Consider the following 70903-nt stretch of genomic DNA (forward strand, 5'->3'; position numbering starts at 1 on the left):
TGTAGTGTAATGGAGGCTATTAGTACATACCAGAAGCCTCAAGAATTCTCCAGCATTTCTATCCAGGATGTGCTAAGATGGCAATACTTGCATGGTGGATGTGTTTTTACTGTGTGCTTTTATGATGTTTTCATTATATGCTTTTATTATGTGGTAATAAGCTGCTAGAATGGAAACAGGAGCTATAAAGTTTGATTGATTGTTATATTCCCATATATAAACGGAGATTATTTTTTTTTTCCACTAGAATCTATGAATGACAGATAAGTTTGATTGAGATGCAAGTCCAAGCATTAAGTCCACTCCTGGACTAATCAAATCCAGCTCCTGAAATCAAGTCAATGCTGATGGAATCACAGAATATGCTGAGCTGGGAGGAACCCACAGGGACCATCAAGGTCCACAGGGTAAGCCCAGTGATGCTTCTGAGCTTTCCTCAGGCCTGGAGAGGCAGCTGGGACACTTGGTGCTCTGTGTGTCCCCACAGATCTCCAGGAGCTCAGGCCACCAGGGTTCTGAAATCCCTGAGGCTGAAGCAGGAGCTAAATTCAGAAACCAAAGAGGGTGTAACAAGGCTCTTGTTTAAGATCCTATTTCTGATGAGGTTTAATTTAGACAACAGAGCCAAGAGCTCTAAAGTGACACTGTGTTCTCATTTAGGGATTAATATTTTTGTGATGAGCAAGGTTTGATGGATGCTGCAAACACCTCATGTTCCCCCTGCTCTCCCCATGCACTGAGCTGCTCCAGGACCCACTGACTGCACCATCCTGGTGGAATCAGGCTTCACTCCGGTGGGATGTGAAGGAGAACTCCTTTGATAACTTCTATTTACAGTGGCCACAGTGATGGGCTCTTCCCCAGGGTAAATCCTCGTGCAGTCCCCTCCTGTGATACTGTGCTTTATAAACCTTCCAGAGCAGGGATTTGTCAGGCTGATGAACATTGCATCTGGTTGCAGCTGACACAGATTCTTCTTTTTTTCTGCTGTACTGGAGGCCTATTCCCTGCAATGCTCCTTTGGTTGTTCACCTACCCTGGACAGAGCAGCTCACTGTGAAACACCTCTCAGGCACCTCATCCCACACAGAGCCTTTTCTTTTACACACCTGAGAGGGCTGTCAGCATCCAAAATTCCCTGCTGAGGCTTTTGAAGTTGCTGTTCAGCCCAGGAGTGAGGCATGGTGAGGTGTTTGCAGGGAGAGGAAACACCCTTTGCTTTCAAGGAAGCAAACCCAAGAATCATCCTGTAATTTATTTATAGGAAGAAACAAGGGAAATCTTTGGTGTTCCTCCAATAAACCTCTCCTCTTGCTTGTCTCAAACCATTCAAAAGCCTTGCAAGGACTGGAAGCATTTCCCCATCCTCTGTAGGTTCTGTGCTTTGTACTCCTGCTTGCTAAATATATGCCAGCACATATCCACCACTTACTGCAGCATGCAGGCTCATGATCTTTGCATGGCTCCTTCCCCTCTAGGACTGCCATAAATAAATCACTAGGTCGGGGAGGCTGCTACATGCCTGTGGTCTCTCTCCCCCACACTGGTTCTTTTTCTCTCTGTTCCCTCCTCCTGCATTTGTGCAGAGCATTTCATCCTGCAAGGAGTGCTCCCTGCAGCCCCCTCTCCAGAGGCTGTTCTGTGCTAGGTGTGATCTGGCAGCAGATCATTCACATTCCTCATCACACCGGACACTAATGATCCCAGATCAGAGCAAAAATCACATTTTGGCACGAGCTTCACTAAAGTTTTCCCTCCCAGGGAATGTGCTCGCTGAGCTGACAAATCAGATTCCCAACAGAGGAGGGTTTTGGAGCGCGTGGTGCTGCACAGCCAGGAGCAGGTATTCAAAAATCCCAGTTTGGAACCCAGAAGGGAAGTATGATCTTGAAAATATCCTCTCCTGGCTGCTCCTAATGTGATTTGGGTGTTTAAGAGGTTTTTGGATCGATATAAGTGCTCCTTTCTTGGTGTTGGCCACCAAGAGATGAGTTCTAGCCAAGAAGTTCTGTTCTTGCTTCACAGGAGGACCTAACCTGGGGGCCATGCTCTCCGTGCCCCTTCTGGCTGGAGCTCTCCAGGGGAAATCCTTCTGCCCTACTTTGCTCTTTCAAAATTCCCTTCATTTCAAAGCCCGAGCAATTCCCTCGGCAGCTCTGCCCACCACAAAGGACAAGAAGGATGAGAAATATTAGCAGAAAAGAGAAGGAAAAAAAAGCATTTATTATTGATGGGGGGCAGAACGACAGTCACTGCAGTTACAGAAATCAAGCGCCTTTCTAGAGCTGAAATGAGGCTTCACATTAAAGGCCTTTTGCACAGCAGTTTTTTAGCTGTTAGCAAAAGGTGGAGAGAAGAAAAAGTTACATTCTTAATGTTTCCCTTTTAGGTTTTGTCATCTTTGCTAAATGGAACATATTGTCAGATCTCGTGTTTTCCTGGCAGAAGAGATCTCATTTGCAAAGGACCATGTGTGCATGAGAATTTTTTTGTTCCTTTTCTTTTTTTGGTCGTTTTAATTGCTGTTGTAACCTGCACATTTTGCAAATATTTCAATCAACATTTTTTCCAAAGCACCCTAAGAGGGTGAGGGAAAAGCAAGAGAGCCTTCCTGTACGTTTTTTCAGGTGTGCTCATCATTAAGGTGATAGATTTTTGAGTGGTTAACAGTGCTGTCTTGGATGGCCCAAAGGAGGGTTATAAAGATTTCTCCTTCTTTATCTATTCCTTTGTTGTCACTCTTTTACACCCTGACTTCTCACAGGTGGGAACAATCTGAAATCTCAAATTATTCTTGCAAGAAACCCCTTCTCACACCTTGCAGTGCCCATACACAGCTTGTTCCTTCATCCTACATGTGACATTGTTTATCCAAACTAGGTAGATTTACCCCCTCAACATGGCTGTAGAGAGTAATTGGTTTTCTGTCAGGTATAGAACAAGACTAATCAAACCTGTCAGTCTGAAACAGGTCAAAACTAGAGTCAAATATGACCTGTGCTTCAAGGGCCAAGAAATGCAGGAATACCGTGCTGGAGGTGCTGCAGAAACAAACCTTAAAGAAATGTCATGTCTTAGCAGCTTTAATCAGAGATAAAACACAAAATGTGAAATTCGCTGAGGTCTCCGTTTGGCATCTGAACCCTGCATCTGTTTATCAGCCACTTCAAATCTACAATTATAAGTGAGAATTACATATCACATTGGACTTATCTCAGGGGGATGTGTTGTTAGGTTCAAACCATTGCTGGTTGTGTGCAAAAAATGTGCATCTTTCATACACACAGAGAACATGGGCATCTTCTGAGTCACTGAAAATATGGCCTGGCTGGGTTAATTATTCCTCTGTGAGGTGGGGAAAAAGGGGTGAAGCATGGGGGTTAGGGTAGAAGCAGGGAACAGGGAGGAGTCCTGCGTCATTTCTGTTCCATGGCTGTCAGCACATGGTTTCTTTGTTCCTCTGGTGACCGTACAAGACAAACACTGCAAGTGCAAGTTTGAGGAAAAGGCTGGGACAGCTTGGATAGTGTGGAATGCCAGCACTGGGGTGTCATTTGGGCACTCACACCTGCTTGAGCTGTGGAGCTGTGCACAGGTCCATGGAGATGCAATTGTCCACGTTCTTCAAAGCTGAAACTCCTTTCTCTTCCTGCCTTCTGCCCTGAGCATCACAGTGGCTTCACACAGTGGGCAAAACACACCCAGGCTCACAACACCCTCAAAAAGAGGGGCCCCCATTATGTGTGTGTACATAAACACCCGTGCACACACAGCACTGCCACCCAGTGGCTTGCTGACCACAAAGGGGGGGCTGCAAACTTGGTTTAGGGTGGGCTTTTCTCCCCTAAATGCCATTAACATGGTGTACAAATTTAATACAAACACATAGCTCTGCCTTCCCAACCTGGAGGTGCCCAGCTTGGCAGGCACGCAGGGCCAGGCTGTGGGAGTGAGCCAGCTGTGCAGCTGCAGGTGGAAATATCAATTCCTTGGCATCAGGTTCAGGTAACAGGCAATTTGCAATTGTCACACATATTCTGCCTTTTCCCTTTTTCCTCCCTTTTCCGTTTTTTGTGTGTCAGTGGTTAATTGCAAGGGGGAGGACGGCAGACCTTATCTCTCCTGACTAGTGGTGGCAAAACTGAAAAATTGTTTTCATTACCAGGTGGAAGGCTTTTCACATGCAAATTATCGATATCATTGTGAATGTGGCATTTTTATTAATCCAAACCAGCTTATCTGACCAAAAAGAAAAGAAATATCATTCTTGTTTTATATCAAACATTTTGCTCTGACAACGGCGAGTCATATTTGATGAAATATTGCATGGATCGCACCATTTTTACAATTTAGTGCAAGAGAGAAAGAAATAAAAAGGACTAATGGATGGGGTGGAGTTTGGGGATTTTTTGATGGATTTGGGGTTGGGATTTTTTGGTTTTGCTCTTTTTAAGACGCTTCTCCTAAATGCCAGTCAAGTGATGCAAGTTCACATAAACATTTTAACTTCTTTTCTTCAACATCAAAGAAACTGATCTGGTTTTATAGATGTATTTTTATCTCTCTATTGTGTGCACTTCCCCTTCAGACACTGGGAAAATAAGGTCACATTCCCTACTGAGTCCATCCTTTTCTATTGATTTTACTTTCTTAAAATCCTAATAGAGCTTGAAATTAATACCATTTAATTTTCTTTTCCCTTTCTTGTGACTCAACAAAGCTTTCTTATTGCTGCCACACAAGTCTGGGTACAAAGAAGACGACAGACTTGGCATCCTCCTTCCAATGGCAAAAATCCTTGAAAAGAGAAAATCAGGAGGGTTTTGGCTCTTTATCCAAGGATGTGAAGGCTCTCCTTGTCTAGAAAATGAGGAAAGGGGTACTTCTTTACCCATATCAATAGGGAATGGTTCACAGAAAGTTATGGAGCCCTGTAATGTGGCAAAATTCAGGTTCACTGGCTTTAGGACAGGTCTAATTTCCTCTGCTTGGGCTGCAACTCAGTGCTCTCTGAGACAAACTGCTTGTCCTTCAGGAGCCAGGTGAATGCACTTCAGTAATGGACATAGCCACTTCAGGATCCAGCTGGAAACCACTTACCCAAGGGTAGATGAAGCCAGGTGAGGAGACTGGCAGCTCTGGAAGCTGCTGGGCTGCCACCAGCACCCTCCATCCATGAGCAGAGCTGCTGGGGTGGTGCTGTCCTATCCCTTGCTCAGCGTGGAGACCAGCAAGGGCATTCAGGAGAAGATGAAGGGCATCAAACCCACTGAATCAGCATCCTTCCCTCCTGCCAGTGAACCTGCTGGGGAGGAAAAGACACTTCATGGTCCCTGGGAGTCACCTCTCCTTCATGGGAGGGTTTTGCTGGCGAGAGCAGCGAGAGGCAGGTTGGGCGTCAGCAGTGACACGACGGAACACGACAACCCCGGCTAGCCCAGGCTCCTGTGCCCCCCTGTCACATCAGAGCAGTGCTCAGCTGTATAAAATGGGCTGTAAACTTTGCTCATTTTGGCTGACAGATACGATAAAGGTTATGTGTGCTTTACAGCATTACGAATTTGATGGAGAAAGGTCCCCTGAGACCTCTCCCTGCACCAGGTCCCAGCATTTGGCACAGCATAGCAGGGACCCCATGGGTCATGTTCCCTGCCCCTCCTGTGCTTGCTCAGGAGTCACCACCCACCTCAGTGATGCTTCTCACATAGATTAGAAGCATTTTAATTATGTATTATTTTTGCACTCTTTGTGTATCTGTGCCTTTCATACGCACATCTTAAATTCATCACCTCTCTGCCAGTTGTTTGTAAATGTCCCCAGGTGTTTAACTCTTATTCTCTGAATCCTCTGAGCTACTGCTGCTGAGTGTGGCTATTACATATTCCTGATATTTCTCAAAGGTCAAAAGAAAATGTAAAAATGCCATTTCTTTTCTCTTCTCCTTACAAAGCAGAAAATGCAATATTGTTCTGGTGTAGTTACTTTAGCTGCAATGCTAACATTTTATTTTTTTTTAAGTAGACCTTATTGTATTTACTGCAAATGTTCCGGATACAGAATTACTTCCTCAAATTATTAGGAACTAGAAGATATAATCAGCTTTTATTCTGTTTTAGAAGATATTACTCTACCACAACAGTCTATTTGCGACAGTTTGCTCTCATCTTCCTGCAACCCATCTTACAAATGAGACATAAAATTGAGGCTGTGGGTGCTTATGGACCCAATCCTGCAACATTTATGCACCTGTTTAAGCTGAATCATGTAAAGATTCATGGTGGATTGAATTTGCAGAATGACTAACACTTGAGGAACTATGGCAGTTGCTCCAAAGCAGTCTGCAGTTCTTCAGGATAATGAGCAATGCATGAAACTGGTGCATTATCAAGGGTGGGTTATCTGCTCCTCCCTCAAATCTGGCCAGGATGCTGTAAAGGATGGACTTGGGGTGAATGCAGAGTAAACTGTCCTCTCTGTAGTCAGTATTATTATATTAATTTCCTCTTATCACTGCAGTAAGACTCCTGACCGTGCAGAATTCAGCCCTCAGCAGTGCACCGAGATCTCGAGGTTTTCATCGCAGAGTCACACTTGGTGGTGTTACACAGCTTTGTTAATTGATTACAAAATAATTCTGCAAGCTGCACTGTTCCTGCATTTTCTATCCAGCTTGCTCCCTCCTCACCTCAAACTAGCTGCACTTCAAGGTCCTGGTCCCTGTGTCTGAAGCCCAATCAGCCAAAGAATGACCTTTTTTTTGACCTACATGTTTCAGGGGAAGAAAGCAACAGATGACACCAAGTAGAGGATTCACAGAGCTCTTTGTGTGAGCCCCTAGCAATGGAGCTCTCCAGTGAAGGGCATCAAGCTTAACTCTCAGCTCACCCGGCAAGGAGGATTTTTTTTCAATTTCATTTAATAGCAGCATTTCCATTGACTTACACAGGAGCAGAGCCAAATCCCAGCGTGTCTTTTAAGAAAAGCTACTCCTCAGCAGAAGCAGCATCTCAGCAGATAGGATGCCCTTGCCCCTGAGAGTCCTTGTCCAGGCAAACCAACTCCCACTGTGCACTGAATGACTCCCCCCTCTTATTCCTGAGCCTCCATCGAGATATCTCCTCTTGCACATTGACACTGTGATTGGCAACTGAAACACAAAGATCAGACAAAAGAGGCTGGAACACCACCTGGGATGGAGCTGAAAAAGATGCAGGAGCAGATATCTCCATCTGCATTCTGGAGGATGTGCAGGAGGAGAAGGCAGCTGCGGTGTGGTGCTCCCGAGTCACAGGGGACCGGTGCTGTGCCCGCTGCATCTCGGGAAACCCCAATGTCATCCCTGCAAGGTCACCTCAGAGCCTGTTCCTCATCCTCAGGCCAGTCACACTGCTGGGGAACTCCAGAGCAGGGTGAGCAAAAGGAGTCCAAGATGAATAAAACAGGAGGGAAATTGGGCTTTTCTCAGATTTACGCAGAAGGTAAATTATGGGGCTACTTATGCCACCTAAAATCACTTTTTCCCCAGGGTCCTGGATATGCTCCATTATGAAAGCTGTATACTGGAGTGTAAATTTGCCATATACACACTACAATATAATTGTACCAGACTCACCTGTGTCGTATTTTTTACCTATAAATGTAATGGTGATTTGTTTGTCTCCTCTTTCTACAAGAGTTTCAGAATCCCCAGGAAAGCATGTGGGCCATAACACGCTCGTTCCACCATTTAATCCAGATAAAAGAGAGAAGTCTTGTGCTGAGTGTGCCTCTCCATACAACACAGTGGTGTTAGCATCCCTGCACATATGGACAGCTTTATCCTGGTGCAAGGCACCTCGGCAGGAATCACACAACACTGACAGTGTACCACACTGTACTTCTGAATTGATGCAAAAAGCCGTGCACAGAAGGGAAAATGGCAGCTTTCCAAGTGGCCCCAGTTAATAGCTCTGTTTTGCTTAATGGTGCCTCCCATTCAGACTAAAGATGCTGTTTTAAATATGTAAGCAATTAGTATCTCTCGCTCTCAACACATCTGTGCTGCTTCTCTCTGCTGCATTATAAATCTATCGCGTGCCTCTCCAGCTCGGCAGTGCATATATCACCAGATATTCTGATTTTCAGCAACTTTCTGGCCTGAAAGAGTTGTGCTTGGATTTGGTGAGGCTGTGCCAGGCTGGCATTGCCTAAGCCTCTCTTCTCCCTGTCTGTCACTGGACTAACAGGGATATAGGGAAAGCACCTCTGGGTGTTTTTTTGCCGGTTCTTTGGTCCAGCCAGTACTTCTGTGTTTTCCCCGGCTTTCACACACTTTCTGTGTAGAAACTGCAGTTTTTTCTCTCCGTAACAAAACCCAAGGGCGCCTGTAGCCTGCAGGAGGATGTTTGCAGGGGTTGCAAGGTGGTTGAGATGCAGCCAAGCATCTCTGAAGCAGAACACCTACCTTGCAGTTTTGTTCTTAAATAAATTCTGCCCGCACAAACTCCAGCGGGATCCAGAGTCATGGCAGGACTAGCGCGGTTACGACGGTCAGTATTTATAGGAGCGCAAGAAATCATTGTTGCTAAAATAACAACTGATAGTAATAGAACCGGGTGTGATAAGTTATCCGGGGTTTTTTTGTTGTTGTTTTTAAGGAGGAGAAGGCACCGCGCGCGGGAGTTCCCGCTGTCTGATTTTATTACAGTTTTTTGTCCTTTCGCGGAGCAGCCGCCCCGCCTGCGCGGTGCCCACCCCCCCCTCCCCGGCCAGGAGCGACCCCGCCGCACCGCGCGGTGGGCGCAGGGGAGGAGACGGCGGAGCGGCGAGGGGCGCAGCCCGCTGCCAGGGGCTGGAGGGGCTGGAGAGGCTGACAGGGGCTGACAGGGGCTGACAGGAGTCGGCCGGGGCTGCGGGGGGCTCGCAGGGCGCGGCGGAGGCGGCGGCTCCCGCCTCAGCCCGGGCCGCGGTAAGGGACGCGCGGGCCGCGGCGCCGCGCCTCAAACTTTAGCGGCGGGGGGCAGCGGGGCCGAGCCCGCCCCGAGCGCCCCCTCCCCGCCCCTCCGCAGCCTCCCCGCGCCGGCGGGGCGGGCCGGGGGCGCCGAGGGGCGGAGCGGCCCCGCCGGGCGGCGGCGGCGCCGAGCCGGGACGCGGCGCCGGGCTCCGCACCCCGCGGAGCGGCGCGGAGCGGCCCAGCCCGGCCCAGCCCCGGAGCCATGCCGCTGCCGTGCCGGGGCTGGACGCTGGCGCTGCTCACGCTGCTCGTCGGTTTCCTCATCTTCGCCGATATCTCGGAGATCGAGGAGGAGAGCGGGTAAATCCCCCCGGCCCCGCGCGGGGAAGGGGCGCGGAGCGGTGCTGGGCACCGGGGAGGAGGCGGCGGCGGCGGCGGAGGAGGGGGCGGGCGCCCGGACAGTTTCTTTGTCTCCGGCTCTCCCGGGTTTCGCCGTGCCCAAGTGGGAACGGAGCGCGCTGCGCTCCCGCGCGGCTCCGCGGGGCCGGGGACAGCCCCGGGCGGGACCGGCCCGCCGGGCAGGACGGGGCTGGATGGGGCACGGGGCCGGGCAGGGCTGCGGGAGCAGGTACATCTCCCGCTAGAGACGCGGTGGTACCGGTCCGAGTAGGGATGCCGGAGCAGGTACCGGTCCCTTTAGGGATGCTGAGATACCTGTCCGGATAGGGATGCCGGAGCAGGTTACAGACACTGAGGTACCGGTCCGGGTGGGGATGCTGGAGCAGGTACCACTCCCTGTACAGACACTGAGGTACCGGTCCGGGCAGAGATGCTGGAGCAGGTACCACTCCCGTTAGAGATGTGGTAGAGCAGGTACCTCTCCTTTTAGAGAGGCTGAGGTACCGGTCCAGGGATGTTCTATCAGGTACAGGTCTGGGTAAGGATGCTGGAATGGGTACCAGTCTGATTAGAAATGTTGGAGCAGATCCTGGTCTGGGGAGAGGGATTTTGGCACAGGCACTGCTCAGGGGCTGATGGAGGGATGGAGCAGGTCCCTTAGTGGGATATTGGTGTGAGTGGTCTGCTGGACAGGGATGCTGGGGCAAATTGCAGCCCAGGGGGCTTAGGTGCCACTGCTGGTCCAGATGGGTGTGGTGGAGAGGGCACCAGCTGATGGGAGTGGTGGATAACGGAGCAGTCTGCAGGTGGATAAGGGACCAGTCTGTGGGACAGGAGGGATGGAGCAGGGATCAGTTGGGTGGGGGTGATGGAGCAGAGAGCTTAGCCCACTGGTGTGTCCCTGTGGGATGCATTAGGGGCTTCATGATCACCCCTCACTGATCACTGTCATGGTTGGTGTTTACCTGCAGGTGCCATGAATGGCAGGGGCTAAAGCAGCCCCTCAGTCTGAGGAGCAACACCCTTCCCACCCCCTAAACCCCATCTCTGAGGTCTGCTTGGAAATTTAGGGTATAAGAGGAACAAATGCAAAGAGGAAGGTTTGCATTAACTTGAGGAACTTGCTACAGCAATGTGGAAAACCAAGTAATTTTAATAATGAGGTGTGCACTCGGGGGGCCCAAATGACACAAAGGTCCTTCTGTTTGGGACCAGCTGGGTTTGTCAGCTTTTACACTGAAACAAGCACCTTTATGAGATGATAAATGGAATGCAGTGATGTTTGTTTATTGTTTCATTGTTGTGTTATGCTGGGTGCCACGGGCAAGAAGTGCTTAAAGGTCACTAGCCTTGTCCAGAAACATCCAGCACCAGACTGTGGGTTACCAGGGTAGATGAATTGTTGCTCTGCAATGAGCTGGCACTATCTATATAATAATAAAGGAAATTAATATCTTCTGATACATCCTCCCCATTGGACAGGCTGCTCTGATCCCCTTGCTTTCTTCCCATCTCCTTTTCCGGCTTCTGTTCTTTCTTCTCTCTCCTCCCCTATCTGCTAAATCTACCCACTAGAACTTGCTGTGCCCTTATTGAAAATCTATTCTGTTTTGTTACTTACTTGTCCTGTTTTTCACCCTGGTTCATTAGGGATTCCCAGTATTGTGTATTTTTTCTCCCCTCTTTTCTATACATTGTATGGAAATTGGCTGTTTGCTGGCTGCTTATCTCCAAACCCTGGCATCTGAGTTTGTTGCTGTAGTTCCTCCAAGGAAGTTCTGCCAAGCTGTGCGGCGGCAGGGGCGGCAGCAGGGTCAGATGAGTTCTGTAGGAACAGCGAGCAGCTCGTCCCACACAGCCTCAGGAAGGGCAGGGCAGCAGGGACTGGCACAGGAGAGGAGCACCCTGCACCCAGGGGGTGAAGGAGGGTCCTGGGTCCCAAGCCCTGTGATGCACATCACCAAACCTTTCACAGGTCAGTGCCCACATCAGCTGTGCTTCCCATAGGGGATAAACAGAGCAAAGGTGGGACCCTGCTGCATTAATTATATATTATTTAATCATTAACTCGGACAAACTGAACCTTTCTCTTGCTTTGTCCTCTCCCACCCACTCTTGCCCATTGCATCTCTGGAGTGTTTAGGGTTTGGTGAGCTCCTGCGTCCCAAACACAGTAAGGGAAGCACAGAAGCCTGGCACAATGGGCACTCCATCCCTGCGTGCTGCACAAACGTACAGCACGTCACCCTGCCATGGTGCCAGGAAGGGTGAGCACAGTGCTCTGACCTGGCTGAAATGTATTGCTGTGGTGAGATGGAAAAGCAGAGTGCCTGGTCTGCAGCAGGTCGGGGGATGATAGAGGGTTTTCAACTGTGGGAGCCACATAATAGCAATTTTTATTAACAGGTCCTGTAGGTAAATGGAACTGTGTGACAGCAAAAGTGCACAGCAGTGTAGAGAAGAGACCCTTGCAAAGTTTTCCAGGAGCTCTCAGTGTGTCCAGGAGGGAGCAGCTCCTCTCTGTGAGAGGTTTGGGAGGTGCTGTACATTTGTGCAGCCTTCCAGCACATCGGGAATGTTTGGCTGTAGGATTGTGTGGCTCAGCATCCTCCTTCACACCCCCCAGACCACCCTTGCTGTGGTCAGTGCCCAGGGAAGGAAGGAGCTGCCCAGCTGTCCCCTGGCAGGCTGGTGGCACTGGGGGAAACACAGGCAGGTGTAACTCTTTTCTTCTTTTCCTTGGCATGGAAACACTCTCTAATTATTGTGAGGAGCGAACAGCTTGCCCACTTTTGCACGTACCCTGCCCCCTGCCTGTGATTTGGATTGTCTTTGGAAGAGCGTTCCTCGCACGGGTGGGAGTGGGTGGAACAGATTTCTCTCACCTGCAAACACTGAGAAATTTCAGAAAGAAAGCACAAAACGTTCGTTAGGTTAAAAGTAAGGGAGAATATAATACTACTAATACTACAAAAGGACAAAAAGCCCAAAGCCATGCTGTTTCTCTGGACAATAAGTTTCCCGGTCGCAGGTGAAGATAGGAGCCGAGGGCAGCTGGAGCTGCTCTGCCTGTCACAGGCTTCTGAGAAAGATGTTTGTGCCTTAAGCAGTCCCATCTCACTCCTCTAGACATCCTTAGACCGCCTCCCCCAGCCGGGCGATGCTGAAACAAAGAGGTGTTGGGGCAAGGATGAGAATTCAGCAGTTTCTCTCTCCTGATGCTGCGTCGCTCTTGCTTGGCCCGTTCCTCCCATCCCTGTGCGGGTTTTCCCCGTGCTACATCCTTGTCACTGGCTGGACGTGTCACCTACGGCTGTGTGGCGGGGCTGTGGGATGCTGTGGGATGCTGTGGGATGCAGGCGAGATGCTGGTGGGATGCAGGCGGGATGCTGGCGGGCAGGGACACGCTGGCCGGTGTGTGCTGCTCCGTGAGGTATTGCTGTGCTGAGCGGTCTGGGCACTTTGTTTCCGAGCAGGCAGCTGGTTCCGGGCTGCTGAACTTTTCCTGCAGCCCGGTGGCGCCTGCGTTTCCATGCAGCGCTCCCGCTCTTTGTTTGGCTGGCAGGGAACAAAAGACGCGCTCCGTGTGCCTTGGGGAGCGCGGATGGCATCGCAGCCATTCCTCCATCCGCGCCGGGATGGGGCAGCGCCGCACACCTGGCCCCGCAGAGCAAAACAAAGGATTTGGCATCCACTGGGGTCACTATTGTCGCTGGTGAGGAGGAGAATTCCGCTCCGGTTTAAGGGGACTCTCTTTGTTAGTGTGCGCCTGCTGTTGCAGTTCTGCAGGGGTCCGGCTGTGTCCTGGTTGTCTGTAGAGGGAGCTGGTGACCCGCTGCCACCAGGTGACTTCTCGAATTAGCGTCTGAGCCATCTTAGTGAGCACTTGACACTTGGTCTTAATACGAGCCAACCTTTTCCCTGCTAGCCCAGACCACACGCCTTTCCATCCTGATTACAGGAGGAATTATGTTCTGCTCGCTCCGAGTGACGGATGGGAGTCTCTGATATTGCTGGCCTGCCTGACTGGGAGCTTGTCAGTAAATTGCCACTTTTTCCTCATGTGCCCTTTTCTAACACCTGCCTTTATAAGGCTCAGGAAGAGATTTTGTGTCCTTTATGGAGGGTTTGTGTCCTTTACGCACTTGCTGTGAGCAGGCTGCAGTCGTGACATTTCTTGTCAGGGTTGGTCCATGGTGTATAAATGTCCTGCTTGCATCTTCCAGGCTGTGATTCACTGCACCCAGCCCAGAGTTAGTTTAAGACTTGCCTTCCACCAGAAAGTTTTGCTGGAGAAAGTGCTGCATTCTACCAACAAGTGCTTTTGTGCCCTCACACAGTGGGGAACAATTATCCAGGTTGGGCTGGAGGAGGAATAGCTCTGGGCAGGATAGGAGCTCATAGACATCCTGGAAGTGTTCATGTGTATGGAGCCAGAGGAGAGCTTTGTGCTCCTTGGGCATGGCAGGGCTCTAATAAAAGCTCCGTGACACATCAGGCTGGAAAATAAAAGCAATGTTGGAGCACTGATTTGAGTAAGGAAATACTCAGGGCAGGCTTTGATTGCAGCTCTTGTGACAAGAACCTGAAGTACAAGCAGCCGGTTCCAGGCTGGCTGCAGAGCTCCCTCTCCTCCCTCTCCTCTCCCTCACCTCCTGCCACAAAAACACCTCCAAACCCCTGTGCTCCTGCCTGGAGCAGGCTTGGGAAATGAATGTCCACACTAAGCTGAGCTCTGAGGGAATGCTGGAATAGTGGAGGGCTGGGATCAGCAGGATGGAAAGCACTTGCAGACCCCCAAGTGAAACAAAAAGGAAAAGCCAAAAGTGCTAAGGGATTTCCAGTCAGTTGAAAAGTTACTCCTCAGCCCAGCATTGGTTGTCAGCAGCTTACAAGACCCCCAAGGAGGAAATTTCTGACCTTGCTGGTGAGGAGAGCTGTGGTAGGAGGATGCAAATCACCAGCCAGCCTTTCTCGGATGCCCTATTGCTGTAGCCAGGCCAGTTCATGCAACCAGAGCAATGGAGACAATAAAGCAGTTCCCAGGTTTCCTTTTTGCCCAGGTGAGCTTTTTGGGTGGGCTTCACATTTCCTTTTTGCCCAGGTGGGCTTTTTGTGTCCCACCTCTGACCCTGCAAGTGCAGAATTGCAGTTGGGAGTGCAGAGGAAGCCTTTCTGTCCCACAGAGAACACGGAGCTGTGAGTGCTGGCTCACTTAGGGAGGGTTTGCTGAATGACTTCAGAGACTCAGCCTCCTCTGGGACCAGGGCCAGCAGTGACACAGCAGATCCTGCTGCTGCCACCACCCCTCCCAGCCTTTCCCAGGCATCTCCAGCCCTCCCAGCCTTCCCCCAGCACGGATGGACTCAAGGGGTTGCTTTTCTCTCACGTGGCAGATGGGCTTTTGATCTTCCAGGAAAAGCATTTAGCAGCAGTGCCTTTATCTTTCCTTGGGCTTGCAGGCTGTCCTAATGATAAGATGAGGAAATGGCCTTAACTGGCACCAGAGGAGCTTTAGATTGGATTGTAGGAAAAAGTTCTTCACTGAGAGGTCTGACAAGCAATTGGCACAGGCTGCCCAGGGAAGTGGTAGAGTATTTTATATATATATATATATATATATATATATATGATCCCTGGATGTATTTAAAATATGTGTAGATGTGGCTCTTAGGACATGGTTTCATGCTGGACTTTGTGGTCTTGGGATGACTGTCGGACTCAGTGATCTTAAAGGATATTTTTAATCTGTATGATTCTGTGATTCTGCAGGTATTTTGCTTTTTCATCCTTGAGAATAGCACTGCTGAAATACATCAGGCACAGTTCCTGTAAAAACCAGTTGTTCCAAAACCAAACTAAAATTGGACTACTTCAAATTGCCTCCCACATTTGTTTCCCCTGGGCCTGGGTCATCCTCAGCAGCAAGAAATAAGCCCAAAGTACAAGATTAGACAATAATTATTTTGCTGTTTCTCTGGCTTCCATCCCCAGTGGCATCAGGAAACAAGCAAGTTCCCTGGCAAAGTAAATTCACTGGAGGTGCAGAGTTTCAGATGTCCTTCAACAAACACCACTGCAGAGCAGACAGGTGTCAGCTTCAGTCCCTTGCAATGCAATAGGAAAAGAAAGAAAAAAGAAAGAGGAAAAAAAAGGAGAGTATCTGCACAGCTCCTTTTTCTTCACATTTCCGCTGTAAATCCTTGTGATGGCTGGCAGCAGCCTTGATGGTGGTGGTGGCCTTGGGAGATGAATCTTCATCAACAGCAGCAGAATTGGCTCTGATTGGGAAGTGCAAGGGCTGATCCAAGGAAATGGGCACAGCACTGCTGAAAGCTGCCAGAGCAGTGCAGTGGTGTGGGGTGAGAGTTCTTTCCAAACTTAGGGCTGAATACTTCTTGCCATTGCAGACCAGGCCTTGTTATTGCATGCAGAAACACCCTGGGACTGTCCCAAACAAGCACAAACCCCAGCCCAGGCTTGCTGTCTTTGTGCTGAGCACTTTGTCCTTCCCATGCAGTGCTCCCCATGGGCAGGGCTGCCTTGAAAAGCACATTTTGTCCCAGTTTTGGGGTGCTCTCTCAAGGCATCCTCAGCTGCAGGTATCACCCATGTGTCTGGCAGTAAGGAATTCAATGATGGTTCTTACAGCCAGGCTTTGCCAGCACCCTCAGGGATATCAGCCAGCTCTTGGCCAGCAGCTACAACAGTGGCCATGTTTCTCCTGCAAAGTTAAACATCCTCATGAGGCATCTCCAGCACCTTTTCAGACACCCAGAAACACACTCAACTGGCAAACAGCAGCTGCTCAGTGGTTAATTAAACTTCTTACTGCTGCCTAAGTTTCCATGGGAGCTTTGTGAGCAGGGGTGGTGAGAGGAGGTCAAGCTCTGAAACCACCATGGACTGTTCAGTAGTTGGCAGCTCAGCATTTTGATCTGGGATCTACATCACTGTGAAGTTCCTGGCATGGCCCAGTTGCTGGTTGTGGGGTGCAGCTCTCACCCAAGCACTCCCATCCCGCTCTGTGTAGGCACCAGATGTTATTTATGTTATTTTGGGGATGCTCATACAGAAGAGCTGCCCCAGGAGGGTGTCTCTGCTCAGGAGAGGTCCCTCAGCATCTGCATCAACAGGGAAAGAAGAAACCCCTGAGACCTTCAGTATTCCAGAGCACTGGGAAAAGGGATGAGAGGGGTGTGGGAGGATGAGCCCAAGGGCCCCCAGCCCCACATGAGAATGTTTCATGTTGTACCATCTCCCAGGGTATGTGGCACCCAAGATGCTGCAGAAGCCATCAGGAGTTCTGGTTTCTGGGGCATGGATGCTCAGGGTGACAGGTTCTGCTGCAAGCCTGATGCTCTGCTGTTTGTGCTCCTGAGAGCTCTGCTCTGTTAGCAGGAAAAATGATCTCAGGACAAATGGATGGTGTAGACATGTTTTGTAAGCAGGGAGGCTTTTGTCTCAGCTATTTTCTAGATCTTGTCTGAACTTTTTTTTACCTTCTCCCTTCCAGAAGGAAAAAAACAGAGAAAGAAAGTAAATTACACAAACATATATGAAATACACAAACACCCTGCCCAGTCCTAAGCCCCTCTGGATGTTTTTTGCCTGTTTCAAATGTCTGTTTCTTTGCTAGCTGTTTCATTAACACAGCCAGAGAAAAAGAGCTGATGCCAGGAATAATGTTTTAAAGATGAGGAAGAGAATAAGGTCCTGCCAGTATGCAGGATGGGGAGGAGAGAAGTGTCTGCCTTTAGAACAGTGATAAAACAAGAACATCTTGAAGTGATTGAGTCAGGCCATGCTGATGTTGTGGCAAATGCATGTGACAGATGACACTCCACAGGTGAAAGAGACAATTTTGTGGCTCAGGAGAAGCTCATACTGGGTTGGGCCCTGAGCTGAAGGCAGGGACAGGGGTTTCAGCATGTTTCTGAAAGCCATAATACAGGCACACTTTCCCAAATGTGATTGTATGACTTTGCTAGAACTAAGCTTGGAACACTAAAAGTAGCACCTGATATTTAGGAAATTTTTGACACTTGGGCTGCCAAGCTGTGACAATATAATCAAGTGAGATTTTTTAAACACATGGAAGTGTGATTTCAAATATCTCATCAAGAGTTATTGCAGGATCTTCTCTCCTAAAAGACAGCTGCTTTGGAAATATCTTTCCAATTAATCCCTTGCTTGCCTGGGGAGTGTGGGTGCCACAGCTACCACCCAGCAATGACCACTTCTCTCCATCACAGTCTCCTCCACATCCCAGGGTGAGAGAGACTCCAAAACAACTGGTAAAATAGCACAGGAATGGCCTGCAAGTGTCTGATGTGCCAGCTCCCCCAGTATTCAATGGGATGGGTTGCAGGAAGGGGAGATGATGCTGGAGCCTGGAAGAGCAGCATTCCTGGAGGGGAACAGTGCCAGGAAAGTGCGCGAAATATAAAATACAAAATAGATACAGACTGCCTTAATGGGCACAGTCTGCAGCCATCTCAGGAGACTGCTGGCTGCTTTTTGGGCCGGTGAAATCTTTGCAGATCAATTCCTGTGGCCCTCTGGGCCCTCTCACCCAGCAAGAGCCATATCCAGCATTTCCAAGAGGACAGGTCTGCTGGAAGCTCACAGTGCCTGCTCCTGGCTTGTGGAACTCGTTTTTTGGTGTTAAGGGCCAAGCCACTTCACCCCCAGTGTCCCAGCTGTAAAACAAGGATCATAAAATGCACCTAACATAAAAGCAGGTTGTGAAAACCTAATTAGTAGGTGTTAGTCTTTTGAACCCCTCAGGTAAAAACTGTGGCACTCTGAACTCTCCTCCTGGGGAATTCAGGTGGATAAATTCAGTTTAATAATCCTCCAAGGGACTATTATCTTTTATATGGAGGAGGGAGAAGAGGAGGACTTGGGTTGCCCAAAGAAGAGGCAGGGGTTTTGTTCCACCAGGAATGAGCTCCACAAATGTGGTGAAATGCAGGAGGGTTGAAATGAGATGATCCTTAAGGTCCTTTCCAAACCCAAATCATTCTGTGAGCTATGAAATGTAGTTGGGTGTGGCTGAAATTTCCAGTTACAGTTCCTGTTTCTCATGCCCACTTCCCATGTGTAAGGCCTGCCACAAATGCTGGGGGGGGAGCAGGACTTGGGGGTGGGCATTGTAAAACAGCCATGGAAAACCCAATTTCTAGTTAGTGAGCCTGGGAACGTGGACATGTGGAGGCTGCTGGTGTAGATCTGCTCTCCCAACCAGGCTCTGTGACCTACTTGTTCAGTCAAAGCAGCTTTGAGTTCACGTGTCCAAGCGGCTCCAAGCGAGACCAAACTCACCTAGCAACAATTAAGAGAAGCATTTAAGAAGCAGGAAACGATGAAAAGGGAAATAAAAACCCCTAAACAGGCCCATTCACAGGGGGTGAATAGAAGGGTCTTTGCATACCTGATTTTGTCACAAATTATTCATCCAGGAAAATTAGGACCTGAACCATATGACAATTTTTCTTTGACATCCTCTGATATATGAATCAGTGTCACTTTAGATCTGAGCACAGAACGTTTTGACCTATATAATATCCTAGATAGTGGCAATGCAGCTTGAAAATCTCAGAGAAAATGAGAAAAGATGGCATAAGTCAGTAAGATGGCATTAGCACATATAGATGCAACTTATCACTGGAAAACATCCCAACAGAAGCCCAAAGAAAAATGTTTTGTAAATAATAGGATTAGGAAGCAGGTTGGTACTTTGTGGAGCTGGCTATACAATGAAACTGATAACAACTAGATTAATAAGGCAATTCAGTCCAAACACAGTGTAGCACTAGAAAGCTTTTCAAAATCAATGCTATCTGTGCTATTTTAATCGAGGTTGGTCTTTGCCTTTTGAAGCAAAGAGATTTGAAACTCCAGGTCAGGGAGGTGGAATAAAATGGACTGGGGTTTTTTTGGGTTTTTTTGTTGTGCTTTGTTTGGGGTTTTTTTGACATGTGCTTCCTAATTAGTACCCTCCATTTCTGAATGTTTTCCTCCTCCCAGGAGGGGAAAATGAGGGTATACAGGGGTGCTGGCTTGCCTGTGTTGGCAGTGAAGTGTGGCAGAACTTGGAGAATACTGTGCTTGGCTCAGTTTCAGTGTTTTGGGCAGCTGGTTTGTCTGGCTGGGACCCACCAGTGGGCTGGGCAGGGTAGCTGGAAGGGCCAGAGACCCCACAGCATCCTACAGCGCACGTTGCCTTCCACTGTACAAAGGGAGATTGCAGGGAAAACACCCTGAAGTTATGTTGTGGCACACCAAGCACCAAGAACTGACAGTTTGGGGCCTTTTAAGATCCATAAACCAGCTCAGACCTTCAGGCAAGTATCATGTCTCAGCTTTGGGCAGTGTCCCTGTCCTGGAGAGAGAAGCCAAGCCTGGCACAGGGAGCAGCATCTCAGGTGTCCAAAAGAGCATCGTGGCCAGCAGAGCAGTGATCCCAGTGCCATGGAAGGTGGTTAGCAGAGCCTTGCTCTCCTCCACCAGTGAGCTGCCCCCTCCCTGTTCATTTATGACAGCAGAACCCTTTGTGCCTCTGTCTGCATTGCAATATTTTTGCTTTTCACAGTGTGTGAGGAGGAGAGGGGAACCCCTGACACTGTCCTTGAGGCACTCAGCTGGCAGCCAGTCCCCTTCCCCACTGCTGCACACAGGCAGAGGTGCTCTCAACTTGTCTCCTCACATGCAGCATCTCCAGCCCCTACACCTGCCTAAATTCCAGAAGGAAGCACACAGAGCTGTCACTGGGGGCATGTGAAGCCAGGCTGGGTAAATGCATTTGAATAATACGTTGTGATGCTCTGAATCCTTCCTGCTGTAGCCACAAAACATGGATGAGGTAGGAACTAACACCTAGGGAACAGTCTTCTCTACTTCATAATTTACCTTTTTTCCTTTCACATGTGAATCAGCATGTATTCAGGGAAAAAAAAAAAAAAAAAAAACATTTATTTCTCTAAGCTTTGTCTGTCCTACAGCGAGTGTGAAGGAGTGTGAATCCCATTTGGAAGCTCCTTCAGAGGAGATGTCTCAGAGCAGGTGCGTGGTTTGCACACTAATCCAGCCTGCTCCCACACCCTGCAGTGAACCCCATTAATGTGGAGACTTGTTAAATTCCACGAGGTTCCAGGAATGAGCCAGCCCTGCTGTTCCCTTGATGCATCAAAAAATGAAACAGCTCGCAGGCTCTCGGGTCTGCCAAAGGACAGAGGAGAGCAGGAATCGCTCTGACTTGGCCATGGATGGTCTCTGGCAGGAGGGAGGAGAGCGAAAACCATGGTGGCATTTCCAAGGGTTTGATGTTACGTGGTGCTGAGGGCTGTGCTCAGCCTAATGAGGGGATTTATGTGGCATCCTGCAAGTCTGAAAATCCTTTTTAATGGCACCAAGCACACTCGCACGCGCTTTTCCTCTTTCGTTTTTGTCTAATGCATTTGGGATTTTTTTTTTCAGAACTGGTAGAAATACATTCTCCTGAGATACATTTTCATTAAGGTGTATATTTCTGGGTAGCAATATTTCTGCTGGAAGAGAGTTTGGTTCTCTTTATGAGTGTGCTCATTGGGATATCTGTGCAACGGGAACAATAAAACAGAGCAATGAGTACATGGAGGTTGAAAAAAATGTCTGAATGGGAGCCCAGCTCCCTTGAACATCACAAGGTGGGTGGCTTGTTCTTTGTGACCCCTCTGAAAACAGCAAGCTAAGGCAAGAAGGAGCTCTGAAACCAGCTAGATGTGGGTATTTAAGTGAGGATTCACAGCTCCTGTGGATGGTGTGGTTCTCTGAAGGGGCTTGGTCCTGTTATTCAGTATAGCTTCATGGAGGTGCTGGAAACTTTGGCTGCTCATTCCCACAGGTCTTGGTCAGCCTGGTCTGACACCTGTCCTTGTGTGGTGGTGTCAGGCCATGGGAGTGACACTGCTGTCACTTCAGGTCTCAGCTCCAGCGTGTGAATGACTGTGGTGAGTTGGCCTTGGAGCTTCAGCCAAGTCACACCAGAGGTGGGGAGAAGGGGCTTGAAGGAACTCACAGGATTGGAGTGGAGCTCTGGGTCTGGCCTGGGTCCCTGGGAGCTGGAAGAGGGTACACTGAGGATATGAGGTCTCCACAAGTCATTAAATCTGTGTAAAATAGAGATATTGGATGTCCTCAGCTAAAAGCCCAGGTGAAGACAACGGTGGGATCTGTCCAGATCATTCAGTCCCCACCTGAAAAGGACAGGGCAAGTCCATTGACAGCTGGAGATGGAGGAGATCTTCTGAGTGCACTGCTAACACCTGGCTGGTAAAGAGAGGCAGAGATGTATTTAATGCAGCTGTAGGGCGCACTCTGCCGTGGCAGCAGGACCAGATGTCTGTGATGGCTGGTTAGATCACACAGGAATTATTAATTGGGGTGGCTCGGGGCGTTCTTTGCCAGAATGGCTTCATGGTCACAGCAGGGCAGTGGTGACAAGGGATGAAAAGCCCTTCAGAGGCATCAGGACATGGCCCTTCTGCATGGGGTGGGACATGGGCAGCATGGCAGTGTCTCTGCTCGGAGCCCTTCAGAGCAGGATCTCTTGACTGTTGAACAATGCTTGGCAGAAAGGAGCTGGAATTATAAATAATGCATTTCCTTTGTCTTGCAGGAGTTCTGGAGGCAGAGGTACAATCAGATCAGCTGTGAACAGCTTACATAGCAAATCTAATAGGTTTGTAAATTAGATTTTGTGTTCATTTGTTTTTGCTGTAAGGCAGCTATTAATCTGCTTCTCCTCTTCGCTGGATAGTGCTGTTCTTATTTAGCAAATGTATCTGTTCCTTTTCACTTCTGCTTTGCATTTTCTTAATCATTCCCCCCCCTCCTTCTTCCAGCTCAGTGCAATAATCATTTGCAAATAACCAAGGATCTGGAAGTTGTGGTGATTGAGAGAATGAGAAAGAGTTTACTTATTGTGAAAATAAGTCAGTGATAGAGTTGCTATTTTCCATAGTTCTAAGTGCTATTAGAGGAGCAATCACTGTGTTTGGGATCAGAGCTCCAGTTTTGTTGCAGTGCACACCCATCACATCCCTTTGTGGCAGAGTCATTCCCAGCCCCATTCAGTGCCTCTGTGTGTCATTTTTACAAAGATTCCCTGTCAGCCCAGCCTTGCCAAGTGGCATGTTTGCAAAGGTTTGCATGACAGCATGCAAGGAAGAGTGATATCATTCTGTGGTGATGTCACCACCCGTAACCAAAACACAGAAAATGGATAAAAGAAAAAACCCAGAGTTATTCCCTGTATTGCTTTACCCTACTTCAGTCATGGTTTTTGACACCTTCTAGGTAAGGTTTCCAAGACATGAGTGATGCAGCAAAATGCAAGAAGCAAACAAATCCAACAGACTGGCAGCCTCTGGAGAGGAACTGTACACACACACATCAGGACACTGGCAGCCAGCATTTATAAACACATTTCCCTGCCTTTTCGACACATTATACAGTGTGAGCCGCAGTGTGTCCTGGGGAGCTCTTTCCCTGAGCTGGAGATACCTTCCCAGGAGCTGGATGTTTGTCCATGAGCCTGGGCCACCACCTCTGCCCCATCTCTCACTCTGCTGCCTCCTTGGGGTTTATGTGCTTTATATAAATGCATTTATTTACAAAGCATTTCCCAGCTGGAAGAAGCCCTTTGCCGTGGAGAGGGAGATTCCCTTTAGCGGATAGCAAGTGCTTTGGCTGTGTATTTTTCAGAGTGCTCTGAAGTGTGAGGGCTTTTTTGGGTCTGCAGATACACACGCAGCTTCTTGATGAGATGCTTGGCTTTTCTTTTTGGAGGGCAGCTGGCTGGAACCAAATATTTGGAAGCTCCTTCAATTCATGCAGTTTGATTTTAATGTCACAGAAGTGCTGGGGCTGATTTGCTTCTTTGAGCAGGGATTACACACTGGGGTCTCCCAGTGATCTCTGGCTGCTGCTCATTTCTTGATCTGGAACAGGGGATATGGGTACTGAAATCCTTGTGCTCAATTCTAAAAAGGAAAAAGTTTCCAATGAGCCAGCCAGTCCCTCTTAGTACAGGATGCTCACAGCCCAGTCACACAAGCAGCACCCAGCAGCTCTGCTGAATTAATTTAATTTCTCCATTGGGTAAGAGAGGGTTGCTCCTCTCTAGTGAGGATTTTAATCTTCTCCAGGAGCTGAGCTGCCTCCACTTTGGGATGTTCCTGTGTGACCACGAGGTAACAGGGCAGCCGCCTTGGCTAGGAAGATTCTTAGTGAATTTTGGGGGCTTTGGGGTGTCTTGTCTGCAAGTGCCCATCTGCCAGCCTGTCACAGTGTGTTTTTCTGTGCATGCCTGCCTGCAGCTCAGTGTGTAATGGTGTGTTTGCTGTGGAGCTGTGCCTGCCTGTCAGTCTGTGCTCGTGGAATCGAGTGGTATTTAAGGATCACTGTCTGTCTGCTTGAGTGCAGCAGAATTGGAACAGGCTTTCACTTCTTGTTTAGCTAATAACTACAATTTGGCTTTTCTGATGAAGTTTGAATTCCAGCAGCCAGAGCTGAAGATGGTGATTAGAAGTGCCATTGGGATGCTAACGGATTCTGTCTCCCTCTCCCTGACTTTCTTTTCTCTAGAGCTGAAGTAGTAATAAATGACTCCTCATCTCCAGCTGTTGTTGACAGAAGTAATGAAAGCATTAAGCACAACATTAAACCAGCCTCATCCAAATGGAGACACAACCAGACACTCTCTTTGAAGATCAGGTACTGGTAATTACCTGTAGGACAAGAGACAGATTTGGTGCTCTCCAGTGCAAGCTGGCAAATTGTGTATCATCTAAAGAAGTCAAGGAAGAAATAAAAAGACTTAACCTCCTGCTGAGATAGGCTTCATATCTGTAAACGATTGCTTGGAAATGAGTTCTCAGCTAAGCCAGCTGGCCTGGCAACAACAAAACAAGGAACACTTGAGCCCCTGGTTTTCAGGGCAAGTGGAATTTGTGTGTGCAGGTGATGGGTCACAGAGGGAAGGAGACCCTGAGTCAACTTAGGGACCCTCACTGATGGTGGGTTGACTGTGGTACCTGGCCTGGGCAGGGATGAGTGGAGAGGGAGCAGGCAGTGAGATGGAGATATCCTTTAGTGAGCTGTGCCTGGAGAGCACGGTCAGATGGACTGGCCACAGAGTGAGGGCAGCCAGGAGGCAAGAGCTCATCTCACACCTGACCAGCTTATCTCTGCACCTCACCTGACAAAGCTCTTTTCTTCCCTGTGCTCAGAAAACAGATCTTGAAGTTCCTGGATGCCGAGAAGGACATTTCAGTGCTGAAGGGGACGCTGAAGCCGGGGGACATCATCCACTACGTCTTTGACAGGGACAGCACCATGAACGTGTCCCAGAACCTGTACGAGCTGCTGCCCCGCACCTCTCCCCTCAAGGGCAAGCAGTTCCCCAGCTGTGCCATCGTGGGCAACTCGGGGGTGCTGCTCAGCAGTGGCTGTGGCCCTGAGATTGATGCTCACAGCTTCGTCATAAGGTAGGCAGGGCACTGCTCCTAAAGCTCAGGGCTGTGGTGTTTGTGGGGTCCCCTGTGGCAGGAAGGAAATGAATCTGACTTCATGTTCTGAGAAGGCTAATTTATTTTTACATATTATTTGTTTTATTTTATTTCATTTCATTTTATTTTATTCTTACATGTTATTTATATTTTTATTTATTTATTTACTTACTTACTATATTATATATTTATATTATATTGATATAATCATTAATTATATTATCTATAATCAATAACTTATAATTGATATAATTTATATATAATTATTGATATAATTTTTATATATAACCATAATATTTATATCAATAACTTACATTGATGTAATTATTAATTATGTTATTTATAATCAATACTTATAACAATCAATTTAATAATTAAATAATTAATTGTGTTGATAAATTGATATAATATATTTATATATTATTTATTATTTCTATATTTATTTATATTATTATATAATATTAATTATATCATCTCATATATTACATTATATTACATTACATTACACTACATTACATTACATTATACTGTACTAAAACTATACTAAAGAATAGAAAAAGGATACTTACAGAAGGCTTAACAAGATACTAATTAAAACTCCTGACTGCTTCCAGTCCCAACACAGCTGGACAATGATTGGTCATTAAGTAAAAAGAAATCACATGAAACCAATCAAACAACCAGCTGTTGGATAAACAATCTCCAACTGCATTCCAAAGCAGCAAAACACAGGAGAAGCAACCAGATAATTGTTGTTTTCATTTCTCTCTGAGGCTTCAAAGCTTCCCAGAAGAAATCCTGGCGAAGGGATTTTTCAGAGAATATGATGGTGACACAGAGGGGCTTTGGGAGCAGTGCAGGGGGCTGGAGTCCAGGTCAGCTGGGGCAGCACAGCCTCACGTCCCCATGTGCACTCAGAGTTCTGCTGGAAACCTTTCCACACATCCCCAAGTGCTCCCCATGTATTCTTGTAAGTGCACCTTGTCTCTTCTCATGGTGCACCATTTACCCCCTGAGCCTCCTCTTCTCTCAGACAAACCCCATCCTGGGCTCTCAGAATCCTGATTCCCTTCTGCCCTTGAGCACAAGAGTGTACCACACGATACCCTGGCACCACATGCCCAGGTGTGACACTCCCTGTGTCCCCTCTGTCCCCAGTGCTGCACTGCCCCAGGAACCTGCAGCAGACATCCTGAGCCCTGCTGGGACACACCAAATTCACTTCTGGAGGTGTCTGAAGTGGAGAGGAGAAGCTCCTGCCCTCCAAGCCCCATGCCCCTGTTAGCTGAGAGGCTGTGGAATCCACAGATGATTTATGTACATGCAGACATTTGTTTTCTGGTGAGTCTATTACAGGGACAGCCCAATCCATCAGCGGCTCACAGAGGCGGTGCTGGTGTGACGTGGGAATGAGGATAATGTCACCTCTGTCCCCCTCTCAAGCCCTGCTGCTCCAGCTGCCTGGCTGCTGGCAGCTCCAGCCTGCCCACAGGGGACAGAGCATCATCCTCAACTGGAACACAATGAGCAGAGGGAAAAACTGCTTACTGTGGTTCTGGCAAAGTTCAGTGAGGGGCATTCGTGTCGGGCAGCAAAATTGCAGGATAAAAGCTTTTCTGGATGTGAGGATGGGGATTTTGAGCAGTTTCTCTCCAGCTATGTGCTAGTGCAGGTCTGGCACAGACACACTTCCCATTGTAGGTTGTCTGAGCCACTGCTGGAGCCTGCAGCTTCCTGAGGAAAGTTTGCTCCATCCATGCAGCCTTTTCAGCAGGGCTGGCAGTGACCAGTGACTGGGTCTGTGTCCAGGATACAGCTCCAATGTTTATTTTTACTGAATTCACTCCTGTGATGAGTCAATCAAAAGGCCCCCATGCCAGTAGCTGGATTTTCCTTTAGTTTTCCCATCTGTAAGTAGGGAAAACAGTAATAATATCTGATTATCAAGGCAGATGCTTAGGATGCAATTCCTGCTCATTAAATACTGTAACTTCACTGTCAAACACCACAGCAGAGCATTCGGTGTGCAAACACATGGGTAGCCTCTGGTTTTTAGGATGCTGGGGGAGCATCTCCTGCATCTCCCCATCAGCTGGTTCCCAGTGCCATTTGCACTGTGCCATGGGCATGGCACAGACACAGATGATCCCCCTGAAGAAGCTGTAGGAAACCACTCTATAACCAGGGTGATTTGTTGGCACTTTGTCCCACGGGCCCTCAGCCCTCACGCTGCTGTGGCACAGGAGATCAAGATACATGGCCCGTAACCCACATGTACAATCTGAGAGGAGGCGCCAATGAACACTACAGAAAAAGGGTTTTTTGAGGGTCACAACCTCCAGACAGCCAGACCCTGTGGAGACCACGTCCTGGCATCCCCCTCCTGCTGGTGTCAATGTCACCATGGTGCCACCAGGTCTGCTGTTTGCAGAGACTCACCAGGGGAGAAAAGGCCTTCGGGATAATGTTACTCCAGCAGGGCTGGAAGTAAGAGGCAAGTGCTTTCCTTGTGTGGAAAAGGCTGTTTTGTCTAAAATCTGCCATGAGAGCAGAGACAGGAGCTTTGTTGCTGATGTTATTTTTGAGAGGCACCAGAAGAGCCGCCACTCCCTGCAAACCACCGAGGTGACACCACAGTGGCTGACACTAGCCTTGTCCCAGGGGGACATGTGTGCACATGGGGATGGTGGCTGAGATGGAGATGGCTCATCATCACTAATTTACTGCAGAGGGTCATTATCCCTCCTCTTCCTCCCAAAAGCGCGGGCGAACGGGCACGATGTCACCAGCCCTGGCTTTTGGCACCACTCCCCCCTCACGCCTGTCACTGCCCTCTCTCAGTGCATTAAACAGAGCTGCTGGGTGTTCTCCTTTGCAGGTGCAACCTGGCCCCCGTGCAGGAGTACTCCCAGGACGTGGGCATGAAGACAGACCTGGTGACCATGAACCCCTCGGTGATCCAGCGCGCCTTCGAGGACCTGGTGAACGAGACGTGGCGGGAGAAGCTGCTGCAGCGCCTGCACAGCCTCAACGGCAGCATCCTCTGGATCCCTGCCTTCATGGCCAAGGGGGGCAAGGAGAGGGTGGAGTGGGTCAACGAGCTCATCCTGAAGCACCACATCAACGTCAGGACTGCCTACCCCTCGCTGCGCCTGCTGCACGCGGTCCGAGGGTGAGCGCCGCTCTGCTGAGCTCCAGCCTGCATCCCCTGGGCTGGAGAGGGATCCCCGGGCTTGAGGGATCCACAGATTGTTTTCCTGCAGGAAAACAGCACCAGTTGTTCCCTTCTGCAGACGATGAGGGAGGATGGGGTGGTGGATGGTCCCTAGATAAGTGTGGTATTTGTGAGGTCCTCAGGACGGAGAGGGAATTGAGAATCTGACTTTGTGTTCTCAGAAGGCTGGTATGGTATGGTATAATAAAATATAATATAACAATATAATATAATATCATATCATATCATATCATATCATGTTAATATTAATATGTTAACATCTTCATTAAAAATTCTATTTTATATTACTTATTATAATTTATACTTAATATTGGTATTTATATTTAGCATTAATATAATTAGTATATATTATATATAATATAATATATAATTTATATTATATAATATGAGATATATTATAATATAATATAATATAATATAATATAATATAATATAATATAATATAATATAATATAATATACTAAAACTATACCAAAGAATAGAGAAAAGATACTTACAGAAGGCTTAACAAGAATGAATAATAAAAACTGGTCACTGCTTCCAAAGTCCCAACACAGCTGGACCATGATAGGTCATTAAGTTAAAACAATTCTCATGTTGGATAAACAATCTCCAGCCACATTCCAAAGCAGCAAAACACAGGAGAAAAATCAGATAATTATTGTTTTCATCCCTCTCTGAGTCTTCGCAGCTTCCCAGGAGAAGAATCCTAGTTAAAGAGGATTTTTCAGAAAATGTGACAGTGGCAGATAAGAACTTGTGAGCAGGGGCTCCCCACTGTGCTCTTTGAGGGCTTTTGGCAATATCCAAACCTCCAGGGCTTTCCTGGGGCATCACCAGAACTCCCAAGGCTGTGGTTAGGGCTTTCCTTGGAGAAATGGGTGTGCACTGAGCTGGCCATGAGATTTGTCACCTTGTGCTTCAGTGATACAGGTCTGACACAGCTCCTCAAGTCACGGAGCTGCTGTGTGAGCCTGGCTGGGAGGGCAGTGACGTGGTCTGGTCCTGCTGGTCACATGAACAGGGCCAGGTGCTGGTGACTGGGTTTGCTCTGAGGGAAGGAAAGGCTCTTTCTGTTCTCTGCCTGATCTTCAGGAGACACAGCTGTGGTGGGAATGAGAAAAGAAAGAAAATGAAAGAAAGAGAGCCCCAGGGGTGAGATTTTCATGTAAATGACTTGGGAATGGGGTAGGCTCTTGCTTTTGTGCTTCATTTCTCTAGGAAGATCATGATTCTTTAGGCATTTAGGGAGTTGAGGCAGAAGTGACTTTTGCTGGAGATGACTTATGGCAGCAGTTGTCCTCTGATCCTGACCAGACCCTGTTAATCTCACAGGATGGCAATTTCCTGGTGTGGCTGGTGCTCCCACCATTAAAAAGCCTCAGCAGTAATGTTCCTTGATTTCTTTGAGCTCTTCTCCTGCACATCTCTGAGTCTCAGCTGGTCCCTGCTGGTGTTTCCTGTCCCAGCTCAGGCTGTGTCAGTGCTGGGGGTGGGTTGGGGACAGGTTTTGGGGTCGTTTCAGCCAGGAGCAAGCCCAAGGAGGGGCTCTAGGGCAGCCTGGGAGGAGTGGAGTGGCTCCATGGTGCCTCACAGGCAGCAATAATCAGCAAGTACCACTTCTGCCCCAAGTGTTAGAGGCTGCCCTGGGCCAGAGAGGGAAGTTCTCTCACAGAAAACACTGGCTTTGAGGTAAAGAAAGGGAAGGAAATGATGCCACAACTCACAGAAGGGGAAGACAGGAAGGAAAAAAAAATCCCACAACCCAAATTCAGAGCTATTTCTAGCCATAATTGACTTACTTTCATCTGTCAAAATAGAATTAAGCTGCTGTAATAAGCCCTCTAAATCAACAGGCTGCTAATCCTGTGCTGGCAACCATTCCCAGTGCCAGAAAGTTCCCATAGGAAGCTTTGCAGAGGAGTTGGCAAGGGTTAGGCATCCCTTTCCCATGGGAGAGGAGGATGCCTCCACAGGCTCAGCTGCTGGGCTTATCTTCCAGCTCACAGCATCTCGCTGGCCCCTCTGTGTCCCTGTGGTCCAGCTGGGCTGGCTGTCCCTGGTTGGAGCCACCACCTGTGGCTGGCAGGAGCTGCCTGGCTGCAGGAGGTGCAGGGATTTTGGGAGAAGCCCTGGGGCTCAGTGCTGTGTCGTGCACGGAGCAATGCAGACATGGCTTGGAGCAGGGACTTCCTGGAATCCTGGAATCTTTCCTTTCTTCCTGGAATCCTGGAATCTTTCCTGGAATCCTTCCTTGCTGGAATCCTGGAATCCTTCCTGGAATTTTTCCTGGAATCCTTCCTTCCTGGAATCCTGGAATCTTCCTGGAATCCTTCCTTCCTTCCAGGAATCCTGGAATCTTCCTGGAATCCTTCCTTCCTTCCAGGAATCCTGGAATCTTCCTGAAATCCTTCCTTCCTTCCTGGAATCCCTCCTTCCTTCCTGGAAACCTTCCTGGAATCCATCCTTCCTTCCTGGAATCCTTCCTTCCAGGAATCCTGGAATCTTCCTGAAATCCTTTCTTCCTTCCTGGAATCCTCCCTTCCTTCTCTCTTGGAATCCTTCCTGGAATTCTTCCTTCCTTCCTTCCCTCTTGGAATCCTTCCTGGAATCCTTCCTTCCTTCTTGGAGTCCTTCCTTCCTCTTGGAATCCTTTCTGGAATCCTTCCTTCCTGGAATCCTCTCTTCCTTCCTTCAGTGTAACTCCACTGGGCTCTCATGCAGGGAATGGGGTTTTGTGCTTCTCAGAACCCCCAGGGGCTCAGAGAGGTGCAGCCAGTGAGGGCAGCAGGCACCTGAGGTGAGCTGGGGGTGCTGCAGGTGGCTGGTGCTGGTGTCAGACCCCAGGGTCCTGGTTGGAAACACATCCAAGCCCTCCCTGGGCTGCTCACCGTGCTGGGGCAGGGCCAGGAGGCTCCTGGCAGCACAGGGCAGCACTAATTCGATTATAACCACAGGGGCCAGTGCTGATCCTCGTCAGGGATTGCCCTCCAAGCCACGGGAGCTGCTGCCTGACCTGCCCTGATGCTCTCACACTCATCAGCAGCAAAACAAGGATGCCCACTGATTAGCAATTAGTCTAATGAGAAGTGCAGCCCCCTCGGAAAGGCAGAGCTGATGGGAGCACTGCAGCACTGACCCAGGAGTTCACAGAGGGCTCACCCAGGGCTGGGGGTGAGGGGCTGGGCTGTTCTCAGTCACTGTTAACCCTTTCCTTGGTGCAAGCTTGGAACTTGTGTGGATTTGAGTGACTGAGGCAGAACTGAATGAACTGGGCACAGCTCAGGGAGGTGGGCGATGAGCTTGGTGCTGTGTAGGAAATCTCTCAGGTACCAATTGACCATCTGCTCAGGGTAATTGATGTGATGTGGTTTGGGGTGAGGGAGGCCTTCCTCAGGACCAGAATCACCAGGAGTTTGCTTATCCATCTTCTGTGTCACTGTCCAGTTCCTAGGATCATATTTTTGCTTATGAAAGGTATGGTCTCCTCTGTCTCTGCAGCTCTCTCTGTGCTGGTTCATAGCACTGTGGTTTTATTTGACAGATCTGAGATTTGTGAAGCAAATACATTTTGTGGCTTGTGGTGTGCAGCAGAGAATGAAAAACCCACAAATCCCCTCAGCACATCCCTCTGTGCTGCAGTGGGCTGCTGCTGCAGAGAGGTCCCATCTTCTCCCTTTTTGGATAAAACTACTTTTTACCATCTAACTTGAGTTGATTTTGAACTCACAAAGAAATAAGAAATGGGGGAAGTTTTCCAGACAAGGCACCCCTATTTTTTTTTTCCAAGGAATAACACTTTCTACAAAGGCTGACATCTCAGCCAACTTCAATTTGGCCACAAAAGTGTTGCCTTTTCTTTCTCCACTACCAGCAAAACACATTTGTGAGCCCTTGACTTCTCCTTGAACCACGGTATTTATTGTCCTGCTCTGCTTTCCCTCAAACCAAAACTCATTTCAAGTGGCAATTGAGCCTTTTTCCTATAATTTTCAGTGCATTTTGGGGCATTTGTAGAGGGTGCATTGCCGAGATAAGTAAAAAGCATTTGGTTTTGTTGTCCTTAACAGCATCATTTGAGACATCACCTTTCAAGCTGTGAGGGTGCTTTAAATGTTTGCTGATAGTGGCAGGCTTTTCTCACAGTTCAGCTCTCACCAGGAGGGGAGAGAGCCTTCAGCATTGCAGTGCAGGAGCTCAGAAAGGAGCCAGGTCACCCCCAGGAATGGAGAGGGGACAGTTTAGTGGCAGCTGCTGTTTGTTTCAGGGTGTGTGGATGCTTTGCTTTGCAGTGGTTCCATGAAATGTCCCCTGAGCAATTCCTCTGGCAAGAGGAGCCAGCAAACCCCTTACAAGGTGCCTGTTAGTGTCTCCAAAAATCCTTGTAATCCCCATTGCCAAGCAGCTTTCGTTAGAGAAATAACATGGAATGCAGGCAGAGAGGGAAATAATTGTGTTGGGAGGTTTGTCTGTCACTCCTTGCAGGGAATTCAGGGCCGTGTTTCACTTTGTCTGATCTGCTCTAGCATTTCTCTCTGTGTCTATCACAAGGGGCTCTTGGCAGTAACCAATTCCAGCCCCATAAGATTTTGTTAAGGGCTTCTTGAGGGAGAAAAAAAAAAATTAAAAATCAATAAACCTTCCAGCTCCTTGGCTTGGTCTCCCATTAGGTTTAAATCCAAGCAGCTGTGACAGCTGTTGTGTGCTCTTCAGGACAATCATGCACTCAGAATCATCAGTTTCTCCTGACCTGTTCCTTCCACTGCATCCCTCCACAGCCTCTGCTTTTCTCTAACACATCACTCAGCTCCTGCTTTTCCTTTTCTCTTTTCCTTTTTTTCTCCCAGCTCTGTTTTTCTCACCCTCTGTCTCAGGGTTGTTTCTGCTGTGCCCAGCAGTGTCAGGCCAGCATCAATCACTTGTGGGTTTTCCAAAGCAGCTCCTTCATGCTTCCTCCCTGATGGAGTTTCATGCTTACAGAGGCTCCTCTGAAATACCTGCTCTGGGGTCTTGTGCCTTAAAGCCCTTCCCCTAAACATTAAATAAATTATTTAAGAATTGTGGTCCTGCACTCAGATAAAGCAAAAGGATGTCCAAAGGGTGCAGGGAGAGAAAACAGCCATTCACAAGTGTGTGAGTGGAGTGGGGTGTGAGGGGGAGCTGTGAACACCCATAAAGCCATGTGTGGGTTAGATCAGTGGAAATCCTGCAGAAAAAGCCCTTGTGTGAGCTGTTATCCTCTCCTCTTCTGCACTTGAGGCACCTTGAACCCGAGCTGTGGTGTGTCTGCACTGGGGGCCCGAGAGAGTCAATTTGTTCCTGTTAATCTGGAAGATTCAGTCTTTTCTTTTTCAAAAGAAGTGAAGGGGCATAGAAAGGAAAGGTGAAAGAAAGAAGGTTATTCTCAATTATTTTCCCTTTTTGTCTGTTTAGAAAAGCTTTAACTTGAGGGTATTGAGTACCATAGTGTTTGAAAAAACATCACAGCTCAAGATCTGGAGGAGAGGAGAGTTTTTTATCTGTGGCTCATTTGCTTGTGCCAAGTCACCAAAGGCAGAACCAGGCTACATGGTCTGGATCCAGTCTAGACAAGGGGGCTGGGTTTGGTGTTTGGGCTTTGCCCAGCCTGTGGATAAAGCCCAGCTGACACCAGAGGCAGTTTTTGGAGTCAGTGTTAGCATTGGATGGGACATTGGATGGGGACATGCCTATTCCTGCTTGTCCAGCACAGCTCTCATCACTGCTTGTGGCTGTTCTGGTGGAGGTGACAGAGGAAACTCCATACTTGGACAGGAAGAGGGCTGGGAAAATGCTGAATGGGGGATATCAGCTGCTCCCTGAGCTCCAGCACTTCATCTCCATCCACCCAGCTCTGGGTTCTGTCCCCCTGCACCAGCCTCAGTCAGGGCACTCACTCTGGTTATCTGTGCCTGGTTTCCCTGGCTGTTCCTGGAGCAGGGTGTGTGTGGCAGCCTGATAAAACACTGCTGCCACTCAAGGGGCAGCACCTCCACAACAGCCTGTGTTTATATCACCCTTTTATGAATTAGCTTTTTTAAAAGAGTCCCAAATTCCATTATTTCAGCTCTTCTGATTTGTATCATGAAATAATGCAGCTGATAACTGCTGAAATTTGATTTCTTCGTTGACCTATGTCTTTTATTCATTTCATCAGGGCAATGGATTTTCTGTTAATTTTCTCCTGTGGGCTAACCCTTACCAGGAGGTTTAGTTTTTTCTCAGGCATGTCAGGTTGGTGAGCAGGGAGAAGACCCCTGCCCTCTCTAGCATGAATGCTGCATGCAGGGAGGAGTTCTGCATTCCAGCCCAGATCCAGGCCAGGCTCTTCTGCTCACATTCAGTGATGCTGGGGAGGATGAGCACTCTCGGGGTGGTGTGGCACCTGCTCCAGGTGTGCAGTGGGGAGGTGCCACCTTCCCTGGCTCATGTGGCAGCTGTGACACTGCCTAGGGCAGTGCCAGTGTTGCCTCCTGCACGATTCCCACCGGGCTCTGAGGTCCCAGCACAGCAGTTTCCTTCCCTGAGAAAAGGCCCCTGGCAGAGGTTCTGCCTTAGGAACCTTCTGATCATCTCCATTGAGGATGAGGAGATGAGGAGCAGCCAGAACCATCTCCCAGCTGGAGGATGAGACTCTCTGAGCTGCTCTTGTTCAGTCTCAGTTCAAGAAGGTGTCAGGGCTTGTGTCTAGGCAGCCTCCTTACAGAAGATGGCCTTGAAGATCTGATGGCATTTTCCATCTGTCACCACCATGATCTGAAACCAGAGCTGTCTCAGGCAGTGTTTCTCTGACAGAATCATGGTTCCTGTTCTGATCCTCATCCTGCTCAGGCTCCTGCCTATCTCCTGCATCCACCCCTGAGGGTTTATTTACAGACACAGCACCAGCTCCTCACTGGGAGAACGGCTCTTAGAACACAGGTATTGGGTTTCAGGACTGCTCTTTGCTCTTCTCTTTTAATTGCTGTCTCTTTCCATAAAATGTTGCAGTTAATAGTTATGGTGATTGGTGTAGCCAGTTTGAAAAATAATTACTGCTTGCTTCGAGATTATCTTTCCTCCTAATTAAAATCCTGGACCTCACATATTAAAGGTGTGCTGTTGACACAGCATCCCATGTGCGCCCAGACAACCTCATTTGGATTTACAGAATTAATTAGGTTTTATTTCCATCCCCAGCTGTTCTCTCCTGCACCAGGGTTGTGGCTGCTGTCTCAGCTGGACAGTGGTGGGAGACATAAGAGGAAGGTCTTGCATATTTCCCATCACAAACCAGTCATTAAAAAGTATTTCCCAGACCTCAGCAGAGGATTTCCCACCTTCACTGTGCAGGAAACAAATTGCAGGAGCTGTGGCATGGCCTGCTTTGTGGATTGGGCATTATGTGTTATGCTCTGTCATCCCTGTGGGTGGTTTGGGACAGCCTGGAGTCCCTCACCCCCTCTCAGAGCTGCACTGAGAATTTATAATGCTGCATGAGTGAGGTTTTTGAAATGCCCTGCCTGCAACAAAGGGAAACACGGACAAAAGAGCCAGGTTTTAATTTTCATTATTAAAAACTGACCTGTCAGTGTATTATCAAGTGAGTGCTCACTAGCTGCATTTGGTGACGTGGATACACTGGGCTGGTTGTGTTAGGGATGTTTTAGGGTGGTGGTTTATGCACACTTGTTGGGATTGGTGAGGATTTTGTGTGTGCTGGGCTGCAGAGGTCAGCATGTGTCTGTAGGGTGCTTCAGTGCCTGACCCAGGTCATTTTTCTCATTGTTAATATGCATGAAACTGCATGGTCACATGCATGGCCTGTGCCTCTGTACAATGATGTGCCTCTGTACAAGCATCATTTCATCCTGCTGCCAGGGTCCTTGGATGTTCATGGAGTGTTTACAGCCTCTCAGCAGAACACAAAAGTCAGTGTTTTGGGAGGGCAAAAGGTCACTAGTATTTTTCTGTGTGGTAAATTGTTAGAAATGAGAGTTTTGAGGCTAAAGCAGCTGCAGGACAAACCCAGACAGTTGTCCTTCCCTCAAAGCCAGCTGCTTAATATGACTTGACGGTTCCTCCCAGGTGGCTTCCCTGCTGCATGAGGAGACCCTAATTCACTGTGTTAAATGGTTGTGATAATCTCCCATTTCCCTCTGCACACTGGGGGGCTAATGTGCTTACCCATAAACTCATCAAGGAGGCTGCTTTATGGATACCTGTGGGAGCAGGTGGCTGTGGCACTGCAGAGAGCTCTGCTGGCTCCCCCAGCACAGCCCCGTGTCTGGGCAAGCACAGGAAATGCTGATTCTACTGCTTTTCCCCCAGTTTCTTGCTCTGTTTTTGTGCTGGATGCCAGCATGAGCCAGGCAAACATCTCCTTCCCAAAACATCATATTCATCCTTTACTTGAACCCCTGGGTGTGCCACCCCAAAAAACTGTCTCTGCGCCCTTCCTGCATATGCTGAGGAGGTCACTCTGCTTCCAGAATTTGATTCACCAGAAAAGTCAATTTTTTTTCTCTTATCTGGCTGAGAACAAGCAAGCACGTTTTGTGCCTGTGTTGCTAAATTTTAATGGCTTTCTTGAAAAGCTAATTTGCAGGATTAAGGCTCAGCTCTCCCAAGGGTTCCTGCTGTCTGAGCACCAGACCCTCAGGAGCCCAGCAGAAAGTGCAAATGAGAAGCAAGGCACTTCCTGGGGCTTCACTGCCCTGCAGGACCTGCCTCAGGATCCCAAACACCTGGAGAGGGCACAGAAGTGCCACGTGCTCTGTTTGTCCAAGGCTGCCAGTCACTCACCTTTAAAAATAATCCAAGGGCTCAGAGAGGCTGGGGCACAGCAGGATGTGCTGCCTGATCCAGCCCTGCCTGCTCTGGGGCAGTTTTGGCATCACACATGCTGGGGGAGGAGGGACTGTGCCTGATGGGGATCTTTTCTACCTCCCCAAACCGTTTCCTTTCTCATTTTGCTCCTCTGACAGTGTTTTCCTGAGCAAAGCAGATAAGTTGCTTTTGCAATAAATACGGGGCGCTGGAAACATCATCTTACAGGATGTTGATTCTGCAATAATTTTTATCAGCAGCCCAAAATGCCACAGCTGATACCATTTCTGCTGCTGCATCACTCCATCCCTCCATGCTTCCGCTGTTCTTTTTGCCATCCCTCATAAAAACTAACGTGTTTCCCAGCAGTGAGCACAGCTGACCTCCATATCTCACATTTTCTGTTGCAGCGTGCCATATTGTGTGTCTGATGGGCTCGTGCTGCCGAGGGTGGTGATGAATCTTGGTCCAGGATCACAGCAGCAGTGGCTGGGTGTAATGGGAACTCAGCAGTGCATTTTAGCTCTTTCAGCCTGGTGACCCTTTGTTCCAAGGCAGATGTTTTTCTAGCCCTGTCGTGTTTGCTGTCAGAGCAAAATCTCCATTCATCAATGAAAGCCATCAGCATGTGTTTGACTGTGTCTGCTTTGAGGGCTTGTTGGAGTCTACTTGACATGTGGATGCTTTGGTCTGTGGTATTGATCTCCAGGGTTGATTGGAAGATAATTGTAGGCTGAAGTACCCAGAGCCACTGTTGCAAGCAATTTGTTTTTCATAAAGTATTGTCGAGGCACGAGATGCTTCAGTGCCATGGCAACAAGTGAGATGTAACCAGCAGGCAGAGAGCAGGAGCATGCAGTCCCTGGAGAGGCTTTTCCTTGGCATGGAGAGCCCTGCCAGTCAGAATCCTCTCACTTTGCATCACCAATACACCTCAGTGAGGGGCTGGAGAGGGAAAAGGTGCAGGGCAGGGTGTGCTGTGTGAATAACAGGTTCCAGGGTGTGCTGTGTGAATACCAGCTCCATGTGCTGTGTAACCAACAGGCTCCGTGTCCCTTTGCAGGTACTGGCTGACCAACAAGGTGCACATCAAGCGCCCCACCACCGGCCTCCTCATGTACACCCTGGCCACCCGCTTCTGCAACCAGATCTATCTCTATGGCTTCTGGCCCTTCCCCCTGGACCAGAACCAGAACCCAGTCAAGTACCACTACTACGACAGCCTCAAGTACGGCTACACCTCGCAGGCCAGCCCGCACACCATGCCCCTGGAGTTCAAAGCCTTAAAGACGCTGCACCAGCAAGGAGCCTTGAAGCTGACTGTGGGGGAGTGTGATGGGGCCACGTAGGCTGGTCCCCAGGCACGTTCCTGCACAGCCACAGGAGGAGGGAGGGGGCAGAAAGGACGAGTGGTGCCTGGCGGGGTTGGTCATCTTCGTTTGGGCGACACAAATATATCTACGTGGTACCTATATATATTGACCTGAGTGTTATAACTGTTTGGTGTTCACCAAGGGAGGGGCAGGAGAGATGCAGGGGCGTCTCACAGGACTGGCCTGGGCAAGACCCCCCTTGCTGTGGGGCTTGCTGGACTCGAGGGGTGTTTGCCTTGCACGGGAGAGGTGTGGAGGTGGCCTTGGTTCCTGCGGGGTGTTGGGGATGGTAACCGTGAGCCGTTTGTCGTGACTGGTGCCAGGTTGGTAGTTAGTTTGTTTGGCCAAGGGCAGCGAGGTGTGTCCTTGGCCCCATGCTCGTGGCGGGGAGGGGAAGGGGCAGGGAGGGGGGGTGGGCAGGGAAGGTTTGTTGGTGGCTCTCACAGCCCAGGGTCCTGTGGCACCGAGCGGGAGCCGGGTCCTGCCCTGCAGGGATCAGTGCCCAGATCCATCCAAACACAGGGTGGGCACAGCCTTGGGAGCAGGGGAAGCCTCTGGGGCTGCAGGAGGTGGCAGGGAGCAGAGCTGAGCTGATCCCAGTGACACTCACATGTGTGTGAGGGGCTGCAGAGAGGCGCTGGGCAGGGGGATGGAGAGGAGGATGCTGAATGTGGTGAGGAGGATGCTGAATGTGGTGAGGAGGATGCTGAAGGTGTATTTCTTGTCCTTTTCTGAGGAGCAGAGATGCTGGAATGTCACAGGAAGGAGCTTTGCTGCCACAAAGCAGCACCATTAGTATTGAGCAGTCTCACCGTGTCACAAGGACATCCAGCATCTGTCAGGGCTTGTGAAAACCATAAGTATATCCAGCTCTAATTCCTCAAATTCCCAACTGTTCCCTCTAAGCAGCCTGCCTTCTTTCCTCCTCCAAAAACTGCCAAAATATGGATGATAGGCCTAGACCCAGCCAAGCAGAAAGACCACAGGACTTCAAGGGACTTTTTCAAGTCTAAATAATTTATTTTCAGTTTCTCCCCGAAGAGCCAGCACACTGTGCTGAATTCCTGGAGTCCCACTCTGTCAGTCCTTTCAAGCCCTAATTATCTCTCACTCCCAACAGTTAAATAGGATGTCAGATGGATCTTGATGGGATGCTTGCCTAGTGATGAACATCATAGAAATAATCTTTTCCTTTTTTTTTTTTTTTCCTGCCAGACACAACCCAGAATACAAAGAATTTTTTTATAACCACATTTGCTTTTCTCTGATTTTCGGGGGGTTTTGAAGGAAGCAACTAGATTGATCTGATGATTCTGTTTTATTTTCTGCCTCTGTGGCCTATTCTGTTTGTCTCCTAATTAGCACTCAGTGCCAGAATGCAGGTGAGTGCAGGGTTCAGCAAGGGCTGTTTGGGTGTAATTGGTGGAAGAGTAAATAACGCTGCCCAGGCAGACCTCAGGCGTGCCCTCCACTGCTGCCATGGCTGGCTATCATCACCTTTGGGCCTCCTCTTGCTGCTGTGTTTTTTAAGTTAAAAAGTGTACAGTTTGGGGCTGAAATACTTGACATTGTCTCTTTAAAATCTGAGTGCTTCAAGTGGTAAAAAGAAGAGCTCACTTTCATGTTTTGGGCCGTAAAAGCTACTGTACCCACAGGAGCCTCCAGCCTGCTAATTAGTGTCAGATGAAGATGGCTAAGATTAAGGTATAAGCAACATTATAGTGGATAAATGTGGGCTAATCTGCCACTGAGGGGATGTTTCTTTCCGGCACCAGAAAATCGTTTCTTTCATGTCTTTTTTTTTTATTTTTTTAAACCTGGTGCCTTTTTTTTTTTCTCCCCGCATATTATTTTTACTTGACTTTAATTTCACAATAAAGCTAAACCTGGCTGTGAACCTCAGCTTAAGCTGAGACAGAGAGTGAAACTGCAGGATGGAAGTAATCTGCAATCCCAGGGAGCTTCCCACTATTCAGGAGTGGTTCTTAAAGCCAGATAATTGCCAGGTTTGTCCCCAGCACAGGGGGAGGGACAGAGCAGGGCTGGAGCTGCAGGGACTGCTAAAGCCAACTGTTGTATGGAGGGGCCTGGGCTGTGGTACTGATTGATGTTAGCAAACCTTCTTTTTAAATAAAAGTAGAGGAAATGATATCAATGTGCAGAGGTTTTATTTTTAGTCTGTGTTTTCATGGAATGTGCAGGGGTTTTATTTCTATTCTGTATTTTCATCGAATGTGCAGGGGTTTCATTTTTATTCTGTATTTTCACTGAAGGGTGAGAGGGGAGCCAAGACCATGAAGTGCCATGGGATCAGTTCCAGGAGAGACCCTGGAACCCCTTTGGCTGGTGAAGAAGAGGGGAAGGCTGGGCTGGTTTGCCCACATGGGTGGATGTCAGGGCTGTGCCAGGGAGACGTCCAGAGCCATCAGGATGTTCTCATTGTGCCTGCAGGGATTTTTGAGCTGAAGCTGCAGCAGCACAACACGGGTGTGCCGGGGGGTGAAAAGGGGATGGGAGAAGGGATTTTTCTTTCTGGTGCTCTTGAAGCAGCTGCTGCATCAAAGCACAGGCAAGTTATAAGCAAATTATTCAGGGGGATGAAATTGCTGGTGATGTTTCTGTTCCCAGAATGGGTCCTGTTCCACCCCCGTTGTAAAAATGCATTAAACCATGAGCAAGGCCCTGCAGCTATTGAAATCCCTGGCTGAGCTCCCATTTCACCTTGCTGCCATGCAGGCTGGTCTCTGCTGTGTTTATATGCACAAAAAAACAACTAAAAATTTCCCCTTGCCTTAGTGTTTTGTGTCAAGCCCTTTGGTCTGGTTCTCTGAGCTTCTCCTCAGGTTGAAAACACAATTTATCATCTCAGTTTCCAGCAAATAGGTGGGACCTGGCTCCACCAAGCCCCAGAGTGCCATAAAGCCCCTGTGCTGTTGATGAGCAGCAGGAGCAGAGATCCAGATTCACCTCCTGCAGCAGTGCTTGGGGTGGGTGGATGATTTTGGGGCTATTTTGGGGCAGCCCTGGAGCAGCTGCCAGATGCTGTGGGGACCCAGCGGCTGCACCAAGCTGCTGCTTGATGGATTTCTTCATGGCAAATTAAGGCTCTTGTGTCATCAGGAGTGAAGCAGGAGAGCATTGATGCTGCTTAGCAGAGATGCAGGTGCACCTATTGCACCATGGATGTGTTTGGCTGCCCTAAAGGCAGCAGCAGCTCCCCTTGCTCTTCCCTCCTCCATCCCAGCACTGCCTCCAAACTGGTGCTGCTCCAAACTGGTGCTGCTGGTGGCTCTGGGATGGGGAGCTCCCTGCCATGGGTTTGTGCCAAAAGGCCCCTGGGTGGTAAGAAGTGACCGAAACTTGAAAAACAGAGGAAAACTAGACTCTCCAACTGGCTAAGCCCAGATTTTGGGGCTTTCTGGGGCAATGCTCTAAAAGATGCTGCTGGCCAAGTGATCTCCTCACCCTGTGCCCCTGGGGCATCTTCCAGGTCCAACAGCTTGGGGATAAGGGCTGTGTGTTCCCTGCTCCTCACACCACAGGGAGAAACCCACGTCTTTTAATTTTATTCATGTTTTGCTGGGTTAAATCCCACCCTTGGAGTCTGCCACAGCTTTGGCATATATATATATATATATATATATATATATATGTATGTATGTATATATATGTATGTATATATATGTATATATAATTTAAATTATATATGCATATAAAATATACTATATACTATATAATATAAAATATATAAAATATATACTATATACTATAATATAATATATAATATATAATATATTATATTATATATATTCTATATTATATAGCCATGAAAAAATTTTATATATATATATATATATATATAGGGCCATGGCTCTTGCTCTCCTGGGGGAGATCATGCCATACCTGCCCTGACACCAAGCCCATCTCCTCTGGTCAATCTGCAGAGTCTGCAGGCTCCACTGCCAACATTAATTTATTATCATTATTACCTGCACTGCCTCCTTTAGAGCTGACTGGGGTGGTTTGAGTTGCAGCAGCTCCCCTGAATGCAGCACAGCATCCCCTGGCTGCTCCCCACTGTGCCCAGCCCCTCCCAGCCCCACAGGACAGGGATGGAGTTTGTCCCCTTCCCCCAAGCTCTCCTCCAGCCAGGACTTGCTGCAGGTCAATAACCAACCCTCTGCTTCACTCCCAGCCCAGATAATTAGTGAGCAAAGTGCAAATAGTCACTGTGATTCAAATTACCTTTTAATTTCTTTTCTAGGTGCCTGAGGGGTTTCTTTAGTCCTATGAAAAACCCGATTTTTTAATTTTTTTTTTTTTTTTTTTTTGGTTGAGACACCAATCTTGCAAACCAGGAAGATACAATATTTTGTATTCAAGATGTAATGAAAGTTGTTGGCATTTTTACACTGCATTTTGGATACTTCTTGGGAATAACACTGAGCACTTCAGACAGTCTCAAATGACACAAATTATTTATGTTGATCCCAAAACAAATTCATTTTTAATTTTGTGCAAAATAGTCTCAAAAAGGTTGCACCATCTACAAATCATAACATAGATATTGGGTTTGTGGTTTTTTTATCCACCACTCCTTTTCAAAATTTAAACAATCCAATTTCATGCTAGAGAGGCTTGAAACTATGGAGATTAAAGCTTAAAGCTTTGAGAGACCCACAGGGGACAGCAGGACAGTGGATTGGTTTCCTCCAGAGTGCCCCCCAATGTCAGGAGGTAAAACCAGGCACATAACCATGGTCTCCAATGTAATGCTTTGTCAAACCATACATTTTTCAGCTATTTTGGTTGCTTCAATTTTTAGGTTTCTCATGTTTATGAATGTTTCATTAGCATATATTTTCATTTCTCTGGGTTACTCTATCACCCTCAGCACCAGACAGCAGAACTTCATTTTGGGGTCCACCTTTTAACCACATCAAATGCCTTCTAGCCTTCCTCTTCTTCACTACTACTTAATCTTATTTTTCTCTGTGAAAACAACTGAGCACCCCTGAGCTGGCCAATCTTGTCTGCAGCTCCAGCAGTGCTCATGTCCAGGTTCTACATTGGGAAATCTTCCCACTGTGGACACCACCAGCAGCAGGGAAGGGACTCCGTCTCTCACCTGTGCCCCCCAGAGGGTTCCACATCACCCAGGTAGGAAATTACTGAGAAAGGAAAGGAAATTACTGAGAAAGGCCTTGGACAGGGGCCTGAATGACAGCCAAAAAAACCATCATCCACCCCAGAGGATGGACTTCTCTCCCAGTATTGGCAACATTCAGCAGTGAGCTCCTTTTCCAGCTGGAATAACTCCTGTTTGAGGAACTCCTGCTCATCAAACCTACCCAGTGCATGAGCAAAGCTGTCACAGGCTGGTTCCCTTCACAGCCCAGCTGCAGGCAGATGCATTTGGCTGCTTAACATCATCCCCAAGCAAATCCACCCATGGCCCTACAAAAACCAAGGTCAGCACTCACTGATCCTTGAGATGCCCTCAAGACCTCGTGCATGAGCTGAGAGCAAATCTGAAGCAACAACATGGATGGAAATATCTTGTGCTTGGTTAATGAAGGAATCTTCAGCCATCTCCAACTCCTAAAGAGAGGAGGACAGACCCCGGGGATAGCCAGGGAGATGTCATCCTAAAGGAGATACCAAACTCTACCAGGGATGGTCAGGATGTCATCCTAAAGGAGATACCAGACTCTCCAGGCTGAAGGCTGCACAAGGCAGGCACTAAATTTACTGCTCTCATGTTCAAAATAGAAGTGAGCAGTATCTGTTAATTGTATCCAGGAGAAAAGCACAGGGTTTGAGCATGGGTTAGGAAAAAACACTGTCCTTGAATGCCAAAAAGCAGCTGTGCCCGTTGTCCCCTCTCAGAGTGCCCAGCCAGAACAAACCCATGGCTCTGCTGGAGGAACACTGCCAGCAATAAAAGCTAAGTCCCCCTGTGCTGAGATGGTGGCAGGCCATCTGACACTAATCCTGTGCCTCCAGCAAACAAAGCCTCTGAGGCACTGTGAAATATCCTCAGCTATCTGCTGGCTTGGTTGCCTGGAGAAGCTGCTGGAGGAGCACTCGGTGTTCTCACACAACCCAGGCAGCAGAGGTTAAAGCACATTAGAGCATCATAATGAGCTTTTTAACCAGTGCTCTGGAAAGCCTCACGTGCCACTCTCTAGAAAATGTTGCAATTTAGGCTTTAGAGGAAGCACAGAGCAAGGAAAATGTTGTGCTTGGACCGCCAGTCCTGTGGTGTCCTCTTCCAGATGAGCTTGCTTAACTCGGCTTGTGCCTGGAACAACTTTGGATGGAGATTGCTAGGAAGAGGAGAAGAGGCATGCTCTATTCCTGGACTGCACATTAGTGTTCCATATGGGTGCAGAGCCAAAGCATATGGACCTCCATCTGTCAGGCAGGCCTGCTCTGGCCCCATGGATGGTTTGTAATGCGCGTAGATTCATCCAGATTTGGGATTCCTCCAAAGCAAGGCGAGAGCCAATGACTCAAATATTGTGCAAAGCCATTGAAACTGATGGCACTAAACAACAATCATTTGTCTCCTGTTTGATTTTACTTGCTGTAAAATAATGAATTAGTTATGGGGGTGGGTGAGTATTGTGCTGCGGATGGAAGCTTTGAAGGAAACATGGCTAAAGGAAAACAAAACAAGAATCATACCAGTAATTCTGTGTCAGCTTCCTCCTGTGTATTATTCCCCAGAAAGTAAGCTGTGTCCTTCACCTTCAATAACATGGCATTTATGCTCCATCTGTGATCAGATTTAAAGATGTTTGCGGGCATAATTCAGGCAACTTTCAATGACAAACTCAAGGAAGCTGAAGAAAGAACCCTTGAAGTTCTTCCACGACTAAAACAACTCTAGGGAAAATGAACTTTGCTCCTACAAGCTCTTTATTAACCGCAAGCTCCAGACTTGGATGTTTTCTTTTCTTTTAAAACAAATAATTAGCCCCAAAAGACTCCAAGTCTTAGCATGCTGTGCTGTTTCTTGCAGTGTGTGGTGGGACTGGTCCTGACCTCGCTGAAATCAGGAGGCATTGCAGCCCAGCAGCACCACCACTTCATCCTTCTTCGGGTCACATTCCTGCTCTGAAAGATGGGCCTCAGAGGCTGAATTTCAGGCCCCATGCTGGAAACATTTCTGCTGGATTTTCCTGCAGAGCTGTGTGGGACACACGATTAAAGCCATGGGATGACCGCCAAGGAGATGGGCTATTGTGGCAGCCCCTGGGAGAGCTCATAGCAGGGAAAAAAACCCTCTCTCCACTAAATTAATTAATTGCCATGCATGTTAGCTCTGGGGTTTGGGGAAATTACCGTGGCCTGATTTCCTTCAGCACTTTTATTCCTGGCTGGAGACCAGGGGAGTTGTTGAGGTTGCTGACTTAAGACACCATAACAAATGGCTGGAAATGACCGGGCAGGAGCTGTGATTTGTAACCTGTGCGTCTCACCTGCCTCCAGCACGGCTTTCACGGCTCCTTTTCTGGGGATTTCATGGAAGGGGCAGGTTTACAAGCATGCCAGCCTCCTCCTGGGCTCCCCAGGAGACACCAGGAGGGCACAGATATCTTGGCCAAAAACCCATCCGAGAAGCCAGGCAGCTCTGAACATTCTGTGGTTTATTTTTGGAAGAAGCAATTTTGGTAATTGCATGAGTTAAATGAAAGGCAATTAGGGATGGAGGGAAGGTGTTGCATGTGTGTTGGAGCAGGAGCCAGCTCCAAGCCAAAGGGCCTGTTAAAAATGTGGAGCCCTGAATGTGCCACAGGCCAAAGGGGGCAGGGAGGGGTGTTTAATGTGAAACAGGGCATGGAAACACTCACATCTGTGATGTGTCTTTTATGGCCTTCCCAAGGTTTTAATTAAAAAGGCAATAAAAGCACGACAGGCAGAAACCAGGATGTTTTAACAATCAGCTGTTATAAATTGTTTTGTAGGAGGGGAAAGAAAGTCAAAGAACAATTGTTCGTGTAAAGGAGTTCGGGACACTGAGTTCACAGGGAGAGATAAATCCCCTGGGAAAGGTTTTGCTGTCAGGAAGCACGTGCTGCACAGACAATAAAGTGCAGGGGGGGATGCTGCTGTGGGGCTCTGCCAGTTGGCTGTGTCCCCATCAGGTACATCAGCCTGCCAGGAACATGGCACATGCCAGAGGATTGGGAGCAGGATCACACGCCAGGAGGTGGGATGAGGAGGATGTTGGATTTGGGCTGGCATGATCTCTGGATGGCTCTGAGGAGTTTCAGCTCTAATTTCTGAGATTGCAGAGCACGGTGCATTTTGTGCTTGGCGACAGGCACGCTACAATCATTTTGTGCAGCACCTGTTGCCTCTGACAGAGGTGACAGCAGGGAAACACTGGGACAGGATGGAAGGGAGTTAATGAGGCCCAGAGAGGCGGCTGCAGGCCATGCAGGCATCATCTCTGGGTGTTTTTGAGGATTATGAGGGTTTGGGTTTGTCCATGGCCTTGGATAGGATCAGGAGTTTGCTGGGGTGCCCAATCCATATGGAGATGAATCCATCTGGATGTGCCTGTGATCTGGTCCCCTTCCTTGTGTGTCTGTGTTCACATTCTCAGTGGAAAAGAGAACCCTGGGCCAGCCCCCACAGCACTCCTGGGCTCCTTCTCCATCTCTTCCATGACCTTGATGCCTTCAGACTCTTTTCTCCATGTGTGTTACTTCATTTATTTGCAAGAAGAGCCCTGCCTGTGCCCCCAGCTGGTCCTTGCAGCTCCCACAGAACCATTCTGGATGGGTTTTCTCTCTGCCTTCCAGAATCCAATGAAAGTCCCCAACATCCATGGCTCCCAGCAGCCCCCAAGGACCACAGTTCCCTGAGCTTGTACTTTAAATGGAGATTAGCTTCTAAAATTTAACGAGGATCTCTGTGAAAACAGCGTCCCAAGGATAAAACAACAACCAAAAAAAAAAAAAAAAAAAGGAAGCCCATTGAATACCCATCCAATTAAGTCTTCCAACTGATCCTCATTAAACACCCAATCCTGACATTTGACAGAGTGGGTTTAGATTAGAGCAGTGAAAAATCCCCTCAAAAAGGCAGATTGCATTTTGCAGAGGAGTGTTTTCATAGTAATACTAATGGCTTCAACCCCCCAGCTTATAACCTAGCATGAAAAGAAAAAAAAAAAAAAACCAAAAAAAAAAAACCACCCCAAACCCAAAACAATCCATTTGGCTTGGCAAAGGGGTAAGGAGCAGCCAGGCTGGCTGGCAGGGAAATTCCTGGTGACCAAACTCCTGGCTGTAGTGAATGCAGACAAGCCCTGGCACTGGCTCTCCATGCGCAGGGCCCTCCAAAGGAAGCATTTAATAAGATACAGAAGCTGGGGTTTTTTGGCTGAGCTGAATATGAAATCGCCATGGCAACCTTTCTTCCAAGGTGATCTGAGTCAGGTAGCAACAGCAGGGATGAGTTAAAGGTCATCCCTGCAGAGGAAGATGGGCACTGATAGAGCACTTTAACAAGTCCCAGGGGAGGTGGCATTTAAAAGCCACTCAAAGGGCTCAGGAGATCCACGAGGGGAACAGAAATCCAGGAGCAGCAGTGATTGGAAAGCTGCTGGCTGAGCAGGCAGCTGCATCAGCAGAGCTCAGAGGGCCCTGGACCCATGAGATGTCCAACATCAGATCTCCAGGACCTGGAGAAGGGCTTGTTTGCAGCTGGGTAGGAACTGGGCAAAACCTTTGCAAGAAAAGCTCCTGTTGTGGAGTGAAAGCAGCAACTCCGCGTAAGGGATGAGACCTCACCCTCCAGCAGAGAAATAATAATTTCAAAAATCATCTAAGACTAATTGCAAACCGATTTTCACCAGGACTTAAGCTTCCAAAATGCCTGAGGGCCTTTGAGAAACATCCCCTCCCACCTCAGAGGAAGGGCTCAGTGTTATTTGTGACAATGAGCCAGTGCTGTTATCCTCACCCCACAGAGAAGGAGAACACAGGCATGGAGGAGGGTGCTGTCATCTCCACAGCCAAATCCAGGCATTTAAAAATGCAGCTTGGAGTCCAGGGATAGCAGCTGCTCTGTAGTTTGGCCAAGTGCTGGCACATGACATTTTGGGCATTACAGGGTTGGGGTGGCTTGGTCTGAGTGACCCAACACAGATCAGGCAGCAAGGGAATGCTTTTGGAGTAATCCCTGTGGGAATCTTCCTGTATGCCATCTATTTTTAATTTTACTGTGTTTTTTTCTGGTTCTCAGGGTCTCTTTTCAAGTTTTCCTCCTGTAACCCTGAAGGCCATAAACTCACAGATTTTGTTGCATTAATGAAAGCCGAGCATCCCAAATAATCTCAGGTTCACGGGCTGTGACTTCAAAAACCCCACAGATAGCGTGCCCTGTGGGGAAAAAAAAATAAAAAATAAATAAAAAAATAAAGTAAAAAAAAAGTAGTTCAAGCTCACAGCACCCTTTCCCTTATTCTTTTACCTGGAGCTCACATCCCACTCTCACCCAGAGCTCATTTTCCTCTCCTGCAAGGCTGAAGCTCCTGGGTCAGGACTTTCCCTGTTTGAAGCCAGGGGCTAAGGCTGATGGCTGGGAGAGAAACCAGAGGTTCAGGAGATCTTAGGAGCTTGTTCTTGCTGCTGTGCTGGTGGGAGCCTGACAGCCAGAGCCTCCCACACTGTTTTGAGCAAGACCCAAATGGGAACTTGTGCCCCTCCCTGCCCTGTGGTCTCTAAGCTGGATGCTCTCATTGCAAACTCTGCCGCACACATCACACCACTGGAAACCAGGAAAAATGTCTCTCTAGGTTTGTTTTGGAAGGGGAAGGTGAGGAAAAGGTGGATTTGAAGCCCAAAGAGAGGGCACAGCGGGACCATGGTCTGCAGAACACGTGGGAGCTCCAGCCCTGTCCAGATGCCAGGGGTTTGTCGGCTCCTGATGAAATTTCTGCTTCTCTGACCAAAGCCACGCGCTCAGTGCTGGCCCCAGCCCTCCTGGCTGCCAACCCACCTGGGCACAGAGTTACACAAGTGCTTTGTGCCCTTCCCCTGCTCAGAAATGGGGACAGAATGAACCGTTCTGCTCTGCTCCCAAGGAGGGTCAGCCTGCACCTTGCTCAGCCTCTGGAGTTGCCATGGGCTCGTCATCAGAGCTGCTCTAATTTGGGCTAAGGACTGGGGAGCTCAGTGCTGATCACAGGGCACTGCCAGGCTCTGGCTGCCAGCACACAGAATTCCAAAAGCCTGCTAGGATAACATCTCACAGCAGTGCCAAAATGGACTTCAGACGTTTATTTTGACAGCTGTAGTTTTAATTATTCATGTTCAGGTTTTACAGTGTGCTGGTAAAAGGACCACAGGGTATTTCATAAAGAAAACAAAACAAAAAAATATTAAAAAAAAAAAAAAAAGAGCCTTTTAGACCTTGTCTCAGGGCTGTGATAAACCAGGAGGGAGAAATGGGGAAAGGCTGTGCCAAAGGACTAAGACTGGGAATCTTCTACAGGCCACAAGGAAAAGCTATTTCTCTATGGACAGCTCAGTAATTACCATAAATTGAGTGAATGGACAGTTCAAAACTTTGAGACAGGGCACAAATTTGCAGTTTTTTGGAGCACAGACTTGTTGCAGGAGGCGGGGGACCTGTGAGCAGGAAAATCCATGTGTCCCATCCTTTTAACAATTTCATCCCATCCACCAGGCAGAAGGGCATTTCCACTGCAGCATCTCAGCATTTGCCTTTTTGGGGAATGGAGACAAAAGCCACACATTTCCAAGACGAGAAAGTGACACAATTACACACAAGGGAGGGGGAATTTGGAATCCATCCTGTCCAAAATCCACCCACATGTTGAAGGAAAGCCCCACTGGCATCACAGTTTAGATTAAACATACCCTGGGTTCTCCTCTCCTGCTCTGTGGGGTCCACAAGACACCTCACAGGTTGGATAAACGTGCCTGAAATGTGCAGCTTGGGTCATCTTGATTTTTTTTCCCCAGTCAAGAACATCTGCAAAAAATCATATAATTCCCATGGAAAACTCCAGGCACGCAGAACTGAAAATTTCATCAGAAGTCTATTTAATGGGAATTATTTCCCTGGTGGTGCTGGGCAGCCCTTAAAATGTGTGAACTCGAGGACATAATTTAGTATCTGCTGCAGCTCTTGATTTTCCAAAGGGAGGGAGAAACAGTAGCCCACCTTGTTAAAGCTCTTGGAGGCAGATTGTTGAACATTAAATAAAAGCTCCCCGTTACCCTTGTACAAGGGAGGATTTGAGGTCCTGCTGCTCTCGTGTGAGGCTGAATTTGCACCAAAACTGGTGCTTGATGGATGTGAGGCCGTGTCCCAGAGATCTGCAATCACCACTTCAAGTGCTGCTCTGAGGGGACCCATCACTCCAGAGGTGATTTTAAAGGGGAGCATGAAATGAGCTGAGGCTTTACACCTGCACATCGAGAGGAGATGGATGTAAAAAATAAATGGGTTTCTCAGGCAGGGGGTCAGGCTAATCACCTGCAGGTTCTGTTTGCTGGGGTGTGTTTCTGACACGGCAGCCGGACTCGATTTCTGCCCATGTTAAAAATAAAAGCAAGTTAGAGACACCTGGAACTTTGGGATGGGGCTCAGGGAAACCCTTGCCCTGGGTTTTCTGCCGTGGTTCTCCTCACATGAGGAGCAGGATGTGGTAAGAGCCAAAATGAGAGATGTGGGACTCCAGGGGCTCTCAAAATGCAGTTTATTTATCCAAGAGGTTACAGCAGTCCAGGGTTGTGGGTGACAGAGCCTGAGCCTACAGCTGTCAGCTCCAGCTGCAGGCCGGCCTGGAGACCCTTTGGTTTTGGTAACATTGCATTATAAACTTTTCTTTTGGGTACAATGCATTCTATACTTTCCTTTGCTGAGCATCTTAATACAGTAGAACCAATCTATACCTTAACTATTATCTATAGCCTATCATAACTACTGTAATTACCATATTCATGTCACTATTCTCCAATCACTAAAAGTCAGTACATTACAGTTTAAGCTACAAGTTGTTTCTCAGTTTTCTTGCCGTGGAAAATTCTGAGATCTTTTTTTTGCTTGCAGCTTTGCTGACTTGTTTGCCTGTGCTCTCTTTCTGCTTGGTAAAACCATCTTCTTGTCTGAGGTGGGTTTATCCTTTGCTCTAAATCATAAAAACCCCTTCTAACTAACACACCCTTTGCCTCCTTGGTTATTCAGTAAGACTGGCTCAGCAATTCTTTTCTTCTGTATCAAAACTTGCTTCTATCTCTATTCCTTCCTCAGACTCTACATTCAAAAATCTTTCCACCAAGCACAAATATCTGTGAGAGTTTCTTGCCAAACTTCCATCCTTCCCAACAGGACGTGGCTGTGCCCTCCCACCCTGAAGGAGCTCCAGGAGCTGGTTCAGCCATCCCTGACCCCTGAGTGCTCATCCCTGCTGCCCTCCATCTCCATGGCCCTCTCCATCAGCCTCAAGTCCCACCAGGTCGTTTCCATGGTCGTATCAAACGGGTACAAATGACTGCAGAATACGCAGGGCAGAAGAGCCTCAGCTCAGCTCTCAGCAGAGCGTTCTGCAAAGAGGATTAGCAGCTGTGGGGGATGATTATTATCATTAATGATGTCAGAAGGGAGGCAAGCAGAGAATTCAGTGTTCGGTATTTTGACAGAAGCCACGGGGTCTGGATTTGCAGTCAAATTCTGCAAAATGTTCCGCACCAAAGGCTTAAAAAAACAAGTTAAATGTTTATTATGCTAATAATTCTTCAGTTAACATCAAGCTAGGTGAGCGGGGGATCTAACAGTTGATCCCCTGCTAAGGCTTTGGCCATTGCAAATGCTGAAAAACCCTGTGACACTACACAGGATGCCCAGAGGAGCTGCTGGGGCCTCAGGAAGGGCTCTAATTGACCAAATCTGCCAGCACACTGTTTGTGCCCTGGCTCCTGACCCCCACACAGCCTGAAATGCAGCGTGCTCCTGCTCTCCAGCATCAAACACAGCCCAGGAGGATGCATCTGCAGCAGGCACGATAGCTCTGGCTCTCGTGTGATGCCCTTACAATCTGAGCACACCTCTTCAGAAGGCTGTGATCCTCCTCTGAGCCTCACTTGCCTTCAAAGAGGGCTTTTTTTCTGCAGCTCCAGCTACAGCTCCTGAGCCCATGCTCATTTTTCACTTCCAAACCCCAAACCAGAAGACCTTGCAGGTGACAGGCTGTGCAGAGAAGTGTGTAAATAGCTGCCCACTGAGATGCTCGAGTTAATTAGGAGACAACATAACATAAAACACAATAAAGGACTAATGAATAAACAAACAAGCCTCATTTGGGATCTTTTCAAACCCTTTCAAGTTTTGACTATTGGACGCTTGAGAGCCTGAGGAGAGGCAGCACCAGCACTGGTTGTGGAATCCCAGAATCACAGGATGGCTTGGGCTGGGCTGGGTTGGGTTGGGCTGGGTTGGGTTGGATTGGGAAGGACTCACAGATCATCTCATTCCAACCCCCTGCCATGGGCAGAGACACCTTCCACTACACCAGGTTGCTCAGAGCCCCATCCAACCTGCCTTGGACACTTCCATGGAATGGCACAACCCTGTGCCAGGGCCTCAGCAGCCTCACAATAAAGAATTTGTTCCTAATATCTGATCTATACCTCTCCTCTTAAAGTTTGAAACTGCTCCCCTGTGGGAACTCAGCACATCCCTTTGGATGTCCAGAGTTGCTGAAAACCCTGTCAGGGGGCTCAGAGACCCTGGCATGCTGCCTGGAACACCTGGTGGCTTGATTTTGATCCCTCCAATGAATTTCCAGCTTGGCATGGGGATGTGAAAGCCACACAGGTTTGAATGGTGTAATAATAAAGTATTCACAAGGTGAAAATGTAGATTTTGGGATTTTTTGGTATAAGGGTTATGGGGACAAGATGAGGGAATCAGGGCATGTCTAGTCCTTCTTCTTTCTTTTTCTTGTTCTCCATTTTCTGCAGTGATGTTGGCACTTGGGGATTGGTTTAGAGTAGAAGTGCACTGTCTAACACAGGTGATAGGTATTGGGAATTAAGTGTAAATATGTTATATGTAGTTTGTAGTATAAAAGGACAACACAGAGTGCCTGTGGCTGCCCTGCTGAACAGAGAGAAAATTTTGTGGATAAGAATTAATAAACAACCTCAAGACCGAAAAGTGAAGAGTCCAGATTCATTCTTCAGGTGCACGGGGTGCAGCAGAGACATCCTGCACATCTCGGGACACAGAACAAAACAGAGATTCCCCCTTGTCCTATCACTATCTGCTTCTGTAAAAGTCTTGCTGTTTTTTGGAAGCCCCTGTTGGGTATGGAAGGTCACAATGAGGTCTCCATGGAGCCTTCTCTTCTCCAGGCTGAACAAGCCCAGATCTCTCAGCCCATATTCATAGGAGAGTTACTCCAACCCTCAGATCATCTGTGCACCCAAAAATGTCCTGTCTTGGTTGCCACTGGCAGCATTCCTGCTGTTGTCATCACTGGAGGCAAGTTTTTCATCCAGGTTTCTTCTTTCTTCACATAGGTGAGGGAAAAAAAAACCTGTCAGGTGCTTTTTGTGCGTAAGGGAATTCTTGGTGTGCTTCATCTGTCTTTTACACAAGTGCCACTTCCACTGATCCTTTCAGACCTCGTCACCATCCATCACATCCCCTTTGCACCCAGGACACCCAGGAAATGTGAGTCAGACTGACTGGATCTTGGGCACAGAGAGCAAGGGAAATGCCTGCTACTTTCTCTAAGTTTGGGGGGATATTTAAAATGGTGCTAGATTATTATTAGCAATTCCTTCCACAGGCTAAAGATGAAAGACAAAAAAATCTGAAGGAGGAGGAATGGCATGAGAAAAGAGGGAAAGAAGAAGCAGCAGCATCCTTGTATGCTCTGGAGACAAGGAATGGAAGAACCCCATTATTCCTGATGCCTACATGCCCTGGGGAAGGCTTGTGATAGCTCACAGCAGCCTCCAGGTCACCTAGCTGTGCTTGGTGGCCTTTCAGTGACACAAAAGCATCTGAAAGGGCAATGATGCTCTCCCTGGGAATGCCTCCAAATCCTGGACAGCCTGCCATCAAGGACACAGCACAGCTTGAACAGCTGGGGGGAACAGAAATAGCCCAAATTCTCTTCTGAACTGTTTATTTCAAGACTGAGGTGCTTTGCACAAATCGCTATCGATGCTCCTCTCCTCTCCCTGCCTCCCACAGCAGCTTCCTGAGGCTGCCCAGGGAGAGCCAAGGCTGGCTCTGCTTCCAGGCTGGTTTTGGCTGATGGAAAACAGGGCAGGCTTGGGTCAAGCCCAGCACACTCGGTGCAGATCCCAAACCTGAGGGGCTGGGTCAAAAGAGCCTTCCCAGAGCCACACACCCCTGCTGCCCTTGCCCAGCTCCTCCACCATGCCCTGTGCATGTTTGCATCCACCTGCTGCCCTTCCATCACACCCTGTGCATGTTTGCATCCCCCTGCTGCCCTTCCCCAGCCTTTCCATCATGCTCTGTGCATGTTTGCATCCCCTATTTCATGCACAAATGTAGGTCATTGCTAAGACCATGTCTCAGCACACTGTGGATTCTCAGCTTGGCCTCCTGCCTTATGTGCAGAGGATTTTCTCACCTCCCATGGCCCCAGGCTGCTGCCACACTGAGCTCTTCCTCCTCAGCGAGTCCCTGCTGCCCAGCCAGGGCCAGGAAATCTGCTGGCAGCAGCAGTGGCAAATGCCCCGTGACAGAGTGAAAAGAGGGTGAGGTGTGACAAACTCCAGCCTCTCACCTGAATATCTTCAGTGCAGCCACCCATCCACCACGCCCAGTGCCACTGAGACCTCCCCTCTGTGCGCTGGGGTGAAAGGAAATTCAGTTTTGTACACACAAGGCACTGAATTCTTGCAAGCTCCACATTTGTGTTGGTGGCAGCAGGAGCAGGGTCCACACTTCTGGCTTTTTACTGCTGGGTGGGCAAAGTCAGAAAACAAAAACAAGATGTCCATGTACTGAGAACAAAATAAGAATCAGGGCTTGCTGGCTGGGAGCTGGCAGCACAGGAAATCCACCTTTGTCCCATCTCAGCTGCATTTCTGGCAGGAACCCTTCCTCCTTCTCCCACTCATGGTCAGCGTGTGCTGCACCAAAGGCTAATGCAGGCTGAGTGACACCAAGCTGTGACATCCTCTGTGTGCTTGGAGGTGCCACAGCACATCTCCAGAGATCCCAGTGACGGGAGCCAGCCAGTGGAGTGTGCTGGGGAGGGAGCTGGGGCCATTGAGGCAGATGATTCAATGTATTGGCCGTGTTACACACGGGGCTGAGCTGATCTCCTGCACAGCAGCAATCCCAGATTCTTCCCCCAGTGCTTCAAGCCAGGCTGTTTCCCCTGCACCTTCCCCTCCACCCCAGCAAGGCTTCTAAGCCAGCAGAATTATTACTGTTAAATAAAGGCAGCTCCAAACAAGGGCTCCTGGTGTCTGACCTAGCAGTTCATGGTGTTTTGGGAGGGTCACAGACATGGTGTACAAAAGCTCAGTGCAGCACCTGCACCACTGACTAACCCCACCCCTGCTGAACGCTCCGTATTTGCGAGCTCCATAAATGTTTTCTCTGTTTGCACACATTTTTATTAGCCCTCAATAGGCTGAAATAAAGTGTTTTCAGGTCCTGCACAAAAACAAAATGCCAAAGGAACCTAAAATTCCACATTCCTCATGTCCTTCCTCAGATTTCACCTTTTCAGACAGCACATCAAAACAGGAACATAATGGAGCTGCTATTACTGCTAATGCTTTTCCCATTATTTGAGGTGCAGGGAACAATTAGGTGGCATTAATGAAATGTTGCTCCACTCAGATCTGCCAAGCTGCAGCTCCATTCACCTTCTCCCCTCCCCTCCTGCTCTTCCCCACCTGCTCCCCATCAGAGGCCGAGGCACAGCCAGTTTGCTCTGCTCTGAAAATCCCATCAAAGAGAGCTCCAAATGCCCTGAGCTCCTTTCAGAAAAATGAAATGAGGTGAGGAAACGTTGCCTGCCAGAGGCTGGTGCCCCAGAGCAGCAGCAGCACCTTGATGCTGTGGCACAGGGCAGGTTGCACAGCAGCTCCCATGGCAGGAGCAGACCCAGCCCGTGCCCTGCTCTGCTGATGGAGAGCCTGGCACGTCTCCTCAGTTCTCCTTCCCAGCTTTCACGAGCCAGACTCATTAATCACCTCTCCCTCACCAGGACAGACCTCACTGCACACTCCCTGCCTGCCAGCTTTGGAGGGAAAGAGGCAGATGGGGCTCACAGGATTTTGACCTGAGGCTGTGGGAGCTTCAGGTTCTGCAGCCCTCTGAGCATGGTAGTGATGGCCCAGCTGACTTGTGAAGCCCTGGTTAAGGGCTGGAGCTCTGAGAGGTCTTTCCTGGGGCTCAGGCTGCAAGCCCAGCCTGATGGAAAGCCAGCCAGCCAGCCATGCAGTGATTCCAAGCACAGCCACACAGTTAAACAGCTGAATAACCCTGCCCTGGCACTGGGGAAGGGAGTGTCATTCATTTCATGGCTGCAAGGAGCCAGGAGAAAGCATCTTCGAGGGGTAAGAAAAGCACACAGCACCACTGAAGCTGGTGGAGGATTTTGTATTGTGAAGTTCTGCGCACAGGGGTTCCAAAAATGACATTTCCTCAGAAGCACAGCCATGGTGCCACAGGGCAAGCACTGGGGCAGCCTCAGCATCCCTGCACTTGGAGGGATGTGATTTGGTGAATCTGAATAGAATTCAGATTCTAGAACTCTAGAAATTTTCAAGAAACTTTCAGCCCAAGGCTGTGTCTTTACACGAGCTGCCAGCTCTGTTTGGATCTTCACTGGGCTTCCTCCTCCACCCAGGCCTCATGGACAGTGACTGCAGTGTGAGCAGCAGCTTTCGAGGGGACAGAACTTGGCGGGTGCTTGGTTGCTTGATGAGACTGAAGGGAGGAAGGGCCAGGACCAGAAAATGATAAAGGGCACAAGTGGAGCAATCACTGCACGTGGTACAAGGTGGTTGGTGAGTGATTTGTTAGCTACAAGCTCGTGGAGACCAGCAGAGCTCCACACCTCACCAGAGAGATCTCCAGGGGCTTCCTAGAGACAGGTAAGGCAGAAAAAGTAGCTCAGAGGATTTGTTCTGAGCACACAGAGGTGTTTTGGTTTAAAGTGAAGTAATGCTGGTTTCAGAAACTGTATTTGTCCATCAGCTTGTTTCCTCCTGGCACCCCTCTCCTAGTGTTTGATAATGCTCAGGGTGAAGAGGGGATGCCTGAGACATCCAGATTTGAGCCTGGAAAAGGGTGAAGGATCTGTGACTTCCTTCCAGCAGCAATGAGGTGTTTGGCCATCTGTACCTGACCTTCAGGCTCGGAGCCACCAGAGGGGACATCAGGACTCTTCAAAATCCTACAGCTTTAAATGCCTGGAGCTGGCGTGGCCAAGGGCGGCAATGCCAGCTTGGAGAGCGAGCACTGGGTGTACTGAGCCTGTGCTTTCACAAGACTGAAGAGTTCTGCTGTGTTCTTGTGGGTGTAGAGCAAACAGAGCAGGGATTGATACATCTGGAGTGCTGTGTTCTGCGTTTGACACCGTGCGTGCACCTCGTGTGCGTGAATTCCTCCTCCAAACAGGCTCCTGCCTCTCTGCTCTCACACTAATGAGATATTCTCACTCATTTCTTTGTTATGCCAGCTCTAATTTCCAGCTCTTTGACACCAGCAACCATTTTTCTCTAAAAGGCTGAGATCACATGGCAGGATTATAAATTTACTCCTGAAACGCACCATTAATAAATAATAAAGTGTTTATAAATATGCAAAATAGATTATTAGTCAATTCTATAAAATCTTGGCTACGGGAGCATAAAAGTGTGCCCTGCAGCTTGTATATCTATTATAAAAAAAAGAGGAAGAAGAAATTCAGATTCCCTTTTTAACTTCCAAGCAGTAAACGCTGAATAACTTATTTCTGATAATGATTATGTTAAAAGCAAATCATTTGTTTCCTTGAAGAGCAATGAACAATGCACTGCAAATATGTGATTTTAAAAATATTATGTACAAGCAGAGGGACAAAGTATGTCCTCCATTTGAGCAGCTCATTAAACAGAAGCTCCTCAGTGAGAGCACCCTGTTTGTGAGCACCCTGAGCAGGACCATTTTATTATTTAAGCTTGGCAAGCTTCAGGAGTGCTAAGAGCATCTAAATCTGCCCATGGAGTCAGACATGGGAAAGTTCCTGAGGATCTCAGCATTGCTCTGGGTAACTCCTGCCCTTCTAGCAGCACCCATCCTCATCAGGAGGTTGTTGCAGCAATGTTTTGCCTCGTTAGTCCAAAATAAAGAGATTTATTTCTCCTTGGCCACAGCTTTACCCACAAGGGTGTAGTTAATCTGTAGCACAGAGTGGTTGGAGGTGGGAGTCAGGAAATTGGGAATTTGGTGGCAGAAATACCTTGGGAAGCTGGATGGCAAAAGGGGCAGGAGGGGAAGAAGGGCAGGGAGCGCTGCATTCACTGCTGAGCTCCGTCCGACAGCATTGCTGCACCATCAGCAGGAGGAGCTGCTCTGACCCAGAAAAGGTTATACACAGAAGAGGTAACAGGAGACATTGCCCAAACAGACTGGTTTGGGGTTTTTTTCTGTTTACCTGAGAATCATCTCAGTGCCAGTGGGATCTGTGCTGAGTCCTTATGCAAGGAGATGGAGAGAGCCAGGTAATTTCAGGCGCTGTCCAAAAGGCAGCACTGAGACGGCTCTGCTGACAGCCAGGCAAAAATGAAGTGGGGAAATGTCAAATGTTCTTGACCTGAGCTTAAACTTTTATGAATTGAGGGCAGAGGGAGAGAAATGTGTCTGTAAAGAAGAGCTTCTCTTCAGATAAATATGTTTGTATCAAGGCACAGACAGTCTGGAAATCTGTGGAGGGGAAACATCTGGGGGAGGCAAAGGATTTGGAAGTGATGCTTGAAGGAATTGATGACAAAGAGTTTATTTTTGCAGTGGTTATTCTGGGCTGGCATCAGAGCTGAGGAGGACCAGCTACATCAACACAGGCCCCTTTAACAGACTTATTCCCTGGCAAGAAATGCACATCTGAAACTCACAGCTGAGGATTCACTATGAGCAGAGCCAGAAAATCTGGAGGGGAGGTTGGCTTCTGTGGTCCCATAGCCAAGGAAAGTCTCTTTCCAGTCTGGATGTAAGAAGAAATTGTGCCACAGTTATTTCACTGGCAGTTAGACTTGACAGAGGAGCCCCCTAGGGATGTTCTGTGCTGTTCAACACAGGTCAGAGATGCTTAAATTGGTTTATTTGGCTTTTGGAATTGGTAAAGGTCCTGAGCAGGTATCTAGTGCTAGACTGTTGATAAAACAGAAAAACAGCATGTACATTGAATTAAATTATCTCCAAAGAGCCACTCCAAGAAGCTCAGAGGAGATAGGCTGAGCTTTAAGCAGGTGATGGGTTACCCTTCACAGAAATGCCTTCAAATAAATTGTCCTGGCTGAAGTGCTGCAGCAGGTCATCTAATCCTTATCCCTCCTCATCCTTCAAACAACAGTTCCTCATCTGCACAGGACAGAGCTGAAAGCCTGGCCAGGGAATCTGAGTCCTTGTCCTTGCTTCACACTCAGATCAGTGGGTTCCCTCCACCACTGGGCAGACAGCCCACAGCCAGGAGTGTGTTCTCAAGCCAGAGCTGGCAGCCTTTGAAGGCTGGCAATTAGGATTGTAACATCTTCCAAGACAGAGATTAAAGATGCTGGTTGAGGCTTTGAAGCAGCTGCTCCAGCTCCTCAGGACCTGCCTTCTCCTTCCTTGTCCTTCTGCAGCCTAAATGGGCTCTCCCCATGGAGCTGGAGGGAGCTGGGCTACCCTGTGCTGCTGGTCCCTAATGTGGAGACAAGTGAGGGAACAAGGGGGCTGGAGACACCAGCATGAGGGGAGAGAGAAGCTCAGAAACCAGCCTTATGTCTCCTGAGCCATCAAAAACAGCATCTGGATTTTTAACACCCTTTGCCTCTTAGCTTTAAAAGCAATGGCCACGCCTTCCATGCTGCTTTCTTCAGCTCAAGAGTTGTTTTCCATGAATTAGAAGTGCTGTTTTGAAATTTATTTGGCTCATCTAACATGCTGTGAGCAAAGGCCAGGGAAGGAGTGAGCCAGCCTGGAGTGGGTGTCTGTCTGGAACCAGAGCTAGAAGAGTTTCTGGCCTCTTCAAAATTGGTAATTGCCAGCTGATAGGGAGATTAACTATCCTCAAGGCCTCTGTGCAGCCTAGTTACAGACTACTGAGTCTTAAGCAATTAGAGCTGTTCCTGTTTCACACTCTTAATAGAGCTTGTTGTCAGGCATGATTCCAATCATCTCAGGGCTCAGCTCCTGTCTCTGATAGCGTTTGCCACACATCACTGACAATTTTGCAGTTATCAGTATCAAGGCATCCAAAGATCACTGACACTGAGACACAGGGAAGACACCACCCCCACACCTTTTCCAGGGTTGTAAATGTGAATTAGCTCTGTTCACTTAACCTCACTCCTGCACACAGACTCAGCAAGAAGAGCAGCAGCTTGTACGAGGGTGGCAACAGCCACCCACAGCAGAGGGGAAGCTGTGCTGTACTCTGGCCCATGCAGAACTCTTCTAGATACTGCAGAGACATCCCCTTAACAGGATCCATTTAGGAAAAAAATGTATTAAGACATGCCTGAGAAAATCTTTGTTGCAGCTTTGGGCTTTCCCATGTTCAAAATTCAGGAAGGGCTGAGCTGAGCCTTGCCCTTTCCTCACACAGCCTCAGCTGCAATCACCTCCATCAAACTCAGCTCTTACTCAGGTAATAATTTCCAGAGGTCATTTGCTCATCTTCCACTTGAGACCCCTTCAGAGAGGTAAATACACCAGCACTGCAGCCTCTGCCTTTTGTTCTGTCCCATCCTCACTCCTGCAGCCTGTCCTGCTTAGCCAGAGTCAGGCTAGGGCTTACCTTGAGGGGTTTTACACCTTCCTACACAAACCAGCTGAGCTGCTCAGCAGCTGGCTCAAGGCTGACAGCAGGTTTTTGGGTATTCTGAATGAGATTGAGCTTCAATCTGCTGGCAGGATGTAATTCAAAAAGCAGAGGCGGGACAGCAGCTGCCTCTTGTCTGCAGCACTGAATTACTCTCAAACTGTTCCTGAGGAGATGAAGACATCAAGGCACAGAAATCATGGCAGAGAGGCAGAGCTGATCCATGCACAGGGTGCTGGACCAGTCTGTCCCGTAGCTGCTCCAGAGCCCAGGAGTGTCTGCTCTCCATATCCAGGAGGAAAATATGCCCTGAGAGCTGCCAAAAGTGTGGAACAAGCAGCCTCAGACTGCCCTGATCCTCATCACCAGCACTGAATGCCCTGAAAGTCTAAGGCAAAACTGCCTCAGAGATGGGCAAGCTCATCAAGCAGGTCTGGAGGGGAAGGAAGCTGCTGAACAGCTGTGGTGTGACATGGCCACCCCAGCGAGGGGACAGGGCTTGGCCCAGTGTGCTCAGAGTCTGGGACAACAAATGTGGCTACACTTTGTGGGCTCTGAGGTACCAAACACCAAAGGCACGGAGATCCCTTCCCTATTGCAGAGGATTTTGCCTTTGGATCCCAGCAGTAAGCCCAGCTTCCTGATGGTTGATGGGGACCTCTTGTATTTAAAGGTCCCCATCAACCGTGGTGCTAAAACCAGTTTTCCCCCTTGTTAGGCCCTGAATCAGAGTCACAGGACAAAGGGACCTGCAACCCTTTAATAATAGAGCACACAGGAGCTCTGACTCCACCTCATTCCAAAAGGCATCAGCCCTTTCCCTCTCCTGCCTTAAACATAACACACAGCACAGGGGTTTCAAGAACATGTTTAATGATGGCAGTTTCTACTGAAACACGTGAAGTCCATTCAAACACAACCAATTTTTCCTTAAAAAGAAGCTTTGGTCACCATGACAAATTCTTTTTAAAAAAACTTCAAAGCAATTGCACAAAATTGAACACATGGTCCTGATACCTCCTCACACACAAACTGCAGCAGCAGAAACTCATCTAACAAGGAAAAAATCTTTAACAAAAACCACAGCCCTCCACCCTGCAGAGATTATACCATGTACATGGAATTAGAGGGAACAGTTATGAACAAAATGTTTGACTTAATTAGTGTCTAAGTTTTCAAGCTTCATTAGTGCCTGTAGACTGTTACAAGTAAGTTTGGTCTTAAGATAAACACCAGGGGATCACAGAGTCAGTGTGCTAAACAAGTGTTTGCAGTCATCTCTGCAACTTACAGGGAACAAAAGAGGAGAAAAATACACATACAAAGCTATCTGTGTACTTAGTTCTGCAGGTAAGCATGGCACACTGATTTCTGGCTTCTCAAGTGTAATCTCTGGTGACAGGGCTGTGGCTGGAGCAAAGCAGCTGCAATTCTGTGCAGGGTTTTCCCTCCACATGCACAAAGGGAAAAGCCTCTGACTCACAAACTCGGTTTGCCTCAGCCAGGAGTTGGAGGATTCTGTAAGCAGTAAGTGAGCTACAGACAAGACAGCTGTAATAACATTTCTGCTTCCATTTTCTGTAACAAAAAAATATGCCTTTTAAAATGCTCTTGAACAAAGCAAGTTTGACTACGCAACACAAAATAGCAGCAGATACTAAGACATGTTACAGTCACAATCAGATTAAATCTGCAGTGTAAGATACACAGGACATTAAGGTAAAAAACTCATGTAGTGGTTAATGGCTATTTCTTCTCTGATGAACTCCTAGAACTACCTGAACCAAACAGTTAAAATTACTAAAACTATGTTTTAAACTGATTTCTACAATTAAAAAAATATTCATATATATACTATTAGATGAGTCACGTCAAGTGCTCTTAAAATCTTAACTAAATATAGCTATAGAATATTTAACCAGACACTTTAAATCACATACAGCAAGTTTTGTAGAGGTAAACATTGCCTCACATTTGCAACAGCAACTGAGTATCAGACAAAGCATTTGGATTACTTTAATGACTGTGAGCAACTGGTCAGGTTGACCTTTTATTTCCAGCAAGCAGCTGCTGCTTCCCTATAAGCACTTTTTAGCTTATGGCACACAGTTTGGGACTTCCTCAAGGAGCCAGGAAATCCCAGCTGCTGTTGAGCACCTCCACCTTCAATACCTGGTCCCTGTCCACCATTGAGATTTGGCCATGTTGTGCAAATAGTGAGATTTTTTTTGTTTTTTGAGCTACAAGCAAGGGGAGCAGAAGGCCTTTGCTAGCCTAACTCAGCAAGTGACCTGAGGCTGCTGGAAAAACTGATTTCAAGAACCAGCTTGCTCAGAAGGCAGAAGTGCCCTTCATGCTTATTTTCTCCTCATCTCTCTCCTACACAACTTGGTCTTGCCTTTTTTTTGTGCAAAGGGATGGTTTCATTCCCTGTCTCCACTCTGAGAGTGCCTGATGCTCAGCCTAATGAGTGTGGCAGGAGAGTGGGCATGAACACGTTGCCATGGTGCCTGCACAGACAGGGCATCCACCTCATCCCCTCCCCTCCTTGCACAAATGCCAACAGAAGCTTTTAACCTCCCTCTCTCCTCTCAGCATTGCCACTTCTCTGACTCCAAAAGGGCTTGGTCTGCCCACAAAGTTCAATTGCCAGCCTTCACTCTTGCAGCCCTGAATAAACTCAGTATTTCCTTCTGGAGCATCCAGCCTAGAGCCTGAAACCTGTTTTGGTGAGGTGAGGAAAGAGCTCCAGACCTCACCTGAACCTGCAGCATCGTTCCACTCTCTGCTCCCTGTGGATCCTGCCAGCCAGAACAACCTGCCCAGCCCATCCTCACCTCACAGCTGACATGTCAAATATTGCTTGGTAACAGAGGCACAGAATGACTCAAACTATTCCATGAATGAAAATAACAGAGCATTTTATAGTGCCTTGATGACTAATATTAACACAACAGTCTGCTTTGGGATTTTTCCATCCAGGCTGATTGGCTGTCTGCAAAGCCTTTGCTGAGTCACAGCTAGGGGAAAGCAAGCTGTGCTATGGCAGCTGCTGGGATGAATGCACAGGGCTGCTGGAAAGGAAGAAAAATTCCCCTTCACCTCCTTTTATTGACTGAAGGGCCAAGGGGAACCACACAGAACTGGCGCAGGTCGTGGTATCATGACAAAGCAGTTTGGTTTCTCAACAAGCCTCAAATCTCAATAGGGCTCTAAAAAACAGATAAAAATCCCAAAAGTGGCAGCCTGCTGCAAGGCTGGTGCTTTGCCAGGAACTGCAGTCTCCTTGAGGGACTGCAACTGCAAGGCTGGGAGAGGGTCAAGCAAACAGTGGGACAATCCTAAAACAATTGGAAAATATGCATTGCCCAAGAAAAGCAAGGTTTCAGCCACCTTAAAAACCCAAAATAGAAGGTGTTAAGGAGTGCAGTAAACAGTAAAATCTGAACTTCATCTGTGGTTACTCTGAAGGAAAACCACAAATGAAGAAAGTAACCCAGTTAGGTTTGTCCTTTCTGCCGCTGGCCTGGAATGCCTGGATGCCTGTGGTCTCCCAAACCCAAGCTTTCCAGAGCTGCAACCCAATTCCCACAGTGTCATCCCACAGCTCTGACCTCTGCAGCACAAAGCACAGCAGGGAACAACAGCTAAAAATCGTCCTTGAGTTAAATGAGCTTTGTCAAGCAGGTAGTAAAGGAAAACTTCCAGTTTGACAGAATAGGATCATTTACATGAAGCTTCCATGAAAAATAAGACATGTTCTCTCTGCAATCCAATCATTCCACATGAGGACTTAACTTTGCTTAGAAAAAGGTAATGAATTGTAGACAAGTTACAGTCAGCACAGGACAGTACAAAACACTGGTTTTACTCCCAGTGGAAGGGCAGAAAATTACAAAAATATATCTTCTTTAATCCAAGATTGTTGTAGTTTAGAGCATGCCTGATTCTTCCTATTTCCCTGTGGTCTCACTTACTGAAGTTGATCTGATCAGAGCTCCTTGGGACAATGAGTGTCATCGTGAAAACTTAGTGCAATTGTTGTTTAAAAAAAAAATCAGTAGCAAGTCAAGAAAATTTCCTACATGAGTCGGCCTCCCCACCCCTTCCCACCCAAACCCTACACCAAGCACAGTGTGGCATTTCAGCATGGCTTACATTTTTACCATCTTAAGTCCTAAGTCACCTCTGTAAGGCCCAAAAATACTTCTTGATTTTTTTTTAAACACATGATCCGTTTAACAGTGACTGAAGTTTAACAGTGACTGAAGTGTTGAATTAGGATTTTAGAAAATAAGTCCTTGGGGCAGCTTGCTTTAATCTTCCTTGTCTTCCTCCTTCTGCAGAATTTATTTAGAGTGTAAGGAGCTGCACCTTGTAATGCTTTGGTGACACTGCAGCCCTCCTAAAGCAAGAGAGCCCAGTTTGCAAAGAGGAACTCTGGTCATTCCAACGCAGGAGCTGGGACACCAGGGAACCAGATGGTGCTGTTTGAGTCAGAAGATCCACAGCCTGCTGTACAAACAGCACCTCGAGGAGGTGCAGAGATGAAAGCCTCCCCTTTCACAGTTATGGGTTCAGGAGGTCCCTCGACAGCAGAGTGACATCTGGCAGGGCACTGACGCTCCACGGAGCTGCTTTACCTGGAAAGCAGAAGAATTAATACAGCTGGAGATTTGCAATTAAAATTACTCACAGGCAGAGATGAGAACCCACGTGTGAAGTGGAGAAATAAAATCCCAACGGGCACAAAGGAAAAGGCAGCATCATTCACTGGGATTGCCACCGATTCCAGCAGTTTGTGTATCTGGTGGCAGTGATGGGATGTTAGTGCCATGGCAGAGAAGAGATACCAAGGGAAGACAAAAGCAGAGTTAGATGAGGGAAAAGCCAGATGCTGAAAGATCCTGTGGTCACTCACTGTGCAGAGCAGAGAAGGGAATGTGCACAGGGAGGCACATGAAACCACATTCTGCACCTCACAGCTTTTACACACCAGTGCACCCCTTACCCATCAACACACACGGACCATCCTCCTTGCTGTGGATGCTCCTCCTGACACCCTAACTGCTTCAGGGTTCAAAAAAAATCTTAACAGGAACCTGTTACACTGCAGGAATAAGGCAAGAGCCCTCCCATAGGACTGCAAGAGCAGCAGAACATGGTGTGCTCTGCAACAACTGTCAAATAGCATCAGGAAAGAACTGGCCTTCAAAACCCAGCCAAAATTGCTTTTTGACTATCTCTTTTTCTCCCCTGCTGTAGACCTATGGGAAATCCTTAACAACAGCACCAAAGCTTTGGCAATTTGTTATATTTATAGTGAGCTGCTGCCTGTGTTGGTGATTTGCACCCCCTTCAGATGAGGATAAATGATACCCCTCCATTTACACACAACTTGTCACTGCTGCCTGCTGGGGAAAAAAAAATAAGCTGCTATAAACCCCAGTACAATTCACCTGGCATCATCCAGAATTGCCTGCAGCTTTCACTGGAAAAAAAAATCCATTAGAGCTGCTCCCTTGAGAGTGAACACCTCTCAGTAACAAACAGAACAATTCCATGCTCCATTCAGAGCTGCACACACAGCCAGGATCTGGAAAGGATGCAATCCTAGAGAAGGCACCAGGAGTGTAACCCATTTTTACAGATACTCCCAAGGCTTGGGTACATCAAAGGCTGAGCCCTGCAACTGTGCTGAAGATGTTTCTCTACAGTTCAATGCTATCAGTGCCTGGAAAAGGGACGAATCCAGGATCCAGCCCTTACATGTGGTGTATCTTTCCTCTAAAACATCCTGCAAGCTCTCAAAAGCCCTTTAGACCCACAATGGTCGAATAAATATTCCTATCCTCTTCCCTCAGCCTGCCACTTCTCCTTACACATAAATCCTTCTACTTTCAAGAGCACTTTGGAAGATGCATTCCTAAACCACTTCTGCGTTCGGCCGGTGCTGCTGCTGCTGTTAGAGGAAAAATGACAATCCACAGGGAAAACAAACTGAGGAATTTTACTCAGCCGACAGGAAGGACAGAGGCTTCAGTCTGCCCCAAGAAAAACTTTCTATCAGTATTTATTTAGGAGCCTGACACCAAAACTGGCATTTAAATTCCAGGTTCTTTCCCCAGCTCTGGGCTGTCACATGGCACATGTGGCCCTGGACAGTTGTGAAATTCACCCAGCTGGGCCCAGCAAGCGAAGCAGGAGCAGAACTCGCTGCCTCCAACAGCTGCAAGTCAGCAGGGAGAGGAGTCACTGCTGATATCCCAGATTACTGAAGTGCTTCCAAAGCCTTTCATGTGCAAGGCGCCGCAGAATTTATTCAGAACCTGTTTTCAGTTTCCTATTGAAGCTGACAAGAAATCCCCCAATGAGCCTCGCTAGAGTTAATAAGCTTAACAAGCTAACAATTTTATTTACCTTTTCAGAAACTGGTTCTTTTTGCAGCTGTTTTAATCTCTTTTATTACAGAAAATAAGCAGAGTGCTCTGTGGTGGGGGATGGACACCAGTTTGCTGGGGATGTTTGCCTGTAACCTACTTTACTTTACTGCTCTCTACTCAAGTGTCCCTGAGTGCCAAATGCCTGATGAATCCATGGCTGAGCTCCATCACAGAGATCACAGAACCCGTGCAAATTCCCCCTGCCCTCCTGAAAGAAAGAGCTAAAGGAGCAAAGAGGAGACGGAAATCTTCAAATCAAAATCTATTTGTAGGATGAGAAAAAGCACATATGGAGAGTGGGATCTAGCTTTCCACTAACTCATTTTTGAAGATGTGCACCAAATCCCATCATAAAACTTGAAAAACTATCTGACATCTGGGAAATTATGACCAATATAGTTCATATGGTCCAGGAATCAACTGGACAAGAATACTTTTTGGCCTTCAGCACAGACTGAATCAGTGATCAAGAAGCAAACACTCTTTCCATTGCTCTGTTTGCTTTCCTGGTGTAGCTTTATAGCAATTTCAGAACAATTCTGGAGCTATTTATCCAAATGCCTCTCTCAACAGCAGAGCAAATATATAGAGAAACATACATATTAAAACAGTGGTTTCCACAAAGCTTTTTAAGGAGGTATCAATGTCCAAGTGATCTGGCATCTTAAGTCTGTGACAGTCTTTGTTTCATACTTTCCACCTCTTTTCACACAGAAATGGTGCCTGCAGGATTAGAGGCCATGGACAGAGCTGCTTCCCTGCTACTGGAATGAGGTTGCAAAGAGGGGATCTGATCCAGCACACATTTGACAGAGGAAGCAGTGGGTGGCTTTTGCATCCACAGAAAGGACTCTGTTTGGGCAAGATTTTGAAGTGCTCTCATTAGTCTGCCTTACTGGAGAAAGGTGGTTATTTCTTGTTGCTCCACTGCCCAAGGGAAGCCGGGGGGGAACTACTGGGAGCCTAAAACTTTAAAGCTTCCTGAAAAAAAAATGGAAAAAAATAGCAATGACCTTCATCCAACAGCCCAATTTACACTGTCTGCTGTTCTTTGATGCCTCGTGTAAGACTGGAAACAAATCTGCACAAGGACAGAGCATTAAAGGAAAGAAAATTAACTGCACGAGAACCAATTGGAGAGGTAAATGTCGCTTCTCCCCTGTTGCTGCTCCACACCAACTGTCTTTTAATTAGAGAGCTGTTTGCATTACATGGGGAGAGAGCACAGAATCTCAATTACACCCCCAAATACAGATGCAAGTGCCAGCACAGATCTTTCAGCAATGGGAGGGGATCTCAAATAAATCAGCTCAGAGCCTCCCACACCATGAATACCAGCTTGGGGGGCAAGGACTGAGGCAGATATACCAAGAGAAAACCTGTTAGAAGTTTATCCCGTGACTCCCTGTGGGCAAGTGTGAGCTGCTCTTTCTGCAGCTCTATCTTCCCCTTCCCATCTGAACACAAGCACCTATGAAAAAAATCCTGAATAGTTCAATGGTCAAACTCAGCAACTCCAATTTGCAAAGGAGTCTCTTTACTGGTGACAGGATTTGTGAACTGTTTGGGATACACTCTCCAAGCTGCACAAAGGAACCAGAGAGCTTGACACCTTCCACAGCAAATGTATCCTCAAAGAAGCTTTCCCAAAACCAGCACTGCTAAGGGGCTGTCTGTAAGATGATCTTCCCCTCCAAAATGAGTAGCTCTGTTTGAGCTAAACAAAAGAATTCCTGAAACAGCAAGGACTGCAAAAATCGTGCAATTTAATAGCTGCTGCACTATGGCAGAAAGGAGGAATTCTCACAGCTGAAAAGAGGACTGCTTGGCCAAGAGCAGGGACCCAGGATGAGCTGATACCTTCAGTGATAGCAGCAGAATTCCTGCTCCAGGGAAGCAACACCAGACAACACAAACACAGCTCTCAAGAGACAAATGGTCTCCAGCAAGCTCTCTTTGTTCATCCAGTACTTCACTTTTAAACATCTTGTCCTGAAGCAATGCCATGATTGAGATTCTTCTGTTCTCACTCTTTGGGGAAAAACCCTCAGATCACATTTCCAAAAGTTCACAGAGAAAGTATGGAGTTAAAAGGAAAAGGGTGGGACATGGGGGCTGTTTAAACTCAGATCTCTGCACTCTGGGTTTAACAAAGCTTGATCACAAAAGACAAACTGCACAAGCTGAAATTATTAGAGTAAACCCAGGGCAGCTACAGGGAATGGCAAAAGTCAGGTAAGGACTGATAGGAGTCTTCTAAATCATGAACTAATTGTTTACACTAAGGCTTGACTCACACCCTTCATTGTTTCATGGCTCTCAACTATTTCCTGATTTTTATAGAGAACTAATGCAATGATTTGGGAAACAACCAGTGGAGCATATGGTGGGGTGTGGTTCAGATGTTAGCACACATGTGCTCAGAGCAGATGTGGCGTTCCCCCTTTCCAAAGTTAGTAGATGGGCACTGTGAGTAAAGTCTGTAAAATCACCAGTTAGAAGTTGTCAAGATCTGCATTTTTATAATTAGGAGAGCTTATTTCAGCCAAAGTAGGACAGATTTTAGAGTAGGCCTTATTTGGATGAGAACACAACTTGAATAGTGTGGATGACTTGATGCAAACAAAAATAAAAGATGCAGATACCCTGATGCCATAAATCAACAAGCAGCATCTTTATGTGCTGAGTTGTTGCCATAAATCTTCAGGCCCAGAATAGGCAGCAGAACTTTGGGGTTGTCACACCACTTCCATCTCAAAAAGACAAACATATTTAAGGAAAGTTTGTTGCTAAGGGGTAACTGCTAACAGCATCACTGAGGGCACACAGTCCTCTGTGCCACAGACCAATCTGACACAAATCTTATGGAGATTCATTCTGATTTCCCTGCCAGGCTCACAGCCTGGGAAAGAAGCCCTGGATCCACAACCCTTGATCCACAGCCCTCCATCCAGTGTGAGCACACAGGAATGACTGCCAGCAGCTGCCCGAGAGGGGAAGCTCAGTCTGTCAGACCCTGTCAGCTATTTGGGACACGTGTACCCCGTTGTGCTGCTCTACAGGAGAAAGAGGAGTTCAGACA

General features: G+C 47.9%; 2 protein-coding genes across 2 annotated transcripts in view; one reads left to right on the top strand and one right to left on the bottom strand.

Moving 5' to 3' along the window:
• The first annotated feature begins 9194 nt into the window (after positions 1 to 9194).
• ST8SIA2 (ST8 alpha-N-acetyl-neuraminide alpha-2,8-sialyltransferase 2) lies at positions 9195 to 38295 on the top strand. The gene is made up of 6 exons (XM_058811092.1): positions 9195 to 9292; positions 21993 to 22055; positions 23963 to 24091; positions 24607 to 24864; positions 27764 to 28057; positions 38010 to 38295. Exons 1-6 carry the CDS (start codon positions 9195 to 9197, stop codon positions 38293 to 38295), a joined length of 1128 nt encoding a protein of 375 aa, XP_058667075.1.
• A 23945-nt stretch (positions 38296 to 62240) lies between these two features.
• FAM174B (family with sequence similarity 174 member B) overlaps positions 62241 to 70903 on the bottom strand; it is a 16005-nt gene continuing 7342 nt past the window's right edge. The window contains exon 3 of the mRNA XM_058811354.1: positions 62241 to 66021. Within this exon, the coding sequence (XP_058667337.1) occupies positions 66018 to 66021 (4 nt within the window). The 3' untranslated portion in view covers positions 62241 to 66017. The remainder of the gene's footprint in view (positions 66022 to 70903) is intronic.

Source organism: Ammospiza caudacuta, chromosome 10 (genome assembly GCF_027887145.1).
Source record: "Ammospiza caudacuta isolate bAmmCau1 chromosome 10, bAmmCau1.pri, whole genome shotgun sequence".
Classification (NCBI taxonomy): Eukaryota; Metazoa; Chordata; class Aves; order Passeriformes; family Passerellidae; genus Ammospiza; species Ammospiza caudacuta.

Bases quoted from the DNA above. Each gene is read 5' to 3' on its own strand.
- ST8SIA2 (XM_058811092.1), top strand. From the start codon at position 9,195: ATGCCGCTGCCGTGCCGGGGCTGGACGCTGGCGCTGCTCACGCTGCTC. The intron at 24,092-24,606 runs GTACTGGTAATT...CCCTGTGCTCAG, and splicing joins ACACTCTCTTTGAAGATCAG to AAAACAGATCTTGAAGTTCC. The intron at 24,865-27,763 runs GTAGGCAGGGCA...TCTCCTTTGCAG, and splicing joins GCTCACAGCTTCGTCATAAG to GTGCAACCTGGCCCCCGTGC.